Here is a 60,948-nt window from a genome sequence, read left to right as displayed (position 1 = left end):
AGAAATCAAATGTGCATAAAGATTTTTATCTGGAGCCAGAGGGCCCCGGGAGCGTGGCCGCCCGCCTGGCGGCGGGGAGGGCTGGGCTGTCTCCGTGGGGAAGGCTGGCTCCATGGGGAGGGCTGGCTCCGTGGGGAGGGCTGGCTCCGTGGGGAAGGTTGGCTCCATGGGAATCCCAGCTCCACAGGGGGCCCCGGCCGGCCGCCTGCCTCGGCACAGGACTCAGGATGCACCAGATTGCAGTGAAAGGTTTTATTGCCCAGTCAGCTAGCCTGTATCAGTCAGCTATTTGGCTGAAGGGGAGGCGTCCATTCAAAGCCAGTTTACAGCAGAGGCTTTATTTTTATTTTAAAAGCATCTGGAAATTAAAAATCCCCTTTGGCACTCGTCCACTTTGGAGAGAAAGCCAGGCCTGTCGTCTGGCCAAGCAGCCCTGCTCTAACTGATCTGGGTGGATCCAGTGCTGGGACATTTTCCTAACTCAAGCAGAAGCGGGATCCTGGCTTTTTTCCAGCTGCTCCACGAACTTCCCACGCTGAGCATCAGTTTGTGACACAGCATGGATGTCATTTAGAGCCGTGCAGGATGTGCTTTGCCCAGCCCTGTGCTCTTCCCCAACCCAGGGACATTTGTGAGATGGTGCTTTGGCCAGGGCAAGGAGTGACAAGGATGGCTGATGCATGTAGAGTTTCCTCAGGTGAAGGGCAACAATGCAAAATGGGGGTTGCTTATTTCCATTTTGGGATGGGCTACAGGTCTGACAGGTGACACTACCTAGGACTGGCTGAACCTGGTGGCACAGGTGTGCTGAGGTAATAGCAGAGCCCTGGGAAGTTCTCCATGAGCAGTGTTTTGACCCAAAATCCACAACACATTGTTGAACGTTTTTCCTCAGCAGGCTGGTAAACCCCAGCGGGGTCACCCTTGGGTCAAGGTGTGTTTTGGAGAAAGAGGAAAAAAAAGAGAAGTAAATATGTGCTTGAATGCTGTTATAGTTGCATAGACCTGTTTTCCATCCCACAGGAAAAGGCACTGGGCATCTCCAGCCTGCTCTGGCAGCTGGCTGCCCAGCCCTGTGTGTCCCTTCCCCATGGCTCTGTAGCAGGAAGGTAGGTTGCTCTGGAACAAGGTAGAAAGCAGAGCAATGGCAAGGATTTATCTGCCCTGTGCTACAGAAGGAAAATTGAGAAGTCCCTGCCTAACAGCTTGAGATTGGCACTGTGGAGACTGAGCCTGCTGAGTGCATCAGCTGCCCCACAGGACAGCACCTTTCATCCAAAAGGTGGGTGAAGTGAACGAACGTGTGTTCAGCTGGAGAAAGAATTGAGGATCTCCAGATGCAGCTTTTGTCTACATCCCACTTCCTGCCCTTTGGGGTGGGAAGAGTGGTGTGTTACTTGCCTAACCTGGGCCTGGAGGGAATGAGGATTATTGCTTGTGGATGTCTTTTCTGGCAGGAGAGGGGATCAAACAGCCATGGAACCATGAGCCCTCAGCCTATCCTTCCCAACCTGCCCTGTGTCACCAGCTCCTGCTTCTAGTCCCCATCTCTGCTCCAGCATGCCAGGTGCTGCCATGGATGGGCTTCCTCTTCTCCCTCCACAAGTCCTCCTACTCCTTGCCAGGAAAGATCAATTTTACCACTGGCACAGCCTGGTGAGAGCCCAGCACGAGGAGACTCAAGCAGAGACTCTTCCCTAATCTTAGCTAAGCCCTTGCAAAGCCCCAATGCACAGACACAAACTAGACTTCTTCAGAGTCTCATAAAACTGAAACAACTGTGGTCAGACCCTTATGGCAATGGCAACACGTCCTCTTCAGCACAAAGCCTGTCTTCCCCCATTGGATTTCCAATCCCTATTTCAAAGTATGGAAGCATTAGATCTTTCCAAAGAAAGGATTTCCTGAATTATTCTAATGCTGAAAAAATAATGTATTTTTCTCTGCCCTGGCTCTCACAGGCAGTTGAAGTACTTGGCTGAAATTTAAAAAAAAAAAAAAAAAGAAAAAGCCAGAGTCATGACATAAGAACAGGATCTTGCCCTTAGAAGGGACACGAACCTGCAGAGCAGGCTGTGCTACCAACTCTGCCTCTAATAATAGCTGCCAACTTTGTGAGCATTGTACATTGTTTAGAGAATCTAATCAAGTTATATACTCCTTTTGAAGTCAGACAACTTTGATTTAACCATGGCTTCAGAGCTTTGAAAAACATGATCTTTTCTAGTTTGTCCTCCATGATGGTTCCTTACCTGTCTCCCACTGTTGAATAAATCATTATAAACATAAACCAGATGCCTAATGCTAACAATAACTTTTGAAAGCCCTGCTTCTCCCAAGATGTATGGGCAATGACTAACACACTTTTAGCCTCTAGACTTAATTTAAAGCATTCTGGAATTGTGCACTGGTGAGATGAAGGCTGCCCAAGACAATAACTTTTACATTAGAAATAATCTCTGTCTTCAGCAGTAACAAAGTCAAGGTTGTTCTCCTTCAGCCCTGGTGTCTCAGCCTGCCGTGGGTGCCCTGTGAGCCTGAAGGCTTTGGAAAAGGAAAACCAACTTAAAGAAAATAAAGTGTCAGTGTTTGAATGCGCTGGAGCAGCAGCTTATGCTGCTTGCAGGGAGCGTTCAGCACAAGCAGAGCTCCTCACAGCAAAGTCGGCGTTACTTTCAGCTGGGGTGTGACAAGGGACAGTTCTGGGTCTCCAGACATGATGGCTCTTTCCAGCAGAGCAGCAAACACTCGAGTTGCCCTCAGCCTCTGTGCCGCCAGCTGAGCTACAGCACTCTGAAACCTGGGACTCACCTTGCCTGAAGACAGATCGTGGATGTGGGAGCACTTCAGGGGGATGTGCTGGTGGAATATGAGTGTTTCTGACCCAGAGACCTCAGCCTGTGGAAAGCCTGTAGCTAACAGCTGCTCCAGCGCTGCTCTGTAGGGAATACATTGCTTAACAGAGGAACACACTTAAATGCATTACTAGTACAGCTAAATTAGTGTCTGGAGATTGAATCCTGGCAAAGAAGTAAAGTTTTGAAAGCTTCTTTCAGTATTCTTTCACTTTCCTATACCTGCACACACTGAGCCCATTTGGGTTACTCTTGCTATTTTATTTTCAGAATTTTGTCATATCTTTTCTACGAGGCTTGTTGTGTTTTTTGTTCTACCCTACCAAAAGGTGGATAGAAGGAAGGATGGGAGGAAATCTTTGGACCTGCCAAAGTTAAGGAAATTAATATTAGACAAACTCTTCAATGCAGACGTGCTTTGCCATTGTGACGTGCCGGTTCAGTGTGGCACAGCAGGAAGCTCAGTGCAGAATTTCCTGACACAGAGTGAACTAAAAAGGGCCATTGCTAAAAATACACCAACAAGGAGCCTCATGGGGAGCTTGGGGGGATTATTTCTCTTCCCTGAACTTCATGGCCGTACCTCTGTTCTGTTGAATGACCTTTAGTGGCAGCCTCCCAAGCCACCTGGTCCCACTGAAGCCAAATGCTGTGTTTGAAGTCATGGCAAAGATACCATATGAAAAGTAAAAGCATCCCAAGACAACCACGGGGAGATTTTCCAGAAGCTCACCCTTTGCACGAAATTTGTGTTAACTTTGTATCATAGTTTGCCTTTTCCTAATTTCCAGCTGTTTGGTGAACTTTCAGCTCCAGACTGGCTTTTTTTCATTCTGATTTTCAAATGAAACCTTACCAAATTACTTGATATGGGGATTAAGGTAAAGTAAAGAGTGGCTTGAAGGGAATTAAAACTCCAGACCCAGCATCTCCCAGGAAACTTTTGCCACCTGCTTCACCTTTATGCTCTTGTACAGCAACAGGAGGACTCCTTGCCAAACCAGATCCTTCCAGTTATCCAGCCACACTTGCAACAACACCAAATCCATCTCCAGAGGAGGTTACTAGAGTGTTAGAATATAAAACACCATGATTTATGTATTTTAAACCATGTTTTTGATTACGTTGAATACTGAGCAAACCCTGAAAATCATCTTTTACATAAAATGTTAATCCTATATGATTATTTTCCCCTATAAAGAATGATTTACCTGTCTCTGTGGAGTTGTACTCTTTGTACAATTGAGCACATGTCACTTCTGGTTCCTTACATATGAGGTAGAGATCCCAGGCAAGCAGCTGTCCTGTGGTATTGTGGGGTTTCCATGACAAATGGGAATCCTTCACAGGCAGCTTTCATTTTTTCATCTGAAAGCCTCAGTACATTGGTAGTTGCCAGAGTCCTGTGAACTTTTATATCTATTATGCCATCACCACTACAAATGCATTCAAATTAACTACCAGTCAGATTTCCTTTCTATGACCAAGCAGGAAAATAAAGAGAAAAGACAGAAATGATTTCATTACAGAATAGCTTCTCCTCCGTCACACTAAGCAATCACTTTGGAAAGTGATCTGAAAGGTTATTTACACTGGGATACGTCTAAGGGGATGAATAAGAGCAAATGCTCCAAAAAAGGATCACAGCTGTTTCCTTTCTTACCCCTGCCTGTCTCTCCTGCTGAGCAATCATCCTCTTGACAGGGCTGTTGCACTCCCAGCCACGCTCAGGTGGGTTATCACGGCAAAATGGTGAGAAATGAGCATTTTAAGTAATCTCACAAATTCATTAGCAATTTAATTTCCTTTTGCTTACCACTTTTTCCAATTCCTGCTTGGCTTTGGAAAGGGGTATCTGCAGTCTGTGCATGGACAAGGGCAGGCACATGGAGAGCAGCCCTTCCTGAGGCAGCAGATCCACTGTTGCATTGGCAGTAACAGGAAGAACAGAACAACAGGAGGAGTACAATAAAAAGCAAGGCAACATTGCAAGAGGAATGTTTTACAGCAGCACACTGCAAAGCTCTCCCACCATTGCTGACACAGGCTTCCAAACATGCAAACATGGTGGGATGCACAGGAAAGGCTGGAATCACGTCCTGATGCCTTTTCAGAGTATGACATCGGGGTCTCAGGTGTCCAGTGCATCTGATACAATGACCATATACCCAAAAATAATGAGAGTGATATTCAAAAATCAAGGAAATTCACTATTTGTCTTTTCTCATGACTCTGAATTCTTCCTGTTAATTGCTCCATCTTTTGACTGTGCCTTTTCAAACCACCATCAATGGCCCCATCTGCTTGGCAGTAAGAAATGGAAGCTTAGTCTTTGATGAGGACTTGCAGGGCTCCAAGACCTTCGACGGTCGCTGATGGGAGATCACATTCAGGCAGCCCCAGGGATCCCTCTGGTCTGGCAGTCTGTGGATAAAACCTGTGTGAGTGACTGAATATCCTCAAAAAATTGCCATGGTGAGTAATCCTCTGAGATCTGGTGTTGCCCTCATAAACACAGGCTGTCCTTTTTTATATTTAAACATCAAAGGATGCCATTTGCTTTTAAAGTGATGTTTAGTGCTAATATTCTATTCCTACAGGCCAGTTGGATTTGGGGAGGACATAGTCATCTCAAACTAAAGGATGCAGGGTCTGTTCTGCCGACTGATACGCTTGAAAAATTGTACATACAATAGATGCCAATGCACAGCTCATTTATACCAGACACAACTGGTGGTAGATTATGTTCTGTCCTGGAAATGTGCACACACATTTTATTTCTACCTTCACTGAGAAGAAAGCAGGATTTACTATTCTTGTACTTTTTATAACCCTTCCCTCACCCTGCTATAGTCTGTGGCAAAACTTTGGCCTTGAAGAACTGTGGTGGGGGAGTTTTTATCAAGGGGAGCCCAGGGGCTGCCAGGGAGTAGGTGCAGCCCCGATTTATATATGTAAATGGCGATGCAAAAATCAGAAAAGTAGCAAATTTTATTATCCCTGTACTTCTGGGGCAGGCTGAGGATCTTTGACCTCTTTTGATGTCTTGGGGACTGTCAGGGCTGTTTCTTCTCATCCCTGTGTCTTACACAGCTTTTGGTGTTGTATGTCAGGAGATCACAGCAGACAAAAAGGAAGACGCAAACCCCTCTTTTTTAGCCTCCTGGCTAAACCCCAAATATTTTAAACATTTCTGCGAGAGGTTGATTCCCCCAGTGAGCCTCAGAGCTCTCATCTCTGACAGCTGTAAATCAAAGACTGTTCATATGAGATCAGCACATGCCAATATTGCTTTAGACTTCATGGTATATAAACTTCATGTATTCGATAGCGATGGGCCACCCCTCCCTGCAAGTCCTTTAGTGATGCTATGATTGTGTTTTTTATTTAGTGGACAGGGGAGAAAAACACAGTGGAAGTCATGCAAATGATTAAATGCAAAGATCTGTTCATCATGTGAGACCTCTTGTAAATAATTTAACAAAGATCTTTAACAAGTTTCACTCTAAAGAAAAAAGTAGGTCTACTTTAAACCCTGCTTTTCCAATTTGGATGTTTAAATCAGTACTGCAGTCTTTTAAAACAGCCAAACTCTGTAAAATTGCCATAGAGAGACAGACACAGAGTTCTGGTTGCCAAGTGTAAAGGAGAAAAATGTGAGAAACTCTGTAACAGGCAAACATGGGGTAATCTCCCTTCCCCCAGAAGAGCTCATCCAAGCCTTGGAGACTAGTTAAAACAATAAAGCAAGAGGGTTTTTTGCCCTTCCCAAACCACTGTTCGCTTGAACTCTCCAGTGATGGCTTTCTCTACAGGAAGATTCTGCAAAGCTTTTGGTAATTTTATGGGAACACCTCATTGTGTACTTTAAGTATTCCCTTCACCATCTCTCTCCCAGAGTCACAGTAACCTCTCCAGTAAAATACAGCTGGAGACATCACGTCTCCTGACCGCTGAGTACCTTCCCACGTGGAGCAGCCTTCCCTGGCAGGGCTGTTCCAGTGCTAGGAGCGTGGATTCCCCACCAGGAGACACCTGATTCCCGGGGAAGGGAGCACGGGGCAATTAGTCACTGTAAAACAGTGTAACAAGGCTAAAGAATTAAGAACTGCCCAGACTCTAATAAACCCCAGTGCTTTATATGACTTGAGAAGAAGTTGGAGGAATCTGGCTAATCTTTTACTCTCCTAGTAAATCATTCATTGAGGCCATCTGTGAAATATGAGAAGAGCAGCTTCAACCCAAGATTCCCGCTTAGCAAAGCCCTTACTAGCTTGGCCGGAAAGAAGCTTTCCTGATAAAGTTGATAGCTAGTCCAAGCCCTCATGATTTCCAGCAGCAGTAATCCTTCTGAGGAGATTAGAGAAGCAGCCCTTGAAAGTCCTGAAGTGTGGCCATCCACTACAGCAAAATTCAAGGGGAAAAAAAAAGATAAAGCCCACAGCACTGGCCAGGGCCTGGCCCTGAGGTGCCCCTTCATGCTTTCTGGTCCAGTGGCCTCTGCAGACAGATCTGACAAACAGCCCCCAAACAGCTGGTCCACCCCTCTGGGACAGGGAGCATTTGTGGGGCTTTGGGAGGGCATCAACAAGGAAGAAATCTGGTGCCTTGATGGCCAAGATTGAACTGTGGGTTTTTTCAAGGAGAGGCATGGATGCCCATCTGGAAAGTGGTGTTCAGCTCTCACAGCTGAACCAAGAACCCAAAAATCCCTGCTTCAGGGAAGTTCATGCCTGAACACTGAGTACAGTGTGAGATCATGTCACTTGAGGAGGAATAAGTCATCCAAAACAACCCCTACCAACTCCCCACACCAGGCTGCTTATCTGTGTCCTCCACCCAGATTTGATACAGTTTTTCAAGACGCAGTTAGCCTTTCTCCACTGGCATTACTACCAACTGGGGAATAGAAGAAAGTCCTTGGGCAAATACTTCATAGGGCAAAATAAATAAAATTTTATCTTACAGGAGAAATGGGCTGAACACCTAACCACAGTATTCAAGGACATGAGTTACAACCCACCTCCTCTGGGAATTAGGACAATGCAGTTTTTGACTGCTTTATTTTTTTTATATCTTCTAGTTTCCAAACTCTTAGGATGTGCAATTCCCAGGTGACTCAATAGCTCGTAGGAACAGAGAGAGTTTCAAAGTGAAAGACAAGATGCCCCAAATCCTAGAGCCAAATGCTTGAAGGCAAGTGAAGCAAAGACCCAAATAGGAGACAAAATAAGAGTGCAGCAGGCCTGGAGGCACAAGTCTACAGTTTTATCAGGTGCTGGGCTCTCAGAGAAGGCAAGTCTTGAACACCTTGCAGGGGGGCTGAGCACATCCCACCTCTTGAACTCTGTCAAATCCCTGTTGTACAAATCCATACACTTATATCACGTTTGGGCACTTTGCAGAACTCCAGCCACAGAAGGAAAAATCCATCCCCTCCTATCCTATTAAGCTGAGCAATAACATGTTTGGTTTAATATTGAAGTCTTCCAGAAGTTTTGGTCCAAATTACAGCACCCTTGATGACCAAGTAAAGTTGGGGAAGTGATTACGTCTTGGAGCAGCATGGAGGACAAACAGTAGGAGCTGAAGTTTCTAGAAGACAGAGATCCTCTTTGCATTGTGATTTTTAACCAAACTTTGGCATGATAATCCCTCCATGCTGTGCTTTGTAAGATTTTAACTATTCTTTCTGTTTTCCTTGGCTACCTGGTGTTTGCTCCACTGAGGCTTGGGGCCAGTAACTGTGTAGACCACATCAAATTTTCTGCCTTATCCCTAAAATCTTAAATCTATGTGAAAACAGCATCTCATTGATCATCACTCTGACCAGCTTGTTAGTGAATGCATTTTCTGCTGTGGAGAGAAGTAAGTCAGGACTTAGTAGGATTGAAAGTTTGCTTTATTTTTGTCTTAAAAATGAAAGGTTCTTCCTTGCTACTTACTAAGTGTATAACTGCTGAAGAAAGTACTCTACCTTGTGCTTCAGCTGAGGTGCTGGAGAAACACTTCCTCCAGCCCCAATTAGGCGTAATAAAGATTATAAATGCCCCTTCCTGTAGTGCTGTTTCTATTCTTAGCATGTTCTGTACCATCCTTGGTAGTCAAGGCTGTGGGAGCACAAACTGCAGCTTGGATCACTGAAAACAGAGAGGCTCTGGAAGTAGGAGTAGCAGGGAGAGCAGGCAGCATCCCCACTCGGGTCAGGAGCGAAGTAGAGGAGGAAGATGAAATCCGAAAGGAACAGAGAAGAGCTCAACCTCAGCAAGACCAAGGACATACCATGGCCGTGGCATGGGAAACTGCCTGAGCAAAGCTGTGAGGAGACGCGCCCCAACAAGTCAGAGCTCAGGCAAGAAGGGGATCTCCGGTCCCTGTGTCAGCTGGGCTCTGGAACAGGGATTTTCCATTAGTCACACAGGACTCATGTTGTTCAGCAGAAAGCTGCTCTGGCCTCCCAAGCACGGCGAGCTTGGTGCATCCTCCACCCTCCAAATCACACACAGTGACGGCCGCAGCAGCATCTGTTATAAATCCTCTTCTCTGGGCAAGGGCAGGAAGCACAACTTTCACAAGACTCTCTTAAATGGAGAAAGTCATCCAGGCCTTTTCTTTGCAAGCTCTACACCCCTCCTGGAGCCCTTTGTGATCTAAGTTGTTTAGAAAGTAAATGAAATGGAGTGAGCCAGAGAGACGGTAATGGTTATTTCTCCAAGAAAGAAAAGCTTAATTTTACCATGGGGATCTTGCCTCTGCCATGACCCCTCCAACAGCTCACAGGAGCACAGGAGGAATTAAGCAGCACTGAGGACTGGTTCATTCTAGCAGATTTGTAAAGAGTTTCATCTTTGTTCTTTACAGCAATATCCCCCTCCTGTAAACCTCCCCCCTCCCCCCAAAAAAAAACCAAACAAAACAAACAACCCAAACCCAAATGAACAGCACCTAGTCTTCAGCTGGTAATGATCAGCTTTTCCACAGCCTACAGCACTCTCCGTTTTCCATCTCACCAAGACAGAATCAGGGCTTGTAACCTCTTTGGAGACTTCCCCAGGCTGCAGCTGAGATGGTCAATACGTGAAAAACAGGCGACATTTCACAAGTGGCAACCCTGGAGGGGCTGGTTCCAGAGAAGCTGAGAGGAGAGGGAGCAGGATCAGAACCATTTGCGTCAGCTGACTGGTAAATGAGATCAGATAGGATTTTTCCATCTAATCTAAGCAAGCGAGCAGTTGGGTTTCATTCAAGCAATTGTTCTAATGGATAATAATGTCTTATTATGACTAGAGGGCTTATTACTAGAATGTTGCACTAAATTCAATAACCTGAACTCACCATATATCATCCCTCTTATGGGAGCTTCAGCTGTTTGAGAAGGAGCCTCAGAGTTGCGTGATCATCCCTAAAACCTTCTCCCCTAAGTTCCAACTTTGGAGAACAAGTTGTTCATCATATGCTGAATTCAGCCTTGGAGTAACTCCAGTGAAAACAAAAGGAGTAACAACAGGAATGGATTAGGCCCAATTGCTTTCACATTTCTCCAACTTGAATTTTCAATTCCAGTACTGAAGGAGAAGTAAAAAAAAAAAAAAAAAAAAGACCCAACTCATGGCACAGTGACAAATATAGTTCAAAATGTAAGTCTGCCTGTAATGTGACCTCATGCCCTTTGGAAAGTGCACTATGATGAGCTTCCCCAAGCTTACCTTGGAGCAAAACTCGGCTGTCATCTGACAGCAGCAATATATACTCCTACTCCTGCCACTGTACTGTACCAATTTTTGCACAGAATGGTCAAACCCTGCAGTTCTAGGCTGCTACACTTGTGACTACTGACTTTACACACATCTGAAAAAACAGTATCTGCCCAGTTGGGATATAGAGTCATGAGGATTTAATTTCAGAAAAACAGTAAGATTAAATAGTGTGTTTTCTGTACCAACCCCATCTTCCAGAGAGAGCTATGCTCAGATCAGGAGAGGGCACAGGCTCACCCACAAATCCTTATCTGATACATCATCACCTTGGCATCTCTCTGGTTAAACAGATGTGAACAAACAGAGAGCAAGTGGAATAAGGACCGAGACAACCTCCCCTACTGACTATTGAACAGTGTTTGCTGCACCACTCAGCCTTTAAGTTCCTTCTAACTTTGACCTGCTGTTTCCTGCCAGGGCTGATGAGCCACAAGTGCAGAGTGGCTTCCTCTGGGCCAGTTCCTCAGAGCAGCTTCCAGTGGCTGCCACATGAAGTTAGCCGAAGAAAAAAATGCTGCTCTTGTTTTCACTGGAGTTATTCCCAGGCTATTCCAGTGTGTTATAAAAGGGGGCAACAGAATTATCCACTGATCAAAGAACTAAAAAGTGCAAGTCAGAAGTCCTGGGTTCAATTTCTAGCTCATATTTAACCAAGACTAACCGTATGCCCTCTCTGTGCCTCCACACACTCATTTGAGAGTTTTAATAATAATGATGACACTCAACATTACTCCTAAACAAGTAAGAATTTTATGAAACATCACAGAAGCACGAAATATTAAGATCATGTTTGACCCATGAGCTTCACAAAGTAAATGCAGAGCTTCATCCAACTGACAGGCTGGAAGCGGAGGAGTTCAGCTCAGCTGCTATCTAGCTCAGAAATCACTGCACATTGTTTGCAAACTTATCAGGAGTGACTTGAATTGTGAATTAGCTTCAGCAAGGCAGCTGGCAGGCTGCTGAGGCATACAATGCCTGCTGAATCTGCACTTCCTGCTGGAGACGTGCGAAGGAGAAGGCAAACTATGAAAGAGCAGAGAAACCGCTCCCAACTCCAGTCAAAACTACGTGCAGCACAGGCATAACAAGGCCAGTCACTGATCCAGGGGCCAAACCAGAATTCCCAGCAACAGCAGTGCTGACAGTACTCAGCCCTTGCACAGCACTTGCCATGGAGGGATCTGAAAGCTCTTTGGGAAGACCATGAGGCTCCCCCACCTTCCCCCAGCTCCTTGGCAGGCTGGGTTGGACCATCCCAGCCTACACTGTGACCCTGCAGCCTCTCCCCTGCACACACCCTGAGCCTGGTGCTTGCCTACTTTACACCTTGGTTTTCAGTAAATAATCCCATCTGTGTCAAAAGCAGCAGCAGACCCCAAGACACGTTCCAGCCAGCCTTACCTGAGCACTCACCTGGACACAGAGAGCACATCTCCAACGCTGGACGCTCTCCGTGCAGGCAAACATTCCCTGTGACTGCAGGTTACAAAGCCAAAGCCACTGAAAATTCTCCAAGATACAGGTCTGTATGTGCCCACACAGAGAAATGACAGAAGGATGCTTCCTGTGTGCGGTCTGATGGGAACACTGCAGCATCAGCACGTGGGAAAAAAACCAGTTTGTGCACTGCAATCTGCTAAACCCAATCGAAATGTGCCACAGCGGGCTCCTGAGAGGCTTCATGGGGCTGGGAAAACAGCCAGTGTGCTCCTAGGAAAGCTCTCTCACTGTGAGCAGGGCCTATTCATTCATTTCAGGTTGTCAGTAAATTTGATACAAGTCCCCTCTAGCAAAGGATTGTGTTATCCTTCGAACCAAAGAGCATCTGCCTTTTTTAAAATCAGTTTTATGTTTAATAACACAAAGAAGTCCAAACCCTCACTCTGGGAAGTTAGTGTTGACTCTGAAAGGAAGAGGTTACGTTGTGAGTGAAAAGAAAGAAAACATTAGAAGTTTCTAGTAATGAAAGAAGCTGCAGGGTGAGTTCAGTTCAGATGCACTTCAGGCAGTACTACCACAGCTCACTAAACACCGTCCTGCGCTTTGCAAGCCACGATACGCCATCCCGTGGCCATCCCAATCCCCATGAACTTCCCACAGCTGGTCCGAAGTTCCCGGCACAGTCAGGGCTGTGCTGTGCTGTGCTGGCACTGGTGCTCTCTGTAAGCCCTATATGCACAGTGTTCGTTGTTGCTAATGCAAAGTAAGGCCAAAAAACTTCACCTACTCCTCAAAAACAACCGCCCTGACAGATGCAGGTTGTAGGATGTGGCTGTGGCATGGCTTGCTGCCTTCATTCAGCTGTGCCACAACCCTTGCTTCCTCAGTGTGAGCTTTTTGCTGGCAACAAGAGTAACCAGGGCACTTTGCAGAAAAACCATCACTTTCTACACACCAGGTGTGTCCACCAGCCTCCTGCTGTGCCATCTCCCTCCTGCTGGGTGATGTTCCTCCTTCCTGCTCAGTTATGGTGCTTTATCTACAGTCCCTTGTCCTACCAGGTCCCTCATGGTTTTCTCACAGTGCCCAGAGCTTTTGGGGCATCTTTGCCTCACTCCTATACCCTTAATTCCCCTTTCATTCCCGCTCTGCCCCCATGAAGAGTTTTGCCCACATGTCTAGGGCACGTCTGACAAGAGCTGGTGATCCTGTGCACTAACTTTGCTGATGAAGACAAGAAGCTGAGCTTCCAGCCTTGCTTTGGTTGTCCAACAAACATAATTACAGACTTCAGGGCTGAAGCAAACTCCGTGTGAAGGGGGCAGGAGGGAGTCTGTGAAAGCTCCCACAAATTCAGTGAGCCCTCTGTACCCCTCCTTGTTGCCCATCTGGCCCACCCTGCCCATGCTGCTTCTCCTTCCTCACACCGCTGGGTTTTAATACAGGAGGAGAAAAAGGACAAAAAGAAGTGACCAGCAGCAATGAGTTCTCAAAAGGCAAATGTTTCCTATTACAGCACTAGTTTTTTCAGGCCCTTTGATGTCTCTTCTCCCACACAAAGCTGTTTCTTTCACAGTCTGTTCTTGCACACGAACAAGATGTTACACGTACTCTCTGTAGCACATCCTCAACTCTTATTTAAAGCACATTTGTCCCAGCTCACTGTACTTTGCTCTCTGTATCATTTTTCAAATCAGTACTCATACATCATAGGCACAGAGGCATTCTTATTCTAGCTCCCCCTTTCACATTTATTTTTCTTCCAAATTTTTTGAGGTTCTGGTCATAACTAGGGAAGTGTTGACAGCTAGGGTTGAGAGTGAGCTGTTAAGTTCATGGCAGTAGCTGAATTTTCCAAAATTTTAGGGGCTTTAGAGCTTTGTCAGAGGCCAGATTCAACATTTATACTTACATTCTGGACTAGTTAGCTTCATTACACTCTTTATTCTACTTGGGCCCATAGTTTTTGATACTACCTGCTTCCTACCTGCCTAGTAGAGACTGCAACTTTTGCATACTGAAAAAATTGTTGACCACGCATTGCACTGATAAACCATTACAGTTCTCACGACAAATTTAAATTGCAAATTATCTGGGGCAAGGAAAATATTTTTGTTCCAGCACAATAGGGTTTTCATAATCTGCATCATAAACTGTCCCAACACAAATAATAGCCGGGAGCTTCTGCCAACTTACTCAGCTTTGGTGAAAGTTCAGAAGTGGTGGAGACTGTGGCAGAATGCAGGAGTTTTCTTTAGGTAATGCAAGGGTTAAGCCAGTCAGCTTCTGAAAAAACAACCTCATGTCATTGTCTCCAAGATTCATTTGACTCATGTTGTTAAATAGGAGTTACTTCTGCATAAACTGTATCCAAATGCCTTTCAGAATCGAAACACAATGGAGAATTCTTCCAGAAAACACATATTGCATTATCTGAAAAATAAACAAAAACCCCAAACTCTGTTGTACCCCAAAATGAGAGACATGCAGAAGTCCATCAGGAATTTTACCAGAGCCATTTAGTAAGACTGTCAAACTATGGTAATTAACAGCAAATAATAATTGTGTTTGTGAAAAAGGTGAAAAATCTCAGTGCCCTTGGAAATAAGTTAAGGGAGACTAAAGGTATTAAAAATACTGTACAGTGTAAGATGATGCTTTTTGGACAGACAGGAACTGCTTGACAGTCTGGTGTCCCTAATGGGCCTGTTGAATCACAGGCAACTGTTACTGCAAACTTATTCAGAGACCGAGAGACGCCTGGCCCAGTTCATTAGAGATGAACAAAACTTGTGGTCTTTCAGTAACAAATTCTTACTTTACAGTAAGGAGAGGTGTTTGAAGGTAGAAGCATATTGGATTTTGTTGTTCTTAACTACTGATGTGTTCAAAAGACTATTGCCTGCATTTAAAAAAAAAGAGTCAGACCAGCCAAATTCGTTCATTAAAAATGGCATCTTTGTTCTGTGTTTTCAGGTCTTATTTCTTTGAACCCCCCCAACTCTTTTGTGCTCACCCAAGCTAACATGCAGTCCTTGTTAATAGCAAGAACCTACCTACTTCCCATTTCCAAACTTTATAATGCAACAACAACAAACCAAATTGCTCCAGGTTTAAAAAGAAAATGTTGGCCCTGGCACGCTACTCAGGGGCAAGTCTCAAACCTAAGGGCTTTAGGATCTAAAAGCAAGTAATAAAAAGCAGTTTGAATGCAAAAATGGTTTGGACTGAAACAGAGTACTTCTGCAGAGTGCCCAGTCCACTATAAGTGGATAGCCCTGAGGTACAGGGACATTTACAGTGGCAGTGGTGTGCGTTTGCATTTCTGGGATCAGCAGCCCTGTTCCTACATTCCGCTTTTCCTGAAGGCTCTTCATGCACAGCAGGAAGCAAACCCCAGCTATCATGCTTAAACCAGCTCTGCGGCATAATTGCTCCCTCAGAAAACAGACTTGCCCTAAAACAACATCTACTTTTGATTTTAGCCTGAGGACAAAGGTCTTTGTTGTGAATTAGATAACCAGCCCTTAAGGAAACCCAGCCACCAACTCCCTGCCTTCCCCAAAACCAGCTGAAACAACTGCTACTATAATTCCAATGGGCAAGCGTAGCTCACTCGCTCTTTTGGGGGTGGATTAAGCAAAGACTTGCCTGCAAGGAGCCTTTTTCTCCAAGTCTGAACAATGCAAACCCTCATGAAAAGTCTCAGTCACTTGAAAACCACATTTTTCACTTAAAAATTAATTGGATAAGCTTAAATCAGGGCTATAACTCTTTACTATCAAAGGAGCCAGTTACTACACCCTTCTCACTGGGTCATCTACCTTCAGTGATCCATCTTACACCAAATTTGCTAAGGATTAGTTAACAGATTTCAAGAGAGACTGAAATACTGAATGGTAGGCAAAATCCCTTTCCATCTACTATGGACAGCTGCCATTCATATAACAACCCTGGAATATAAGGGTCAGCTTGCATAGCTCCAAAAAGATTCCTTGGCCTTTACTCCAAAAAAGCAAATGCAACAGGCCTCTGACTTCATGAAATATTTGAACCTATGTTAATGCAAAGCTTTTTTTATTTTGAAGTTACCAGGAAAATTATATGCAGATAAAATTCCTTCAGGAAAAACAAGTTCTCATCTTTTTTTGTCACACAATGTATTAGCAGGGTATACAGATAAGAACATGAATATTTGCAAAAAATAATTTCCCAAGGTCAGTCTATTGTGTTTGTGCACCAGAAGCAGAGTTCCAAATTCCCCTAAGCCTGCTCTGGTTCACCTCTGCAGACAGCTCCCAGCATGAATCTGCCTGGAGAAACGTGCCCAGCTGAAGCCTTACATTTAAAATATTTTTAGCATTTTGAGTTGTTAAAATGAATTCTCTATTTTTATCATGACTTAAAAAAAGAAATCCCACTTCAGTGTCTTTATACAGTATAGAGTTCCTTGTGCCTTTCAAGAATGAGTTTTCCAATAAAGTCTGCAGGACTCAGATTTACATCCTCACCCACTGACAGTTTAATTACTTTCATTGTAGGAGAAAGTATTTAATCACATACAGTCAGAAAAACAGGCCCTTAAATGCAGGCCTTTGGGCCCATGATCCCCAATTTGAAATTCAATGAAGGAAAATGAAACATGCACACTGTGATCCATTTCCTGATGCAGAACACTTGATATTATCAAAACATACAGAGTTCCACAGCTGACACACACATTTTTCTAAAGCATTGGTAAAATCCTTCCAGCATTTTAAGCCCACAAAATGAGGATTCAGCATGCTCTGGGTATGAGCTAAAGGCAGTGCTAATCAATGAGCCATACAAAGACCAAGGTCGTAATGCTGTGCTAATTAACATATTAAAAATAGCCCATCTAAAATGCTGCTCGAATTACACTGGTATTTTAACTCTGTTCTCAACAATTACAACATTAAAGATAACTCATCACTGGTGATTCTCAGCAGCAGATATGCACCAATGGTTCCTCATAATAAAAACGGGAAGTGGAGGAAAGACAGGAATTCTCAGTCATCATGGCAATTCAGAAGAAAGAAGTCTGGTGAAGTCATAAAAACCAGTTGTTAAGTGTCAATAATTATACATTAAAGCTGACTACCAGCACCAGCTGGCCTTCTTCCCCAAATGGTTCTTAATTCAGACAAGGCAGTCAAAAAATCTAGAAATGCAACCTTCAGTCAGTTTTAGTGTGGGCTGGGCAGCCTTTACCCTGAGATACTGATCCATCCTTGAGCAGCAGCAACTCACGTGCAGTTGAGTGCAAGTATCAATAACCAGCATATTAGAAAACTTAAGTTTCAAAAGGAACAAGTGTTGTTACAGCTGCAAGTGTGAAAGAGAACCTGGGCCTGCCTGGGGCCTTTTACACGGCAACATTCATCCTGAAACCACAGACACAGCGAATGTGTGCATGAAGTATATATTTTATAAAAGAGCAGTGTCTTTTGTAAGACATTCCAGGAGTGGAGAACAGCCAGAACACTACAAAAAACTGCTGTAACAAGAGTGACTGTTTGTGCGCTTGCTTTATGCAGCTTACATTCGAATGTTTACAGAGGCCAGCACTCAGGTAAGACTCTCCACTAACAAACAAATCTGGAATACATCAATTGTACAGGTAAATCAGCCAAAAATAAGCAATAGCTATGCTCTTCTCAGGTTTAAGAAAGCATGCAATAGGTTTCCCCCTCCTGCCACCCCTTGTTCAGATTTCTAAATCACGGTACCAGTAAAAGCACGGTAAAAGGAAACTGGGGCACAGGTAAGGGTTTGGATTTTATCACAGACTGTTCATCAGTATTTTGCAATGGAAAAAGAGCCTTCTTCCAGCATCAAGAAGGCACAGAAGATACAGGCATGAATAAAAAAATAATTAAGCGATTTAAGACATCAAAAATTCAAGAAATAGCACTGTGCATATACAAATAAAATTAACATTAAATACTGTAGAGCTCATTTAAAAATGGCACCAATGGACAATATTTTACAATATGCACATTTATTTGAAGTGGGGAACTAACGCTCCACAGGTGAAAATGGTAGTACAAATAATAGTGCCACTGTTGGCCCATTCTGGTACTTCTTACAATTTAATGGAAACACTTTTAAAAATAATCTGGTATGTACATGTCTTCTGGATACCCAACGGCTTCTTCGGAACAAAAAAAAACTATGGTTCTCCCCCTCCCCTTCTAGGCAGACAGTATTGCCAGAGGTTGTGCTCACTTCTAAAGCACATAATCTTACTTTAAATTCAGTGCTATTTTCTTTCAGAAAGATCACAAGTTGTACTTTTAGGTAACAAAAGCATTTATGTTACAAACATTCAAAAATGGAAGCTTATGATTCTGGCAGACAATGTTGCGTATTAAATACAAACCAGCCAGCAATTACTGAACATAAAAAACTTATTCAATCATAAAAAAATACTATAATTCATCACCACAGACTTTTTACAGAGTTATAAATAATAAATAGCATAACACAGTAGATTACAAACGGATTTATTTTGCCCCGTTATAGTCTTTAAAAAGTAAAATATCTATTCCTACCTCAGACTGACCAAGGTACTGTATCAAGACTACTCATAGCTCAAATAGAGCTCCTTCACCAAGCAATTTGCAGAGCTCGTATCCAATCCAAAGTCTTTCCTTAGGGACTGAGTGTTGGCTGAGCTGTTTGCCCTGCTCGTGACCAACAAAGGGACAAACTCTGTTCAGAGCAGCTGCAAGGGGTGTCCCCTGGGCTGCCCCCTCACCAGAGCTGGGCCTGCCCACAGCACCTCGCACGCCTCGGGGAGGAACGCTAAGGAAAGCAGCATCCACGGCAGGATAAGGGTAAGCACTCTATAAACAAGCTGTACACAAAGGACTTTCCCCACCCACCCCTCTTGGTTTACATTCCATAATTTTGTAACAATGTCCCCTAAGGCACAAAAATACTTATGACCTCAATGCCACAGGAGACATCGATGGTGCCATACATGGTTCTCCTACACAGTAGTTTAATTAACTTAGTTATCTGCACTGTATGTCTTCGGTCGAGGCGTGGATTAATTATCCTTCACCCAATCTTACTGAATATTGAACTTATTTCATACAATCTGTAGGATAAATGATCAGGGGAGAGAACTATGCAGCTAATTTAATCGTGTTTGTAGACTAGTATTATTTCTTCACCGATGGCAAAAGTGACAGTCATTAGTTATTTTGTTGTGGGGTTTTTATTTTAATGTAATAGAGTGAGATTTCCACACCCAACGTGGTCTTCTGTAATAAAAATGACTAGCAGCACTAAGAAAATAAAATATTTTTTCTCCCTTCCATAAAGGAATTTGAGGCTAGTGACTGGAAAAAAAAAAAAAAAAAGGAAGAATAATTTTACTCAATAGTAGAAGTGCCAGAGAATAAATTAGTATTTTCAAATCCTTCCAAACCAAGTTATTTCCCGAGACATAGTGATCATGATAATGATAGAAGTACTTTCCTAAAAATTGCAACACTAATAGGTAGATACCTATTCCTGGAATCAAAAAGTGTATGCAAGTTCCTGAAAGCAAAAGTTAGTATAATATCAGCAGAATCTTGTTTAAAAAATAAATTCGCAAACCCAGACATTAATATGGTCTACAATGTCCATTAAATGGATAAATAATAATAAAAAAAAAAAATCACTGGAAAGTAGCCAAGGATTACAGTAACAACAATTTTTTCCTTTTAATAAACCTCATATTAATGGTTCAAGGATCAGAGTTCGTTTCTCTGTACAAGTGTACAGTGAGGGGACAGCACAGCCAGACACTGACTCAGGACTTGGTAAGTCACTTGGGTGAGAAGTCATCCATCAGTATGAAGGAAGAGCAGGAGTTGGAGCAGGTGACTGGAGACTCGGTGGTTATGCTGCCTTTAGTCAGGGAATCAGAGGAAGAGCCAACACTGCTGCTACTCCCATCAAGGATATCTGAAGACAGGCTGGGGAAAGAGAAAAAGGTTATTTAGTACACGGGCATGAGGAGACTGCACAGAGTTAACGTGCTTTCCCCTTGGAGGGAACATGTAGGAGACCTATACTACCACTCAGTCTTTACTGCAAGACTGGCAGCCCTGAAAACTCCTTGTTTTCTGTAGCATGTTATATATATTCCTGCTCCTCACGGGAATGAGGAGCAGAATTGATTTTTTTTTTAACATGCAAAATAAATTACAAAGCTGTTTTTCATCAGACATAGAAAAGAGGTGAAAACTAATGAGTTTAAAAGCTTAAAAGCTTATAGGAAAGGAATAATAATAAATTAATCAGCACTGCAGCAAAGATGTCATTAATTAACCAGTATGCTCTTTAACATTGCACTACTCAAAGCAAGATTGAAACCTATTTTTCTCTTGTAAGTAAGGAATTCCTGTGTTTGGATTTTGAAGTCCCAATACAAGATCCCAGAAGGCACATAAATTGATGCTTTTGCAATTTAGGGAGAAGCAACATGAAAAAAGCATCTAGGCAGTTTGGAGTCTGTAGGTAAACTGAAAATTACTGTAAACTGAAATTACAGTAATACAGCTCATATTATTGAATACTTAGTATCTGACTCCACACACAAAAAAAGAACGTGGCTTTTTATGATCACAGTAAAGGAAGACGACCGACTAATTAAAATTCATGAATGAAGGGACAAAAACTATTAAGTACTCACACACATTTTCTAAGTATTCAGGAAAGTACCACAGACACTGTACGACCAGTACCTACAACATACTGAAATGATGAAGCAAAGTAACTTTGCTGATGAATCAATGGGGATTTTTAACAATTATATTCAGTATACAAGTTTTGATGTACTAAATCTAGGCTAAAGTCTGCTCAAAAAATTAACACAAAGAGCAGGACTGTTGCCACACTACACTCCCACAGGAATAGTTCCCAGTAATATACATGCATGAGCTACAGACAAAGCACTTTTTTCCTGGAGAGAAAAAAAAAAAAAGGAGAGCTTATGATAAATGTACATTCCTTGTTTTGGCATTTCAGGGCACATGAAATATTTTACCATGAACTGAGATCTGTCAGATGTGTAACATCTGGAGAAAGCATGTTGGTTGTTCCTTGGAAAAGTCTCTTTGGCTGACTTTCAGTTTCCATTTCACCTGAGGAAAACAGTGCAAACAATCAAACTCACTTGAGACTCTGGAACATCCTTTTTATATTTGTCAGCTGTGAAAGAGAGGTTTGTCCCACAAAATTCCAAGGTTGCATTTGTAACATAAGTTCTCCAATTCAGCCATGCAAGCACTTGAGTAAGACATTAACTTGATGCTGCTGTTTAACCATCCAGTCTATCCTTCATTTAACTAATCCTCCAGCAATATCTGAGGGGCTACAACGATCTTAAAGACATAAAATTTGCTATTTGTACTGCAGACAAAATAATTTAAGGCAAATTAATTACTGTAACTTAATTTTAAGCACAGAGCTGAGATGAGGTAACTGACATAAGCCAAAATACAGAGATTAAAATTCTTAGTGATTATGAAAATAATAATGCCAGCTTGGTTCAGTTTCACTCTCTGGTGCACAACAAATTCTGATGCACATGTACACTTTTACAGGAACGCTGAATAGAATAAATCTGTCATGTGGAAGCATTTCCAGTTACTCATCAGAGACCAGACTGCCTTTGTACCTGTAACCATCTACTGAAATTAAAAGATTAAATATGATGGGGAAAATTCATATAATCTGTTGAGTATAATCTGCCCTGAGAATGACCTGGCTCATTAATAGCTGCTATAAAACAGACATTTGGAAATATCATGAACTTGCAAATAACAAGTTTAAAAAAAAAAGAAACCCTCTCAGCTACAGTGTATTTTCATTTTTAGTCTGACAACAAAACCATGAAATGGTAATAAATCTTCTGTCTTTTCACCTACACTTTGCAGCAGTTGTAGTGTCAGTTTGAAAATCTGAGAGAGGTTAAGCATTACAGCAAACCAGTACCTATTACTACATTCTGCAAGAAAATTATACTGCTAAAAGACTTAAAACCCTCCCAGATTTCCTATTTCCTTTAGCCCACAGGAATACATTTCCTTCTTTAAAGGTAAGGAGTAACAACTTCTAGCAAGCAGAATCGGCAAAAAACATTTATAAAATACTTGGTCTTATACAAAAATTAATAAACCACCAACTTAGGTAACACTTCAGCCCCTTGAAATTTCACAAAGGCAAATCTGCACTGCTACAGCACATTGCACAGCCTACCAGTACTAACTCCCTAGAGCAGTGAAATGTTCAACACATGGCTTGCTTTCTCCCCCATATCATGGTACCCATTTGTTACCATGTCACGTCTGTACAATATGGACCATAAAGCCACTGCTAAAATTCAGACAACGGGCTCGTGTGTTTAGGAAAAGAAAGCAAGTTCATTTAAATGGGTTAGATGTTTTAAAATGAAGTAACATTTTGAAAACTCTTTGATACTTCAAATAAAAAAAGGCAAGCTTGTATCTCCACCTTGTAGAAGATGCTCCTCGGGAGCACGTGGATTGGGTGAGGAAAGCCTCACCCAGTCTTCATCTGCATTGCTTTTACAAGCTGGTAAAGCATAGGCATGAATACCTATCCCTTATTGATCATTGAGCTTAACAAACTTTTGTTCCATTTAAATGCCTCTAAAATTCACAGAAAATAACAGCCAAGATAGAATTGGCATCTATGAGAAAACCTGTCTCTCTCTCCTGTCAAGTCAGTACGAATTAGACAACACTCTTTAACCTGACAGAACAAGCAGCCCTAAAAAAACAAAAAAGCCAAACAATAAACAGTAATTTTTATCAAATGCTAAATATAAGTCTTGTACAATAAAAGGACAAGCTTTTGGTGTGGTTAAGAATGCCTAAGTTAAAAGGTTAAGCATAGCTAGTGGCTCACCTGTAAATATCTCACCCTCAGACTCGCTCTGGGACGTAATTCAAATATCCTCACATGGAATACTTCCAGGAGAGAACGCAGTTTTCCCCCATCAGGAGGAAAGGGCACTATCCCACTTCTCTAAACACTCACCTTCTGAACTTTCAGAGTGAAAACAAACATTCAGTACTAAGTTTAGAAGATACTGCATGATAAGCAACATTCCTAAGATGATCTGAAGGGTGTGCACTGTTCAGTGGTACTTGTAGGAATGTCAGGGCTTACAAACATTCGTAATGTTTCATTTGATGCATAATAAACCTTGCCTCTTTCAAGCAGTAGCTACTTTTAAAGTTTTTCATTCCTGTGTTTTAGACTAGCTACTTTATTTCTAAGTTATAACTAGCAAATTCCAATTCACCATGGATACAAATGTATTATATTTACAGAGTAACATAAAAATGTTACTGCATAAACATAAAAATGTCCAGTTGCAAAACTACATCCATATTAAAACATCTGATAAGGTAAATACACATACCTTTTCTTTTAATAGGGCCAAGAACACTGGGCCTGATACAGTTGATCGGACTTTGACTCCTCCTGCTAGAGAGAGCATACTCAAAGTCAGGTTTGTAGAGGTTCCAAGTCACATCAAACCAACAAACACAACCACAGCATTTGAAGCACTCTTCAAAACTGTTCCTGCACAACTTGGAATTTTTAGGGAATCTAAATACATAGATAACAAATAAATGCTGCCTATTAGAGCAGATTATCTGCCATAGAAAGTTGCAGTAAGTTTTTTAGGGTTTTCTCCTTCCCTTTGTGCATCGCATTCTCATTTCTATCCATTTATAAATGATGTGTATTATTTACATAAAACCAACCTGCTGACAAAGTTACTGAAGTTAATTTGAAGTACTTCCCCACAATTTACCAAGTCTAGTTTAAAGTTGACACAAGCTCTATAAGTTACCACTGGTAAAGGCTGAGCTTTCAGAGCATTTTTACATGGCAATACTTTGGCTCTTGCAAAACTGTAGTCTCTTTTAATGCCTTTACATCAGTTTTAATTAATCTTTGGCTTAAATTCCAATTCTAACCCAACATACAGCTTTTACTTGCACAAGTCACTTACTTGCAGAATCGCCTGGTTGGACTGGGAATAGGACTTGGAGGTAACCCATTACTGCTGACAAACATTTGCAACGACGGTGAAAAACATTGCTGCCGGAAAAAGGCACATCAAGACACCCGTGAATTTCCTTCAAAACACTCAGATGTTTCACCCCACCCTCTGAGGCCCAGTCAAAGAAAAGCTAGCAACAGAACTAGGCAGAGACGATCAAACACAACCTTGAAAATATTTAAAACTTAAACTTGCAAAAACGTAACGGTTTGTGCAATTCTGCTCAGATTAACCTAAAACTGAAACCCACGAGAAACGTGAAATTGAAATAGACGTTGTTCTCTAAATAAGACAGTTTCTTCTGTTCTTTGTCACATTTAGAAGCAGCAGTACAGTAGTCAGGACTTACCCCTTTTGAGGGGCTTCTTAAACAAGTTGAAACTACTCAAGGTACATCTGACCTGCAAACTGACAATATTCCAGAGTAGAACGGGATATTTAGCTCTGTGGTTCCACAGCTAATTTGAGCTTAGCCCATGAATGCTCGTAGCTCAATACAAAAATCTGTCAAGTTATCTACTACTGCTTTACAGCTGATTCCAGAGGCACAGGACCAGCTGCCAGCACCAGCGTTATCCCAGGAACACATTTACCTGCTCCATGCAGTAACACTGGTAGGGGCCTGCAGGAAAATACTGCAGTACAAAAGCAGAACCACAAAAGGGAGTGAAAACAAGGTCATCTTTAAACACAGATGCCAGTTTCTCTGTGCTACCTCTTTCTCCAGCATCTGCCATGTTCTTGGTGCAAGTTCAGCACACAAACAAGTGTCTGTGCCTTCCTTTCCATAACTGATGGACACATTTTAATCCCTACCACCACAGATTTGCAGTCTTCACCTACTCTTACTCTGCGTGATGACACATTCCAATTTTGGCACTTCTTCCCCAGCATCCCCCCACTTCTGCAGCTGAAGATCATGTCCATGATTACTTTCATGACCCCTTCCAGCTACCCTAGAGCTAGAACTCCAACCCACACACACACTGCACAAATAGCAGGAACTGAAAACATCCAGTGTTTCCCTGCCTGAACTCTGCAGGCTCCAAGACAGGTTCTGATTCTTAGAAACCATTAAAATGTGTGTTTGGGGGCCTTTGTGCTTATTCGGTTGTGTTGTTTGTTTGGGTTTGTTTAAGCTACAAAACAATTTGTGAAGTTACACATCTTCAGAGCTCAGCTTGGTCTAGAATTCTGAAATATTGGTATTTCACTCATCCTACCTTTCCTATTCCTCTTGTAGGTGAAGGTGCAGGTGAAACTGGAATGAAGTCTATTCTCTTTGGGGAAAAAGATTTCTCAGACTTGTCCAAGTCATTGTCGCTCTGTGAACACAAGGTTTCAGATTTAACACCAGCACAGAATATTACCTTGAAATCCAAGGCACAACCTTGTAATGGAAAGTCATTGGGTCAAATGCACAAAATAGCTAAAGCAGATGAGCTTAAATTCTTCTTAAATTATATTCACAGTTAATTCCTCTCTTTCCCTTAAATTCATCAGTTGAGTGTGAAAGTAGAATTAAATAGGAAACATCTATAAAGAGATTACCAGGCTCAAGCTTTCCTCCCATGACTGGCTTATCTGCATTGCTGTTTGCACTTCCCTAGAATACAAAAAACCCCATCAGTAGCTACAAAAAGGATAACTCTGGCTATTTTACCACCTTCTTTCAGTAACACTCACCTTTCATGTGCTGCTTCTCTGTTCATTAAATCCACTCCTTCCTCCTGTAGGAAATAAATGTCCTAAGTTTCCCCATAACATTTGAATCATCACAGGCACTTGAAATAACACTTGTGATTCAATGATTTGCCATCACAATTGAAATATGAGCAGTAGAACCACTACAGAAAGAAAGACAAGACTGCCACCAGTCCAGCTCACTGCTTCTCTTAAATGAAACACTTCAAAAATGCAAGGTAGGTTAAACATAACAATAAGCCTTGCAAACACTTCCCTTGTTGAAATTAAGTCCTGAAAAATACACAGTTTTCTTTAGTACTTGAAAAACTCAATAGGAAAGAAACTCCCACTATGTAAGTACTTCAATATTATATAGTACTTTTCATTCTGTTACAAATACACAGATAAAAACTCCACTTACCCTTCTGATCTGATGAAGTCGGCTGCTAGGAATACGAATAGGAGATGATGACAAGAACTGGAAAAAAAAAGTGACAGCCACAACGATTAAATCACACTTTAACTGCTTGTATACATAGTATTTACCATTAACTACAGTCTTACTGAGTTAAAAATGAGCTGTACAACTACCTGTGGGTGACTCAAACAATGTTGCAAAAAGCAAACACTGACCTTCAAGAGAAAAGACTTGTTTTACCACTTACAAATTCCTTGTATCACTCAACAGGCAGCACAGAACTGACTCGCAGGCAGATACTGCTCAACATCCCAAGTATACAAATAGCTACAGATGCCACTTAAACAAGTGAGATGCTACAAATGAAACCATGATCTTTACACAATTCCCCACTGCCCAGAGGAAGATGACAAACCCCTGTAGGACCTTTCTCACCCAGCTCTCTGTTGTAAAAGAGAAACCTCAGTGTTTCAGCCCAGTCTTGAACAACGCTCCCTAAAGCTTTCCTTCTGCAATCTCAAGGATCTGATTTCTCTGGAACTCTGACTCCATCACACACAAATGGGTCAACAGTTCCCACTCTGGACATCCATGTGTCCATTGCCACTTCTACTGCCAAAATTCTGGATTCTTATTTTAAAGAAATCTCACAGCAGAAGATTTTGAATTAAAATCCCATCTCACCTTTTTCTGAACAGAAGGCATAGAAAACACTTATTCGGGGACTTTAAGTTCTACAGGTTTTGAGAAAAGCAATACTTAATCTTCACTATCCTTAGATAAGACAGAGAAATATGAGAAGGAAAAGGTGAAAAAAAATGCTACATCTTTGAAGTGATAAACAACTGCAGTTCTGTAGACTACCAGACTTACAACAAAGAGCAACAAATAAATTACTCTTCTTTAAATAATTTTCTGAGATCTAGTGTTCAGACTTTGCAGAAAAAAAAAAAAAGACGAGCAGATCAGCAAAAAACTGTGACTCCTCCATTTTTACACAAATTAAAACACTCTTTCAAGACTTCTAATTGTGAAAATAGTTTTCTAACCCACAGTCAGGTCTAAACTAACTTTAAGACTGTACTTAAGACTGGGAATCTCATATAGCTTCAGCTACTGTTGTCTTCCTGGGGGGACACAGTTCACACACCAGTATTATTTCACTGCAGTTGCAGTTGAAAAAATGCTTATTCTGCAGCCTGGAAGCTCGACAGGATGCACAGTGCAAATGACCAAGTTCAGCTTCATTTCTCTACTCCAATTACTCCTCGCTGTGTGCAGGCGTGACATGCTTATGATTCCTCACCATTCCATGACGGCTCATAACTGTTGTGCTGTTCCTGCGAGTCCGCAGCACGTAAGGCTGGAACACCTGCGAGTTGTCACTGCAGGGGGGAGAAAACAAAAGTTTGGTGAACAAAACTCTCTCGAGGCGCGCTTTGCTCAGAGCTCCGCTGCGCCGCGACACGCGCTGCGGCCTGAGAACGGGCTTTTCTTTGAAGAAGAGCACCCCTGCTACTGGGGGAGCCCCTTCCCCGAGCCAGGGGAGGGCGGGGGGGTGCGTTGTGTCCGAGGGACAGGGGGCACGTCCCGGGGAGCGCCCGGCCTGCCCAAAGCCCGCGGCGAGGCCCGGGGCTCGCTCGGCCCTCCGGGCCGCTCCCGGAGCCCCCCGGGCCCCTCACCTGAGCCCGTGGATGAGCGGGGCGCTGTTCGACCTCCTCAGGCCGCCGCCGTCGCCCGGGCCCGCGGCGCTCCCCGGCGGCAGCTCCAGGTCCAGCTCCATCTTCTCCTGAGCCATCGCGGCGGCGGCTCCGGCTCCTCCCGCCCCGCCGCGGCGCCCATTCACCGCGGGCGGCCGCCGCGGCTCCTCGGGCCGCCGCTGCCCCGGCCCTACAGGCCCCGCGGGCGGCGCCGCGGGCTCAGCCCGGGGTGCGCCGGGCCCGGCGGGGGGGGCGGCCGCAGCAGGGCCGCATGCCGGGGGCGGCCCGGGGGCGGCCGATGGCTCCCGCAGCGGCAGCAGCGGCGGCAGCAGCGGCCGGTGCCGGTGTCGATACCGCGGGGGCCGCTCTGGGGGCGCTCCCGGGGCCTCCCTCGGCACCGACCGCGCTCCGCGCCCACCGCCGGGCACTGCGCATGCGCGGGGCAGGGCGGTGCGGGCGAGGGCCCGCCCCGCGGCTCCGCGCCCCGGCGACGGGCGCGCTCCCGGCGGCCCCCGCGGGCGACGCGCGCGCTGATTGGCCACGGGGCCGCGCGTGCGCGCGTTTGAAACGGTGCAACGGTCGCCAGGACGCGCGCGCCGCCCCCGGGGGCGGGGCCTGGCGGGGGACCCGGGTTCGAGTCCGGCCGAGGCCGCGCTCGGCTGGGCCTGTCCCTGTCCCTGGGCATGGCTCCCTCCCTAGCAGGGAAAAGGCTTTGCCACCCTCTTCAGGGCTGGGGCCTCTCGGACTTCAATCACACAGCCTTTCCTGGTGTCCTCCCCAGCCTTCCTTTGCTGCTGAAGCACGTGCTGGGGCTTTGATGCACAACGAGTGCGTGAGCGTCTGGCATAAAACTCATTATAAGCCACGTGATTTTAGTTCTTGGCTCTGTTCGAGTTTGTGACCGACCCTGGTAATTCGGTTCTGAGTGATCAAAATATCAAAGTTCATGCTTACTAATTTTTATTTCATAATATTTTTCTACAGTAACAATTGCAATGTACGCATTTGTCTCTTACGTGTCTGTTACACATCTCTTCATTTTCTCTTGGGAAATTGTTCTTTTTCCAGAGTGCTAGGTACAGAAACAGTTAAGATAGAATAGTTAGGATTTTTATCACTTTAACTTCCTTAAGTGGGAATATGGCTATACAAATCTTATTTGAACATGATTGAAGGCAGGTTCTTCTAGATAACCCAGTAGAACTCTTGTTCCTGCAGCTATTTATTATGGTACCTGCTTGTGTTTTTTGTTAATCAAGGCTGACTTGTGTGTATTCCCCTTTTCTACCTTCAAAGGCTCTGTGTGTGTCTCGTCAACTGTTTTTGTTGATACCCACAATTCTTTCACTGAACTGATACTATTAATGAGAAACTTTGTACCTATAAATAGCCAATATGAGTTAAAGGACCCACAAGGTTACATTTAAATATTTACAGGATTTTTCAATATGTATTTATATTGAAAAACCTGAAGACAAAATTCCTTGTCTTGTATTACTGCAAAAGGAAAACACCTTTCACAGTCCATGCCATTGCTTACCCTATGATGTATCCTAGCCAGTAATGACACCTTTCTCTGGAATGATACAGAATTGCCATCTCCTGCAGAGCTCAAGAAGGTAAATATCTACATTATTTGCTTGATTTCTAATAATTATGATCAGTCCAATTCACTGGAAAATTAGGACGTGCTGCAAAAGGAAAATGCTGTTTCTCTGCCACCATTCACTAAAAGCAACACCACACTTTTAATACAGAACCTGCACCATTCTCCTTGTCTAAGGATGTTACACATTGTCCTGTGTAGCACAGGGCATTTGAAGCTGTTAAGCAAAAAGTCAACAATATCCAAAATGTGTCTGAGAGCTAAAAAACATCTGCTCCACGTGCTCAAATTTTCCAGTGCCAGCCTCATCATCCTAGTGTCCGACCAGGGTTTGCTATAGCCCAGAGAATCTCAGTGGGAATATGGATACAAGAGAAAGTGGGAACTGCCAAGGTGACCCTCAAATGGCTGAGGAGGGTAACGAGGCAGAGAAAAGGGGAGGTGCCTGCAGGAGAGTTGTGCTATGGAACAGAAGGATAGAAGTGAGGAAATCACAAGTTGTTTAGTTAGAAAAACAGCGTAAATGAGAACACGTTAAACAGAGCCTGAGGAGGATACAGGTAAAGGATGGAGATTCAAAGTGGGGAAATGAGGTGGGTACAGTGACAGAGGGACTGGTGAACATGAAGGTGTGGGTGATGATGTGGGAGGTATTTGACAGTGTCAGGGAAAATACCCCTGTGGGTGAAATAAACACAGTCACAGTTACAAAATGCCATCAGCCTTAGATAAATTAGTAAGCACAGGACCCATGAACAAAAGTATTTTTGCTCGCTATAATCTACCTTTCTTCTCTGATTATTTCTGTTCTTAAGGACTGCCCGAAACTCTCACCTGGAATGTAATAGATGAAGAGATGGAGTGTTCTCCATATGAGGAAAGGCTGAGACAATCGGGATTGTTCAGCCCAGAGAAGAGAAGCTTTGGGGTGACATAATTGTGGCCTTCCAGTACCTGCAGGAAAGATAGAGAGAGACCATTTACAAGAGCATGGAGTGACAGAACAAGGGCAAAATGGCTTCAAAGTAAAAGAGAGTAGGTTTAGATTAGATATTAGGAGAAGTTCTTCCCTGTGAGGGTGGTGATGCCCTGGCACAGGTTGCCTAGAGAAGCTGTGGATGTCCCATCCCTGGAAATGTTCAAGGCCAGGCTGGATGGGGCTTGGAGCAACCTGGTCTAGTGGAAGGTGTCTCTGCCTATGGCAGGGAAGTGGAATGAAATGAGCTTTAAGGTTCCTTCCAACCCAAACCATTCGATTCTATGATTAATTGCCCTATTAAGGCAAACCACAAGGACTCCCTGCTTCTTCCCAAGAGTTACGATCCTCAGCACCAACCAGCACCATTGATCTTCCTGAACTATATCACCACAACTTCCTCTAGGTACAAACTAGGGACACATCAGCTAATAAAAGTATTTTGAAAACGTTTGGTTTTATTCTTCTCCGTTCCTAGAGTTGCCTGGGCCTGCACAGAGCCACCCGCTGTCACTGCCGAGAGCGGCAACAGCTCGGTGTGAACTCAAACGCGATATTTGCTGCATTTAAAGGTCAGCACCACATCCCTCAACGAGGGAGAGCCGAAAGACACATTTTATACCCTTAAAGCCCCTCACGGCTGCGGCTCCGCGGCGAGGCCGGGGCGCTGCGCCTGCGCCCTGCGGCCGGGCCCGCCCGCGCCGGGGCCGAGCGGGGAGAGCGACCGGGACCGGGATCGGGGACTGGAACGGGACCGGGAACGGGAACGGGACCGGGACCGCCCCCGCACCTCCGGCATGCGGCTTGGCTACTGCGGCCGCCCCGCCGCCCCCAGGCTCGGCAGGCCCGGGGCAGCTCCGGCCTGAGGAGCCGCCGGCGGTGAATGGGCGGAGCGGGACGAGCCGGAGCCGCCGCCGCGATGGCTCAGGAGAAGATGGAGCTGGACCTGGAGCTGCCGCCGGGGAGCGCCGCGGGCCCGGGCGACGGCGGCGGCCTGAGGAGGTCGAACAGCGCCCCGCTCATCCACGGGCTCAGGTGAGGGGCCCGGGGGGCTCCGGGGAGCGGCCCGAGGGGCTCCGCGCCCGTCCCGGCCGGGCGCAGCCCGGGGGATGCTCCGCGGATGCTCCGCGGCGCCCTGGGGAAAAGTGGGTTCCTGAGCGCTGTCCCAAGCCGGGAAGGATTTAGGCAAGGCATCCAAGTGTGGAGAGGTGCAGGGACGCCTAGGGAGACTTGCTGTGGCTTTACTAAAGCGCTTTGTTTCCGTGCAGGTCTGCTGTGTGTTGTATAGCTCAGAAGCAGCACGCTGGTCCGCAATGTGGAGGTTGCGGCCGTTCTTGTTTGATAGAATAACAATCGCGGTGATTTCTGTAATGGCCCAAGTCTGAACAAATTAAATCAATGCCCCGTGTATGACTACAACAGTAAATGCTTTCAGAACAACCAGGCAGTTTCGCTGAGGAAGGTCGTTTCATGGGACCCCGACCTAAGTTTTACATTTAGTGTAAAACAGCGTGTCGAGTGTCCAGGAATTTTTCTGGACAATACTAATTTTTTCAGTGTGTATTACCGGGAGGAAGACAAGGCGTTGTGTAGGCAGTTGTGCTTGGATATTGCCATCGGCCCGTGGCAGGTGCTGTTTGCAAGGAGGGTTGGGTGTTTGCCAGGTCTTCAGCTGACAGGACAGAAAGAGGCAGTTCCAGGCAAGGGCCAGGGGAAATGTTCTCAGTTAGGGAGGGTCTCCTGTAGAGTTTGTGTTTGGGTAAGTTTATAACTCAAAGTGCTGTTTCTTGTCTCCTGTGGGCTGTTGTGAAGTTGGGAGATGCCCCATCTTGTACATGGTGTGGCTACCATCCAACTGTAAGGCGGTCCATGTGCTGCTGCTAATACTATGTCTGCAGTTTGGGAGGGAATATCCACAATAAATTTCATAAAACATAGTACTTTACATGCTAAGCACTTCCTGGTGGTTTGGGGTTTTTTTCCCTTCATGTTTCTGTAAGGAACTGGACATCAAGTGATGAAGAAATCTCACATATCTCTTGTACCAGAATGGTTAACTGTGCCTGACAGTTCCAAGGAAATACTAATTTTTGCCTATTCCATCACGATTTAATGTTAAGTAAATCAGTAATATTGATTCTTTTGCATAATCATAATGAAACAACCCCCATTTTACATTTCAAAGCAGTATGGAAGTGCTGTGTATGGCAGTTCTCCCCAGGGAGGTTTCTGGGCAGGTAAACTAATTGTGTAACTGGGACAAGATGTTTTTATAATCTCAGCCTTTTGTAAGTTGTTTCTTACAAACTGTAAGAACCGTGACTATTAAAAAACCCAAACAAATTATTTAATTCAGGGTTTGGGCAGATCGAAAGGTAAGTCTGAGCTCTTGCCTTGCAACTGTGTGTACACTGTATGTTAGGTGTTCATACAAATTACACTGAAATGCCATTGAACTAATTTGAGGTGGTTGCAGTGGTTTGCCTGTTAGTTTGGAATTTTCCATCAGAATACTGTTTTTGCAAGATTGCAGCTCTTGGCAAGAAACTTCAGTTTTTCCCAGAATGGTTTTGTTGGGTAAACTGAAACAAAAGCTCTTGCTCTTGCACAGCTTGCTTTTTCTCCTCTGCCTCCTGTTTAACTTCTTTATTAACAGAATTAGTAAGGAACTGGGAGGATGAGTTGCCATAGAGTCAGAGAATAGTTTTAAGTGGAATATTTTAGATCCTGGAAGTTACATTTCACAGAACTTTTAACTCTTGTTTTTGTGCCAAATAAAATTGATTTTTAGTAGAAACTTTAGTTTCCTGTGAAAGGTAAGCCTGAGATCTGACCAGATCTGGTGTTTTTGCAAGGGAGATTAAAGGTAGGGGTATTTGTAGGGTTTTTTTCTCTCTACTAGTTAGCACTGAGTATTGGACTCAGCCTATGGAAATGTGGTGCAGAATCGTTCCAACCTGCTTTCTTGACTCAGGCCCTGGATCTCAGGATGTGCTGCTTATGTTGTGTTTGCATGCCAACCAGTACACTTACACTGAAAAGAATTTGTAGCTGTTGGCCTCAGTCAGTAAATCTCATCTCTAAACATCGTGTCATGGATCCCTTAAATTTCTCCAGTTCCACCTCCTGTCAAATGGTAACAAATAATCTCTCGTGGGTGTGAGCTGAATGAAACTTCTTGGAAAATTTTAAATGATGTCTGGTCCTGTGTAGTTGATGTTTTCGAGAAGGAGAGTCAGTGCATTTTTCTTGGCAAAAAGTACAGTGCTTATGCCAGTTGTGGTTGGCTTTTATTTCACAGTATAAGCTTTGTTTGTTTTTTATTTACAGCTAGATAAAATCTGTCTAAAACATATGGGTCTAACTGGTGTGTTTTAAACTGGAGGATTCTGATAACGATATGTCTTAAAAGTGCATTATGATTATCAGTCCATAGAACAAGGTAACTGTTGATCAGGTTAGTTTTAAGAAATTGTATTTTTGGGGGGCTTTTGGTCATCCCAAGTTAGCAGCTGAAACAAAAAGATACAAACAAGTGAATTCTTCTAATTTGGATATATTTACAGTCTTACATTTGGATCTGTTCACCTGTGCAGTTCCTCACTGGTTTTTGGGCATGGGGATTTAGGATTCTGGCTCAAAGTTTTTATTCTAGCAACCGTAAAAGTTACTTAATTTCTGCAGTCACATTCAGTAAGTGCTGATTGTTGGCTGTTGATAACATGACAGTGAAATATGCTTTAGGAATCAATAGAACTAAAGTTGCCTTGAGAAATGAGCTAATTTTATATAAAATAAATAATCATGCACTATTTCAATGAATGCACTGTTGTGGGGCTTTAAAAACTGATTTCACTATATGTTTAATTTAACTTTTCCTGGAAAAAAGTTTAGAACTTATTAAATGTTTGTAGTGGTGAGATGTATCAAGATACTGTATTTTTGAATTCTGTTTTACCTGTGGGATTGAAGCTGGTTTTGGTTACTAGTTACAAGCCATTTATACATTTGTTCTGTTGAATGACATTCAAAGCAGTGTACAAACTGCAGCCATTCCAAACATCATAAATTCCCACAGAAACGAGCAGTCTAAACAATTTTTCAGTTGTTCTGCAGGCTCAATGTGATTAATTAAAATCGTTAATTGAAGTAGCTGGGAACTGGAGGATGAACGATTTGATTTACACTCTCTGCCAACGAGCTAAAGGAGTTCTTATACCTGTCTCTGGAGTGCTTTGTCTCGACATGACAGCTGTCATAGCATTGGAAGCTGAGCTTATATTAAGAGGTACTTTTTGATAGGGAGGAAATGGCTTTTGCATTTGACAAGTGTTTCTTTTCACAGCGATAATTCACAGGTGTTCCAGGCCAGCGTCTTGCGAACCCGCAGGAACAGCACCACGGTCATGAACCGGCACAGCCTGGTAAGAAAACTGTCAGACCAGCCCCACTCTGTGCAAAGCAGAAGTGTGCAAACAGCAGTAAACAAAATTAGATTGTAGTCTGTGAAACTAACACCACGTGCTTTCAGAAACAAGGCTCCGGACTGTGACATTAATACGCCATAGCCATAGTAAAGTGTTACTTACAGACCATTTGGCCTTGGAGAACACTTGTATGTCACTGTGATCGTAACTCTGCTGATAAAGTGCAAGCAGATGCTCTAAGATAGAGTAAGCAAGGTAGTTTGCAAAGAAAACTAATTACATAGCTGTACTGTTGATCAGTAATCAATGTGTTAATGATTTCTGATGCATAAGGAAAAAAAAGGGCTGTGATGCTCTGATCTTAAATAGTCTTTTATATAGAAAAGACAGAATAGGCTGTTCTAATTAACAACTGCAATAACAAGTTAGAACTAGCTGATAGAACAATCTCAAGACTTCTGGAGTGAATGATGCCGCGTCCCTGAGACATCCAGTTGTGATTTCAACTTTTGTCAGGCTTCTGGTTTTACAGCTCCCCAGATCTGAATTTTTAAAATACTAGTCTGAACAAACCCCTGGTGCTTCAACCCAGACAAAATGTTTCATATTTTATGTTTTAGTATCATACAGAGTTTCGGTGGAAGGGTGTGATTTGAACTGATTTAGAACACCTGTACATGATCACAGCGTGGTTTGCTAACCCTTACAGGGTTAGGGAACATGGAGTAGCATTAATTTTAAGTATGGGAAGCAAAGTTCCTGTAATGCTAACAGCAGTTATCTTGGTTTTCTTAATTACCTTTTGAAGATGCATTAGAACTGACTCTTTAGCCCCATGTTAATGGTTGAAGAATACTACTCTCCTATTTTCTTGACTGATACCCCTGTTTTAAGACTAGGACAGACAAATACTCCAGCAAAGGTCTGCATGTGTAACAGAACCAGGATACTTATGTACAAGTCCAGGAAGATTGGTGGAAAAGCCTTTCTTCTTCTGGTATATAAAACCTGATGGAAAGTATTATAGTAAAGATTTCTTAAACAACTCTCTTTCTTCATACATGTTTTTCGGGTGGCAGCTTAAGGTAAATCTCTTTATACTGGTGGTCAGAGGGAAGGAGAAAAAACAAAGGTGAAAACTAAGTTTATTGTGTTTACTTGTGAAGATCCTCAATTGTTGGGCTACAAAGATGCCAATTCATTAATTCATGTTAATTAATTCTGGGCATTGCCTAGAACTTACTGGGAAGCAGCTTGTTTTTCACTTATGGGCTGGCTCTTCCAGCTGCCCCAATAGATGTTCCAGTCTTCTGGACTGAACCAGTGTTCCCACCTTCATATGATGATGTTCTTGACCCTTGCCCTCACATAAATGTCATTAAAAAGTGTCCTGAAAGTTAACTATCTTCTTCACTCCCAGCTGACCAGGTGCTGACAAAATACAGTTGAAATTTTCCTTATGCCCCATTGACTGCTAGATCAGTGCCTTGTCTGCTTTGAGATAGTCCATAGAGTTATGGTCTGATTTGTGGTTCTGTTGAAGATGGCAGGGAGGATGGAACTGGAAATGAGCCTTGGGATTTTCATCCTTCTGTGATATTAAACCAGGATCATCCACAGATAAATGACTTTGTGAAAATAATTAAACTTCCAGCACTAAGGACCTTAAGCAACCTCCCTTGGTATTCCTGCTATAGCAAGGAAGTAGGAGTAGTTTTATGATATTAGAGATATTCTAAGGAGTTAGATCACAACTAATTTGGTAAATTAAATTTTGCATTAAGTGGGTGATAAAGGTACTTCAAACCCCACTTTTTTGTTTTTAAGAAAACTAATCCAAGTTTTATTACAGTGTAAGCTATAATAAAGAGGATTAAAAGATTTGGTAAACAACTGAAAATGTGTTAATGTAGTATTATAAGTACAGATAAAGTTTTATGTTTTGTAAATTTTGTGGGAAAAAGTTGATTAATATTTATCTAATCTGTGTTCACTGTCACAGGAACAATGGGAATTGCTCAGATCTCTGATAACTGGAGGTCATACTCCATCAACTCCATCTTCAGGGCTGTCATGGCCATCCCAGTTGCTCAACGAGTTCTAAAATCTAGTTTTTGAGTAGCTTCCCCAAGTGTCAGGCTCCATCTGTTTTATAACAAGGGGCAGCTCTGCCATTTGGGCTAGGGCTTGATCTGCAGTTTTCTGACACTACAAGGAAGGATCAGCTAGGCTCAGTATCTGCTGTTTATTTCCTTCCAGGAGATATCGGTGGCACTGGGGAGTAAATGTTTTGCTGTTCTTTCTGTTTTGTTTTGTGTGGTTGGGGGTTTTGTTTTGTTGTATAAGCAACGCGGTTGTTTAGTCCGTGGTTAGATGTTTAGGCACTGTTTCAGCAAAAGTTGATTTCTTAATTTGTTTCTAAACGCTGTGTGAGTTCCTTGCTGGGGTTCAGTGGCTGTGCTGGCAGGAGGCAGAGGGCACTGCAGGGCAGGGCAGAGGAGCCCGGGCAGTCGCTGCTCACTTTGCCTGAGGTGCCTCCAGACTGGCACTTCTGAAACTTTACCTGCAGTGGAAAACAGTATCTGACACACTGGAAGGTGTTTCTCTTCCCTGTAGTAGTCTAATAGTTTGTAATGTTTTTGTTAAGCTTTGTGCTCTCTTAAAACATTGGGGATTTGAGTAACATAATTTTAGCAGTTCAGTCTGTTTAGTAAATATCCTTTAAAAGTGACTGAGGTTTCTTTTCACAATAATGAAGTCAAAGGATACAAGCAGAACAGAAGTGAGTTTTAAATGTTAACAAAGAGAGGATGATGACTTGTTGGGAATAAGGTGTGGGATCCTCAGAGTTAAGTCAGTGCATTAGACTCTGCAGTGGAACACTAAACTGCCTTTTTATAATTTTCATTTTACACTGCAAGCCATAGGTTTTGTACATATTCTATTAATGTCAAACCTTAAACTATGTGGATCACAGTCATAAAATTAGAATATAATGAGTGGAACAAATGCATTTCTGCTGTGGAATGACAGAGTGAATAGGCAGGAATGCACTATTGTCCAAATCCTTTTCTCTGTGTGAGAATCAAGGTCAACTCAAGGTCTACATTGGCTGGTGCAGCTTGGAGGAATTTTTATTAGGTGCACAGGATTTTTGGGAGCCCAGCATAATAGCAAAGCTGACCTAAACTGGACTTAAAAAGTCAGTCAAGATATTATAGCTGTTAGACTTTGGTACTATATATATTACGATGACTAAATTCTAGGACAAACATTAGACATCTTCTGTGTGAGTCTGATGGGCTGAATTCTTTTGAGAAAAGAAGGGTGTGATGTCTTGATGTCTTGTTTTTTTAGAAGAGGATTCTGGATATATGAAGCATTAGTAGTCTGTGATAACTTACCATGACTCTTTGTATTCTCTGTGGCACTGATTAGAAGATGGTGCAGTAACAGTTAACTGAATGTTTGTTAGCTCTCCAGCTGTAGCATGATGAAGAGCTCTAGTAATGTTTTGTGAAAGGGATGAAGCCTTTTACTGAATAAAGTATATAAACACTCATAATAATGCAAACCTTTCCTTCTGAACATGCCCATTTTTGAAAAGGCACCTTATTTTTTGGAAAGATTTTCAGCTTACAGAGAAGTTAAACCTCTATTCACAGCTTTAGCTTAGAATTTTTGTTCCCTGAATGGCTATGACCAAAATCAACTGAGGGTTGACAGTTTGAGGGATGGGAAATATATGAAAGAAAATTATATTTTGAGAAAATAATCACTCTAAATTATTCGGGTTTGAGTGTTCAGTTTTAGATCATAGTGTTCCAGTGGCATCTTGGTGCAGAACTGTCAACAGTAACAGAGGACCATTTTTAGTGGCGTCTTCTCTGATTTCACCCAACTTGGTGAAGCTCTTGAGAAACCATAAAGAGAGTGTTTAACTCTTTGTTAGCCTTCTCATAGCTGATTTTTTTCACCTGTCAAAGTACTCATTTACAGGCAGACAACAATCCAGGAAAGTTTTTGTACGATGTGGTGTTTTGGCTTTGTATCTTTAAAGGATCTGTTGGGGAGCTTTCTGGCTCACTTGAATGAAAATAAATATTCTGAATCACATAAAGGAAAATATTTATGCCAACATATATACTAAGGGTGGCAGGGTGTTAGTGAAAAGCAGCCCCATTCTGTAGAGAAGGCTGTCAGTTCTAGTTGCCTGGAAATGGAATGGAAGCCAGGCTGATACTAATTAGCATCTGCGAGCATGCAAAGCAGTTCAATGTGGAAATACATATTAACACATTCTTGCAAGTAAGTAACGTAGTTTATATGTACTGAGAATGTTATAAGTGATTTTTTTTTAAGTTAGTTTTTATAGTTTGGGGTAGCCCCACAGAGTGGTTGCTGACATTCCTGCTGCACCTCTCCCTCCCTTCTGCTGTACTTTGAGTTGTGTGTGACTTTGTTTTGCAGTTTGTGCCATCGTCTCCTATCCGTATCCCCAGCAGCCGCCTGCATCAAATCAAACAGGTAACCACAGGTTCTGATCTTCTTGAAATTTAATTTTTTTACAGGTAGTTGGGTTTTTTGCAGTTGATGTTTAATGTCCTTCAAATGGCTGTAGATTTTATTTTCAAGTGGCCTGCCCTGCTCTGTGTTTCATGAAGCAGAATGCATCTTACGGCGAGAAGAGGATTTGAGCAGAGAGAGGAATCTTAAAATGGACATTTTGCTTTAATGTAAGCTCTTAGGGTAAAGTTTCACCAAGTTTTTGGCAGCAGTACCAGCATAAATATTCAGGGCCAATAACAAAGTGTTCCTTAACTTGGGTTGGCTCAAGACTTTTGTGCAGCCAGAAAATGAACAGGATAAGGAAGCACTCTGGCTGAAAAATAGTTTGTGCTCTTCTTACTGGGCTATTTTTCATCTGTATAATTTTCTTATCCAGATCCCTGTGCTTGTGCTGTCACAGCACGAACGGAGGGGGAAGGGCACCAGAGCAAACACGTAGGGAGGGGGTGGTGTGGGGAATATCTGAGCAGGCTCAAATAGCTCTGCTCCCAGCCAGCAACCGCAGTCTGAAGACTCCAGCTTTAAAATCAACAAGCTCAAACTCTTGTGGCTCCTTCATTTTATATCTCCACTTTTTGACAGTAGAATGTTTATAAAAATGGCCTGAAGATGCTTGATTTTTTTTTTTTTAATAATTTTTCTTTTAACTTGCTAGTTTTCAATGGATAGGCTTGATTTTTACAGGGTGAAAAGTTAAGAAAACGATTTAATGCTTCAGACAGTGTTTTTAGGATATGCTGTCTGAGGTGGTGGAAGGCACCTCTGCTTCCCACCGCAGATATTTAAGGTACTTGCACAGTAAGCCTGAAGAAAATAACTGCTTGCTTTCATTATGTAAATAATTTACAGGCTTAAAGAAACTCTGAAGCACTTGGGTCAGTTGTAGAGCTGTTTTTATCAATATAAAAAAGCTTAGGATTAATATGTAAATATCATAGAATCATAAATTAGTTCGGGTGGAAAGGACCTTTAAAGGTCATCTGGTCCAACCCCCTTTGCAATGAGCAGGGAGATATAACGAGAAATGCTGAGAGCAAAGGAATGAACTGCTGTGGCTCTGCTGTATTTCATGAAGTAAAGTTTGATAACTCAGGTTTTTGGAAAATACTTCGGCATTTATCTTTATCGAAGCAAACAGTGTAATTTCTTAATTTGTCTTTGATTGTTAAATTCAGTAGTTGGAATTAATTCCATGTCCTGTGTACTTAGTGAGAACAGTGTGATTTACTTCTGATCTCTTTCAAATCTGAGCACATTACCAGACAGGTGAACTACGTTCGGACTCTTCCTTCTTATGGTGAAGATTGTGAAGATGTTTAGTTGAACCTTTACTCTTGAACTGGACTGAATTAGGAAGTCTAATCATTCACTCAACAGACTGGGTGGCATTCAGTTAATTTTAAGGAAGGCTGTCTGTCTAAGAGGAGATTGAGTCAAGTTTGAACTTGGTGTTAATGTTTAGTTTAAGTTTACATATTTGAGCCATTTTAATAATATTTTATGGAGGTTTTTTTTTCTTAAAAAAAAAAAAACAAGCCAAAAAAACCCACTGAATCCCAAATCACTAAATCCCAAATTCATTGTGTGCAATGCAGTGTATTGCAAATGAGATGATGACAAGTGTCTAGTTAGCCACTAATCCGTAGAATAAGGTAAGAATCCAGCCATGCTTTTGAGGATTATCCCTACCAGTGTCCACTTTGTGAAATGATATTATGCAAGACTGCATAAAGATGCTCTGGCATGTGCAGACTTTTCGGTTCATATTATTATTATTCAGTTTTGTAATGAGCTCCTGGGTAGTAATGAAAATAAAGCTGCTTGGGAAACGACGAGCTCACATAAGCACTTCGCATGTGATGATCTCTCTTGCTACATCTTTCTCATCCTCTCTTCACTCCTTTTCCTGTAGTGAGAGCTCAAGGTTATTGTTGCTTAACCGAGTTGAATTAAATTTTCTGCATGACAAAGTGAAGTGAAACCACAGCTTTTCTCATCTGCTGCAGCAAAGGGCTTTTTTTGGTCTTATTTTTTCGTCTGCTGATCTTTTAGGAAGAAGGGATGAATCTGCTGAACAGAGAAACAGTCCGTGAAAGGTGAGTGCTAAGGCAAACTAGAACAGTTACCTCAGCTGTCTGTGGGCCTGGGACAATACATTTCTTTTCTTCTTTATAGAGAAGTGCAAGTAGCAATGCAGATGAGCCACTCATGGGAGGAGAGCTTGAGCCTGGTAATGCATTCATGCTTTAATTTGTGTTTCTGTCATCAGTATCAGGACACTAGAGACTCTCTCATGTCAACATTTTCTTTGATAGTTTGACCTACAATTAAGGTGTTAGTATAGCACTGCTTTTGATCAGCAATTTTTCACACTAACAAGGCATAGAATTATCAGTTGTTCAAGGCACATGTGGGTTCCTTGGGCTGGTATGTCAGAAGGAAATTGCATGGATGTCTGCCTGTTCAAATTTTCTTCCATATTCTGATACCATGTAATATTTAAGGCTTTTTTATTGTTAAGCATAAGCTAATAAATGGCTACCTAAAAATTATTGATATGATGGAGGATACCTTTGGAATTTCACACCAGTCAGTCTTTTTTATGTTAAGGTACCTGCTGATAAGATTAATTACATGTACTATTTACATATTTACAGAGCGACAATGATTTTGAAAAATCGCTATCACCAAAGCAAGTAGACTTTGTTCCAGTTTCTCCAGCTCCTTCACCTACCAGAGGAATAGGGAAGGTGAGCAAAATGTGCTAATAATGGTGTTATCTTGAGTAGTGCTAAATAAATTCAGCCAAATTAGTAGCAAAAGATTAAGCCACCTGCTTCTTTCTACCTCAGCTGCAAACAAGAAACTAGGGAGTAAATAAAACCCCCTGAAACCCCAAACCAGAAAATACCAGCCTAGCAGCTGCACAGCTTGTAGATGTGAATTTCTGTGGAGTGTTCAGCTGTTAATCTGTAGTTAATAAAAAATAAATAAGTCTGTTTAACTAGAGAATGGTGAAATAAATCTGCATGAAAATGGAATCTGTCCAGTTTTTTAATTTTCTTTTCCTCAGTAGCGAAAAGTGGTGTCTCACTATGACCAGCCTCAGTAACTGGTTGATGAAATTGATACTGGGTTGTTTATTTCTCTGCAGTCAGCATCAGTTGTTACCACAGGGGAGTGACACTGACTTTATAAGTAAATAACACAAACTGTTTTCCTCTCAGCAATGTTTCTCACCATCCTTGCAAAGTCTGGTCAGCAGCAGTGGATTGCCTCCAAGTCCCAGCCCGAGTCCAACAAGGAGATTTTCAAGGTAAGTACCAGATCATATCAATGATGGAACACTGGCATAATTTGTTCACAGTAGATGTTTGAAATATTAGAATTTGTTATATTCCTCATTGATTTCTGAGCACAGATACAAATTTGTGTACTGTCATAAACTTCAGATTTTACAGTGCTGTAAAACATTTGTCAAAATCCTCGTGTCACAATGTTGGGAAAGTGGGCTGCATTGTGGCATCTGTCTTCTCAGTGTAGTCTCTATTTTGCTCTCAGTCACATCTTAAATAGTTGAATTCTTAGCAGAAAAAACACAGATTTAGGGTTTGTTACCCATTCTGGGTTTTAGTTGCACTGGATGTTGTTTTGAGTGGTGTGGGCATATAATTAAATTTTACTAGGCCTTTACAGTTCAGCAAAGCACTGCCTGTCAACTGAGATGTAGTCAGTGCTGCATGTGAGGTTTTAGACTGCCCCAGTTGTGAAATAATGTGATTAAACTTTTGCTATTCAGGTCTGTGCTCCCTGGTCTTTTTTCAGGGGGAAAAAAAGGACTTGCTTTGGATAAGCTGGTTTAATGCTTGTTTTCTTAGTGTTTTTCACTTAGTAATTTTGTTTTCTGAGTATCTTTTGATTCTTCCTATGTTTTCAACCTTCTTTTTTTAACGATGATCTCAGTATAGCAAATGCCTTCTTTTAGCAGGAGAAGCCAGAGTCCAATTAACTGCATTCGACCAAGTGTTCTTGGATCAATAAAAAGAAAAGGTACAGTATTTAGGTTTGGCTATCACAATAGGCCAACTTGTTAGTTATATAATAATTCATATAGCTTTCTTCACAGTTCTGTTCTGTTGGCTGATACTTCAAAAAGTGACTAGAAATAGAAGGTATTACAGATAATAAAACATCTTTATTCCATAAAACTAATAGTTGTTCTGGTCTAATGGTTCTCTAGCTTCCCACATTTTTCTTCAAGTTTAACTTCTGGCTGTTTTATTGCATCTGTTTTTACATCTTCCTGCTTCACCTGTGTTACAGAACATTTCTGGCTCTGAGACAACTTCTAAAACACTTTAATCTGAGTTCTGTCATAGCCTATTTAAGCATGGATCTCTCCTTTCTTGTTCTAGAGTATTTGGAAATCAAAGTCAATGTGAAAGATTTTTGATAATGCTGGACCTTGTTCTTTTTCATTATTCTCAGCTTCTCTGCTCTGGTGGAGCTGGTCAGTGAACTGATAGCTGGATAAACTGAAACAAAAAGATTATTCTTCACTACTGAAGAATAAATGTCTGATATCTAAACCTCAGTTAATAACTCACTAAATACTGAAACTTAGACTAAAATGTTTTGAAGAAAAAGTGTTTAAAATTTCAGCATCTAAAATCTATGTTTTAAAATATAAAAGAATCTATTGTAATAAGTTTGAACCTCTATTCTGTTTGCTCTGTAGAAGTACATTGAAAGCAGATTTGAATGAGTAGTAATTTTTATCATTCCTTATCTCTTCCCAAAGGTGTGACAGAGATGGAAGATCATCCCAAAAGATTATTCCAAGGATCCACCAACATGCTCACCCCTGAAGCTGCACATCAGGTGGACCTTGGGGGATGGTAAATGCTGTGTTATTTTCTGTCCCTTTCAGCAGCAGTATACAAGTCTTTTTTTCTCCTAGCAATGATTATACTTGAAATTGGTTTTGTTTGCTTGTTTTTAGTACAGATGTCTCATAACTTTCCAGCACTGAAATTATCACAGTAAACAGGCAGCAATATTCACTACAATTTTACAGTTTCTAGGCCTGACTGATAACATGCTTCCCCTGTATGGGAGTGGAGCACGTTTAGGAAAAGACACCTCATGGCTGGCAGTTTTTGGAGTCCAGTTTCAAGCTGCAATCAAATGTGAATGCTGATGCTTTTGGGTGGATGGGGTTTTGCTTTTTTTCTCTTGCTCTTAGTCACAGAGGAACACGAGTCTGTCTGACCATCCCTACTGGGAGGAGATAAAAAGTACTTGGTTAAAAATCATAATGACTCAAAATAGCAAGGGATTTTGATCTAGTGTTTTAGTCAAGAGGTTAATAATACACAGGGTGTGCCCACACAGCTATCAAGAGAGGGTTGTTCACAGTACTTCTGTCCTTTTTGCCTCTCAGCTGATGTACAAGCTGTGCACAAGCTTTGAGCACACTGGAGTAGCAGTAGCAAAATAGATGTTTTAAAGGTACTTCAAAAACATACCTTTTTTGCACACCCTGTTCACAGTAGGCATAGCAGTGTGGGTTCAAGTGCTTCATCTTGGTTTAGGAGATGATAATTTTTTAAAAATCACTTTGCTGCTATCACTGATGATAGGTCAGCTATAGTTACAGATTTATGTCCTGTGAGATCTGTAGTACAGTGGAGTATGTACAGTTCATTGTTGTCTCTCCTGGCAGAAGAGACCCATGGCTGTGTGCTGGTCCAAGGCCCTGGGGATGGGGTAAAGCTGGCAGGGGATTGCTCAGCCCAGGTCTTCTAATCTGTGCCCCATTTGTGGGTGAGCAAAGGACGAAATGGGCTGAGTGTTCCGTGTCTGTCTGGAAGTGACTGCGAGGTGTGTGGTTGCAGATGTATTTCAGATCACGGGGCTTTACTGCTCCTTCAGAGATGTTTGATTGTGTTTGAAAGGGCTTTATAATGAGTGGAGCTGGGATTGGGACTCCCCAGTGCCTCGTTTCTCATGTCCTGGTGTTGCTGTTGTCAGTCTGTCCTCACATGCCCTCGATGACAACAGGAGCAGTGCCGGCTCCTCCTGTGACTCCCCAGCAGAAGTTGGCACCAGCACAGGCTCTCCAGTCTCACTCTCCGACTCCAGATCCCCGTTTTTACCAGTAGATCTTACAGCCAAGTTACCCATTAACTGAGGAGCAGGAGTCTGCTGATGGACACCAGAAAACAGGCTGGATATCGCCAAGACTTTCTGTTGTGTGTAACCGATTCTGTTCCTCATAGGAACTTCCAGGAATGTCATTATTTCTAGAAAACTTCCAGAGCAGTTCCTTGAGGAGGAATTCATGTTTCTAGTGATTTGTATGACATTTGCTAAAATAACAGCAAGTATTTGGGTTGCAGACCCATTGGATGCTCACATCAGCCAGCGAGATGTGGATTTGCCATGGATATTGTCTCCTTGGTATGAGTTACAAAGCCTGGATGTGCGTCCTGCTTGTGGAAGACTTGGCTTGCCAGCAGCCAGTGTCCTCCCTCATATAACGTGGTGCTTGTGTAGGAGCAGATAACTGTCACATTTGTCCTCAGTCTGAAACCAATGAATCAGCTTACTAATTGTTTTTATTCCCAGTGTTAGATATTTATATTTTTTAGTTCTTCATATGTAAGAGAGAATACTGGGGCGGGGGGGAATTGATTACTGTGTTCTGTTATGATCTGCTCTTAATCAATTCTCTGTTCCAATGGATGTCCAAAGAAGAGTTGGTGAATTGTCAGCTTAAATCTGTATGTTGGATTTTATTCATCATGACTGCTGTTTTGACTAAATCTAAATAAGGTGTGGAACATTCTTCTGGGGTTTTGTATTATTTTTTTCCCCATTTAGATGATGTATTGCAGTGGTAGATGCTCTGTTAAAGGTCTTTTAATAGGGAAAAGTAGTGGTAATATTTGGAACAAAACATTAAATCCTGAGGCTTTAGTATTTAGTACTTCAGAAATGCGTTATTTTAACAGTCAGTATTTGTCCTCATATATGACTTCTGTTGGACAGATACAGTGAGGAATCTTGAATGTCTTTTTACAGGCTGAGGAGATCAAACCTGTTTAAGCTGTGTTTAATCTCCTGATGTCACTTCCTCAAACAAGGACATCAAGTCCTTTCTGCTGTTGAAAGCTTGAGATGCTGATTGGAAGCTAGAATCTGGTAATCTGAGATGTTTGAAAAGTCAGTGTGTTGAGGCATCCTGATCTCAACTCTGAAATTCCCCAAACAGGAGGAAAAATATGCAGGTCCCCCTATAGACAGCTGTCTATAGAGATCTTGCAGTGGCAGCCTCATTTGGGTTGTGGGCTCCTGCTGTGCAGCTGAACTTCCCCAGCTGGGTCCCCATTTGTACATGTCTGCGCTATGTGGTTTCAAACCTTCTCTTCAGAGAGGTTTATAATGAAGCAAAATGTTTCATTTTTAAACACTAAATCTTTGAAGTGTGTCATAAAGCAAGAAAAATATGGAAACTTCCTCAAGTAGGAGAAAAACCTGCCTTGAACTCTGCTGTGAAAGATTCACATGGGTGAAGCTTTGACTGACAGCAGCCATCCAAATCAGAAGTGGGTGACTTGGAGCGCAAAGACCTGGCGACCTGAGTGCCAGCGACCCGTTTCCATGTGTCCTTATTGTAGAGAGAAAATAGAATGTATTTAATAGTCTGACTCTGTTCTAGCAAGATACGACATGGTTTACTTCTGATATCATTCCTCTTAAATTATTGTAATATCCCCTTGCTGGTTGCAGTTCCTCTCTGAGTCCAGCTGCCCTTTGTCCCCGTGCAGGCGGACACGCGAGGGTCGGTGTCTGTTTGTCCGACAAGGCAAAGTTTGGTTTTGCAATTTCAGGTATGTGCCAAAGAGTTGCCGTGCGTTCACTCTTCTGTGGTGAGAGCAAGACTCTTTTTTTAAAAAAATCTTGCTTATTTCTTAAGAATGAACCTCCTGGTGTCTCTTCGAGTCTTTGTTAAAAGACGCATCAGTGGAGGGATTTCATAGCTGCGTGTGGGTCAACTTGTCTCTTCTCTGTTGAATATTTATGCTATTTTTCAAATAAGTGCCAATAAATGGAAAAGTAAATGTGTTTTGCTGTTTCTGCACTTTGTTAGATAACCATATTCTTTTTTGTTCATCTGGGATTAAATGCTTTCTTTTAAAATCAGAATATCTGTTGTAATTTACTTCCGCCCAGTCTGGTTTACATTTAAGTTTGCCTTAAAACCTGCAGCAGACTTACCTGTTTTCCTAGTGCAATGCTGTCTTGCAGGTCTATGACAACCCTTGGGATAAACAAGTATAAACCCAAACATTTTCAAAATGCTTCAATAGCTACACATGTCCCGAGTTTGTAACTATACGAAGTTGTGGTGAAGTACTTTGGAAGACAGAAGCTACCCTGCTGGAAAATACTGAGGATCTTAACTCTTGGGAGGAAAGGGGAGTCTGTGGTTTGCCTTAGTAGGGCAGTTAATTATAGAATTACAGAATGGTTTGGGTTGGAAGGGACCTTAAGGATCATCTCATTTCAACCCTGTGCCATGGGCAGGAACACCTTCCACTAGACCAGGTTGCTCAGAGCCCCATCCAACCTGGGCTTGAACACTTCCAGGGATGGAGAGTCCACACCTCTCTGGGCCAATTCATGGTGTTGGAGAGAAACAGTTATTTGAATCCATTCCTTTCCCTGCTTTTGCAAAACAGAAGTTGCTTTGAACTTGTGGAAAAACATCTCAGTATTTTGCCTCCATGTCACCAAGAAGCTGCAGTTTCGTGCCCTGGAGTCAGGAGACACATACAGGGGATTTTTTACTTTGAAATAAAACAGTTAATTTTAAAAATAAATTATCCCGCAAGATATGTATCTGAATTCAGGGAATCAGGGTGTTATACAATGTGCATAATCAACCCAGTATTCAAGTACCAACTCATGCTGTTAGTATTGCCTCTGATTTAGTAACTCCCCATTTACTCATGACCAATGAATGCTGAAGCTTTGCTTGAATCTGTGTCACTGTCATAGGGCTGTTGCATGTGATGTCTCTTAACTGAGCTGAGTTTGTGTCAAGCGTCTGTGCCTTTGTCTTCTCCTGAGAAATGAGCAACTTTCTCAGCTTGGGCCGTATTGAAAGTATTGTAATCATATATATATATAATTATATATAAACTTCTTTATTCTGCAGCCCTTTTGGAGGACTCAGCTGCTTCTCTCCGGGATTCTGCCATGAATGGCCTCCCTTCCAAAGTCACACTTGTGTTTGGCACTTGATTGCTCTGGTTGAAAACTCTCCTGTAGGATTTGTTGGCAGTTAAATCGGGCCTTGGGCCGCCGTGTCTTCCCTGACAACTGATGGATGTTTTTCTTCCTTCCACCTTCTCTGCAGTGACACAGTTGCTGAGGGAAGGTTGGTAACGGTGCCAGTGCTCAGGGGGCTGTATTTTTGGAAGGAGCGCTTCGGTGGTTACTGCATTTAGCAGAGAGAGATACTTCATGCTGGGAGAGGCACAAATGCCAGGAGAAATGAGCCTGTGCCCCAGCCAGGCTGGCTTGCAGGGTCTCCTGTGAGCTGTCAGTGAGGCGGGTGACCTGAACGCTCAGCTGAGCAGCTGCCCAGGGTCCTCCTGAGATCAGTGTAAACTTAATCCGAGTTTCTTTTCTGCTTTTTTCAGAAAACTTGAGTGTAAATAATCACCAACCCGTACAAACAGAACAGGTCTCCAAAGTCTGGTGAGACTGAGATACTTTGATTTATAGCTGTGTTGTGGTTCCGTGTCAGTGCTGTGTTTGTGAGTCCAGCCCTGCTATTGTGCAAAGATTTGCCAGTGAAGTGACTGAAGGCAGGAGGGGCCTCTGGCACTCCAGGAGCTTGGGAACAGCTTGTGCCTCCCTTGGCAGTCGTCAGTTCAGACGTGTTCACTTTATGCTGTTGTATTCTTGCATATGTTGGAGTCGTAACTCAATTACTTAAAATAGAGAACTTCGGGAGTCATAATTAAACTCTGTGAGCTCTTCCTATCCTGTTTTAAGCAACCTTTCTCATCACCAACTGGCAGATGGAGTTTAAGTTGATCCTTCTTCTCCTGGAAGCAACAATTTAAAATATTTGTAAATGCAATTGAATGTTTACAGCTACAGTACAGTAATTAAAACCTTACTGACACAAAGAGGAGGCCTTGGCAAGAGTCCTTTTCAATAACTGGATGCCAAAATTGTCACCTCAGGTTTGTTTCCTAAGGGTATGTCTTGGGTGATTGTTTTACCTGTACCAGAGGAGCCTTCCCATTTCTGTATATCAGGTGTGAGCATCCTTGTTTGATAATCTGGGGACAAGTTGCCAGCCAGCCCAGGCCTTGCTCCAGAGTCACAGAGCATTCCAAGCAAGCACAGACACCCTGCATCCTGTGCACATGCTGGAGGGGTGAGATTGCCTCCCCTGTTGGGGTTTTGTGGCAGAAGCATGAGAGAGAGAGAGAGAAGGGGAAAAAAATAAACCACTGAAGGAGAATAACCTTGTTTGACTTTCAGTAGCTGGCTCAGGAACAGAACTTTCAGAAGGGGGGAGGAGTTGAGCGCATTTAAACCAAAACCAAACAAGGCCTCTACATGCCTTTGTGCTGGCTCCCCTGTGTCTCTCAAGGAACTGGTGAGACATCCCCAATGCCATGAAGATTCCTCAGACAAAGCCAGCATTTATAAAATTTAAAGTTCTTCTGATGGTTTAGTTTCTTCATCTTTTAACTTGCTTCATGAGAGCCTTGGAAAATGCTTTCTATTTAACATTTCCTTCCATGATAAACAATTGTATGTAAATGTTTAGAATTTTGCTGCATGGCAGCCTAAGTAGGAAAAGCTGCTCAAGAGGGAGCAGGTTTTGCTGCAGGTGCTAATCTTTGGACATGTGGCTCTCCTGGTTACTTTTTGCCCTTGTATGGAGAAGAATCAAAAGTATGTGCACAGCACACATCGGGGTTTGTGGCACAGAAATCAGGTACTGTGTTGTCTTTCAAACTGGTTTAAATAAAGCTGACACTGAAATTTCGAGAAGCTTCCTGCTAAAAATACATCATCATCCTTTCATTTCAAGTGCATTCACTTCAGCAGTCGGTTTCGATTTTGGAGATTCCTGGCAGATTCCTGAGGGAAAGGCGCTAATGGGTTTGGTGATGTTGATGGAGCTTGGGATTCCAGAGCTTTACTGCAGTTTTATTTGTCCCTTGATGGTGGTTTCTTGTTTGTCAAAGCACAGCCTTGTCTAATGCCTTGATGTTCTTACCTCAAGCCACCCAGTGTCTGCAGTTTTCTGGAGGAGAACACTGTCATTTTGCTATTGTAAATAATATTTTGCTACTGTAAATTTTATTGCTAATTTTATTTGTTTTAATTGGAAATGTGGATTTACGTTCCAGTACAGGGAGCCTGTTTCTCAGGTAGATCTTCTTACCAGCCTTTTTCCTCACAGTAAGGAGGTCCCTCATTTGCTTTGATTGTACCTGTGATCATGGTTGTGCTCTTCTTACATTACTCCTTTTCAGAGTCTCTGCTGTTTCGAAGGCCAGTGCAGTTACTTTGCTTGCATGTAATTCCACATTATACTCGTCAGCATGGTTATACAGCTTTGCAAATTTTCAAGAGCTGATGTGCATTGGCTACAGTTCATTATCCAAAGTAAACAGCTCTTTAGTGTACAGTGAAGAGCTTCTACAGAAGACAAAAATAGACCCAAAAGTGAATGCATCCCCTTACTCAGTGTTAGTTGTTACGCTGTGTCGCCTGCCTGTGTTCATTCCCCCAGCACTCCTTTTTGAGGATGCACTTGTTCTCTGGGCTCCTTTCATTTATACAGTCCTTACCTGTAAATGGCCCTTGCTGATGGCGTAGCAGTGGTTTCCCAACCCTCACCAGGTTCTGTGCAGCAGTAACAACTGAGTGATGAGCTGCTGGCAACAGTGTACTTTGCTCTCCTTCAGTGGTTTCAGTCTTAATTTAATTACCTCAGGCAGCACATTATTCCTGCAGGGAAGACTCCAGTACCGTTAACTTAGGATGTTTCTCCTCCAGCTCTGGTGAGGGATGGTGCCTTCCCTACACTGCTGTGAACAGGTGAGTGCCCTGTTCCATGGGGACACAGGAGGGAGCTTGTTTTCTACAGCCACTCAGCCCTTCTCTCTGCATGCAGCTGGCAGGAGGATCAATACCAGGATTGCTCAGCCCCACATGCTTTGTATGGCTGGCTGTTCCCTTCTTTTTTCTGCCCAAAGGGTCTCATGCAAGGTCAGAGGGCAAAGCACCTGAGCTGACCCAAGAACTCAAACTCCTGCCTACCAGAGAAGGTGATTCAAGGTTTGGGGAGGTTTTAAAACCTCCTGTACAAAGGTTTTTTAAAGACCATCTGGTCCTTGAATTTGATGTTGCCCTGGATCACTATGGGCCCTCTGAAGTCATATATCACTTGGCATCTGAGAGCTCTCTTTCTTGTAAACAAAACATTCCTGGATCTGGTTTACTGGCTCAGGCAAGTTCCCTTCTGTAGCCTTGCCCTTCCAGTGAGGTGGATTACCAATAAATGTGTGAAGTAGGAGATTCACACTCGTGACAAAGGGGTGCTGGAACTTGGCAGTTATAAGGAAAGCTGTTACATGGGAAGCGAGGTATCTTAAATGTAGACTGACAAATGGGGACTAAAATGTAGTGATTTATTGCCAAACCTATTTGGCAGCCTCTTTCCAGTTTAGGCTTGTTGGTTATCAGATACTTCCTACATAGAAACATAAAATGAAATAACATACGATTGGCTGTGACAATTCTTAACTAGTTGATTGCAGGAAGGATTTCTCTGCTTTGTTGTTGAAGGTACAGTTGTGTGCGTGGGCTCCTTTTGGAGCTGCTGGAATGCCCCTGTGGAGCTGTTTCCACAGGAGCAGTTGACTGTTCCCATCTGACAGCACGCCCTGTTGTCTTCCCGGGGCATGTTCTGAGATGTGGCAGCAGCAGCCCAGCATTTCCCTGTGCAGGGCCTGATCTGTTTCCAGGTGGTCGCCATGTGAGGGTACCAGACCCACTCTGCAGTCTCGGGGGCTCCATCGGCTGCGATCCCTGGTGGGATGAGCCGATTCCCTGAGAGCCCCCTCTGTCCCTGGAGCTCTGAAACAGCAACACCACGTCTACTGCAGTTTCAAGTTTCTCCTCTAGAGAAAACAGGGTCGTTTAAGCGTTTTCTGATCCAGACAAGTGCAAACACCTCGAGAAGATCATGTACCAAGCCTACAGCGACTGGGAGTGACGCTCCCGAAAGCGATCTCGGCAGGGCTCCCATTTCCTGCTGCCAGCATGGCTCGTTTGAGATATCGGTGCCACAGCAAGTGCTGGGTAAACACCAGGATTGTTTCTGCTGGATGATCTCAAAGCCCTCCCAACTGTCTGCTGAAAATACTTGTCCATTGCAAGGAAATGACTGTTTGTTTGTGTTAGGAGTCAGGAATGGGAAATGACGTGAACACTTAACTGTTTTTCCTGCTGTTTCTAGGAGGCATATTTGCTGTCTTGGGTCTTATTTCCAAAGGCATTCAGTGTTTTCTCAGCCCCTATAAAGTAAGTATTAGAGGTGTGTGCATGCACATTTACAGATACATATATATAAAATCAGAAAATACCTTAAAAATCTTGTGTATCCACCTGGTAAATTTGTACTAGTGCCCCTCTGTGACCATGCTGTAACATGATTTGATATATTCCCCCTCACAGTGCCGAACCGAAACTGTCCTCAGGTCTTGGTTTCACAACACTGTGCATAAATCAGTGATTCTGCAGTGTGCTGCAACCTCCCTGAAGTGGAAAGAAGTCAGAATTCACACTTGCCATCCTTATTTCACCCAGGCACCAGTTTTATCTGCATCTGCTGAGTTACACTGTGCATTTAATCTTTTTTTTATCTGTGTATTGCTCCTTGCTTGCCCTTGACAAAGAAGTGGTCCAATGTTTTAGTCTGTTTGGTTGATGATTACTTTTTGTTACTGATTTCTTTGGTCAAAGTGTTTTTCTAAACCAAACGTTTCTCTTTAGATTCCTTGAAAACAAACACTGGCAGTCGGGGTCCGTGTCCTGTGATCTCCCTTCCCCAGGCACCTGCTGTCCTGCAGGACTGGGGCAGCTGCAGGTGTCAGACTTGGTTACAGTGACTCTTGAGTTCCTGTAGGTGAAAGGTCTCTTCTGTTCTTCTCCAAGTGTCTGGCAAAACACGATCCCGGCCCATGACTGGAACGCCCAGATATGGGGGGAGAAAAAGAGGGTTTGTGTTGGGCTTTTTTAATCAGCTTGGGCACAATTAAATGTTTAGCCTGGCTGTTGGGTGCTAAGATAAGGTACCACATGGCAGTTTTATCTCCTCAGCTTCTGCTCGATTCCCTCACCCTTCCCCAAGAAACAGCAGGTTAAGCCACCTTGTGAAAATCAGAATTAAGAGCAGAGGTACTGAAGAACAGTGAAGCCACAAGAACACAGCCCTGCAGTGGCAGGAAAACAGACCCAGCTATGAGCTCTGTGTTGGACACAAGAGCTGTGCCTGCAGAGGGCTCTGGGACTCGACCTTCTCAGCCAGTTAAGAACAATTGTGGGATCTTATTTAGTGAATGTTAATGATTGACTTTATCATCTGATACTGATTGATGACACAATCTCTGTTTTTCTGAGAATCAAAGTAAAGCAACATTTTATTGCCCTTTAGAGACTTATTGATATATAAGTAAAAAATAAGTGAATAACAACTTGAATTCAACTTTTCTTTCTCCCTTTTTTTTTTTAAAGAAACAGTTTTTTCCATGGTTTTTTTGTATTTCCATGCATAAGCAGAAAAGGGACCCATAACATGAGGGGGTGAAGGGTTTCATTTCCAAATTTTTTATTCATATCAGAGCATATTCTATAGACTTCTTATGAACAAAGATTTGTGTGTATGATTCAAATGCAAGAATAGCTGCCCTTTTAAAATTAACATCTCAACACTGAAATGCCAAACCAAGGGAAATACTTGTTATATGAAACAAGATAAATGTTCACCTCAAATATGAAACTGGTATTTGAGCAGGAGTTTCTGACAGAAAACAAGTCCCTGTGGTAGCTGTGGGGGTAGGGACTGTGTAGAGAAATGCCTTTGCTGCTATACTTAGTTTGGTCTCTAAAATAGAAAAAAATGGTGAATTTTGTATTAGTGTGCAGCGTGAGTTTAACTTCTGTTAATGTCACTTCCATGCACCCCTAAGAAATGGAGGGATCTGATTACAGAACTTGTTTTTATTGTCTACAATTGTGATACAAAATGGCTCTTGCAGAAATTACTTCCCCAAGTAAGAAAACGAGCACTCAGTGATATATTGGTAATGATGAAGTAAGAAATTTGAGAATTACTTCTTCACCTAAAATTCATGGTTTATTTCATAGTTTCACTGATGGAACTTTTCATTTTCTTCAATGACCAGTCACGACTCTGACCCCTCTGGACTGTATACAGAAGTGTTATGTGCCAGCCTTGGCAGGTACAACCACAAACCAAATGAACGTTTTACAGAAGACAGTTTGCTTTTATAGTGATCACGCACTGATGTGAACATAGACTAAAAATAACAAATGTTGCTTTAATAAGGATTTTTTACAGTAGGCGTAGATATAAAAGTTTTTCAAATTATTTTCACAGGTATCACTGAACATTTCATAGCTGTCTGTTACAGAAGCACCGCAAAGTGCTTTGAGTCTTTCATTTATTATACACAGTTAAAATATATTACACTTCTGAAGGTATCTTAAATCACTGAACAGTTTTGCTAGCATCTTAATGAGCCAAATGGGAGTAAAAGGCAGTCCACATTCATGATGTGAATATACAGTAAGGTGTTTGACATCCTATGAACTCACTGCTCATGTTCTCAAAATAACCATGGTGATGAGACCTGAAAGACAAGAATTAAGAACTAAACACTTCAGTTTCACTGAATAAAACATTTAAAATGCAGTTTACCCTGTCACAGCCCAGAAAACAATGTAAAAGTGTGTAAATACATGCAGAATGCATTTATACATACACTCAAATATTAGAAGTATTGGTCCAAGTTTTGATGTAGTTAAAAACCAACACTGAAGTGCAGTTTATCTAATCACTGAATGTTACAGAAGCTATAAATACTCCACGCAATTACTGATCTCGCTACTTGAAAATCTGAACACTGAGATTTTGACTTAGGTAAGAGTAACAGTAGAAGCCAAACCCCAGTTTTCATGGGGGCCAGTTATGGGCAGTATCATTCAAATGCTGAATCATCAGTAAGGCAGATTAGTTGAAGGCTCCAAGGCTTTTTTTCTGCTCTGTGCAGAATAACTGATCAAAGACTAGTTTTAGACAAAGATGTTAAGCTTCCTTGTCAGTCTGCAGAGAGAGCTTTCAACAGACTCTTTGTTGTGACCTTTAAAGAGGGAGGAAAAAAAATGACTGCTCTGATAGAGGTTAAAAACAATTAAAAACAGAAGAAAGCAGGAAATGTGGGTCTAATAAACCTACTCATGACACACTGAAAAGTTCACTTTAATTATGTGCTGATACAGGAAAAAGTACAAATCTGTAAGTTCTTAGCCATGGGTTATATTGCACAAGGCAAAGGAAGAACATTCAGGCTCCTTGAATTCCAACCTTATATAACATCACAATAATAATTTATCAGTTCTTGGGCAATCTCACTTTCTTGCATGCTCAGATGATGTCAATGTAACAGCCTTTCACTGCAGAGAACTCAGCTAAAACCTACAGATCTCACCATGAATAAAGACGTTTCTGAGACTATTTTACTCTCTTGCCACTACATAGTGATTTAAATTATTTACTTTATGAGACTGGGAAGACTGTGAAGCATGACAGCACAGAGCTGTAATGCTGCCTTCCATCAGATCAGCAATTTATCCATTAAAGAGGAATTACAGTTCAGCTATTTCTTAAGGTCTGTACTGGCTCAGACAACCAGTGCTACCACAACTGCTGGAGGCCTTAATTTGGATTAATTCCATCATTGCAAAGTAACAACAGAGGCTTCTGGAGGGTGCTTACAGGACAGCCTGTACCACTTGCACAGGGACTTTCAGGCAGTAAAGGGTTTAACTCATTTCTGTAAATCAAATACTTCTCAAATGTCACATAGTCCAGTTGGTGTGGTATAACAACCCTTTTCAATTAAATGCTCCACAATCCATTTGTATTAATTGTGGAAGAAAGTGGCTTCATCTTCTCAAGAGCAATTGACTTCCTACATAAGCAAGAGTTGCACACAAAAAAGTCTGTCCATGAACACTAGAAATACTGCCACCAAAGGAACCAAAACCTGTCAGAACTTCATGGGGAATCAAGAAACAGGTTCAGTTGTTGCAAATGTATAAAGTCACGTGGTTTAATACTGTAGTTGGCACCAGCAGAACCTGGAGTAATTTTGAAAAGCAGAGATAAAAACAGAGTGAAGATTACTGTAAGGTCCTGAGAGTCCATCAGCATCAGCTTGGGCAAAGAGCCACAAGTGAGATTTCAAACTGCTTCAGCAGATTGACCTGTAAGTCAGCTGACTGTGCATGAACCATCAAGAACTTGCACTTTTTCCCATCACTACCTCACCTCTAGCTATCAGTTTGAAGCTGCCTAGCTCGTTTCCTGCAAATCCTCATTTCTGCCAGGTAGTGGGACAGGAGATTTGAGTTTAGTGTGACTGTTCTTCAAATCTGAAATAGTTATAGAGAAATAGTCATAACGAATGAAATGTGCAATTATCTATGCTTGCTAATGTAGGAGTAAGTTACAAATCAGGAAGAACTGTGGATGGTAGTGGTCTCTTAGAAAGGATTACAGTAACTTATTGCTACACACTTCCACTGCTTATCAAGAAGGCAGTGAGAACAGAGCCTTACAAACCAGCTCATGGGGCTGGAGGGAGAAACACAGTAACACAAGAGCCCTACGTTCTGTAACAGAGTAACTATGGCAAGACAAGAGTAAGAAACAGGACGTTCCATTCGGTTTGTTGGCAGATAACAGTGGTTGGCCCATCATCAAACGAAGGTAAAATTAACATGTAGAGGCCTGCATGTAATAAGTATTGACTCAAATCTGGTCTAAAACACTTATAATAACTAATTTACCCTGCCATCACCATGGCTGCAAATTAAGATATACGTGGAGATGCAAAACAAAACGTAATGTGGTGCTTTGTCTCCATCCAGTTCTCTGAAGCCACTGGCAAACACAGCTGAAGTTTTCCAAACTCACAGAATTTGCAGGAGAACGTTTACAAACCCCAAAGTACTCACCTAAAACATAAGCAGCTACTAACTTTTGATTCACACTTAAGTGGAGGTAGAGAGGCACCAGGGATTCCATTTCCCCCGATGTAGGTAGCATTAGTGCTGCGACACACACTACTCCCAGGAAGACTGTTAGTAAACTAGGTCCCGACGAGGCAGTTCTGTTTTCTGGAAAAGCAAGACAGCACCAACTGTCAGGAACATCTGACCAAGAGAAACATTAAATATTCTGCAAAAACGTTTGCAGTGCATTGGAGCTGCAATGCCCTCAGATTCTTCCTTTCCCTTTGTGGTTTGGAGGGGGTGGAAGATCACTCTTAAACCCACCCTTCTAAACCTTCTGCATTTTGCAGTGGGGGAGGCTGCTCCCTGTTCTGATGCTGGGACTTGTTTTCGCATGAGTTCCTAAACCCCTCCCTTCTGGAGGAGCAGAGCCTGCCAGGCCCAGCTATACTATAGCTATAGCTATATATACACACACTCAGGACAGGTGGGTGTCTCAGCAATGCCTGACATTTCCCCATGCATCCTCACTGCACTCCTTCGTATGTTCCTTCAGTGATTAGTAATCAACTAGGAAAGATCACCCAAAAGAGCTGCACATGCAGGTCACTGCTTACACCTCCTGAGCAAAACCTGGCTACAGCAAGAGCACAGTGGGCCAGATGAGTTCCCCTTCCTTCTTTAGAGGATTCAAGGGCTGCACCCAACAGAACCAGTTTAGATGCCACAAATCAGTAAAATTTGAACCTTCCTTTAAAAACCATGAGACTGAACCCCCTGACATCCAGTCTCATCAGAATAAGGAAATGCAAACCACAGACAATAAAGAGTCCTTCATACCCTTTATTGCACTGCACTCCAACAGCTGGAACCTACTCAAAGGCCCACTGTGTCATCTTTGAAAAGAGCTGTTAACATGTTAACTGAATACCTCCAACCAAATCCTTAAGTCCCATTGGAAATTAGCCAATGTTTTAATCATTTTTTTCTATCCTCAGTGATCAGCAATATGTGCTCTATTTCAATTCCATAAATCTGTTATTTCCAGGTTGCAGGTTACATGCAAAGACTGCAGTCACCTTGTTTACTGCTTTTCTGTAAGCAGTATAATGTGATCAACAAGGTTTTTAAGCAGAGAAGTAGCACTTGGATTAAGACCAGTATCAGATTGTTCAAACTCTCTGTCCTGGAACAACTATCACAGTAACATTTTGTTCTGTGAGTTGAGAGATCTTTGCAGGTTTGCTTTAACCGTGTATCCTACTAATATCTATCATCAGGGTTTGCTTTAATAAAAGGTATTTCACCAGCCAACAAACTCTGTATAAGTAGTGAAACAGGTTTGCTTTAACAAGAGGAGCACCCTCAATAAAGTTCATCTATTTTTCTGGAAATGATTTTTGTTGCTGTAATGAAAAATTAAACAGTGACAAGAACATAAGAATATAAATCAGTAAAACTAACAGGACTGTATGCTGTCAAGAATCAGTTTAGATTCAATTCAGGTAAAACTCGACACTTTTTATCCTACCCCTTCAATTTAACTGTTTGGCCCAGGTTTTGCCCAAGCCTGTTGATTTACTTCCTCATGTATGAAACAAGCAGAGTTTTCAGCTCCCAACTGTGCTCTTCTGTTCTTGTGGGACAGACAAAGCAGAGGGTGCAGAACAAGGAGCACTTCAGAAGATGTTTTGGCAATATTTCCTGCTCATCAGGAAATGGGGGATTACGGGTTTGGAACAAACTCAGAAGGGGCATATGTTCTGAAAGAGCCCGAGGGAAAAAAATAACTACCATCCTTTGGTAGATAAATTCCCATTGGCTGTACCAGAACTCCTGCTCCAGAGGAAGGGAGGATGCTCTCTCCAAGGTATGACATGCAAACACAGGGCAGCAAAGGGTCTTGATTGATCAAGGCAGCATAAACAGAATAGCCACAGTTTGGGTTCTTGGGTACTGTCATCCCCCAATGATAAAGATAGCAGTCCTACAGGTAAGTAAAAACAATTCCTTTCAAATTTATTTTAACCTATATTTAAAAAAATATTGTAGCCTTTCTAGTAACCTGAGTTATTCAAAACTGATTCAGAAGACAGGAGGGGTAAAAGATTTCAGCTACCTGGTTGACACAAAGTCTGCTCAAAAAAGACACTTTCAGCCAGGTGTTCTTTTATTCGTTTTTCCTCCTCTTCCTTTTGTTGTTGTTGTTCCTTTGCAGATGGAAGCAGAGTAGCAATAATCTCCTTTTTCCCTAATGCTTTCCTCTGGCTCTGCTCAGACACTTGTAGACGGAATTTATCTATCACACCATAGTAAGCAGCCCGAACATCTCTGTGACGAATCACACTGCAGAGAAAAACAACATTTTCAAACAGGTCAACTAATAAGAAGCAAGTATGGAATTACATCCTGTATCACTAAGTTTGTCCTCTTTCCCCCATGCACAGATAAACTGCAATAATCCAGATCCCTATTGCCTCATCCACTACTCAGTGTTCTTGAAGATTTGATCTTGCCTGCCTTCTCTCTCCCCTCCATATTTCCCAAATATATAAAAAGCTCCAAAAAAGAACAATTAATTCTTTATCTCAACCCACCTTTGGCTCAGTCTGAGGCTGAGCTGCCAACTGATGAAACATCAGTTTATTGAAGTTTTTGATGCTGGCCAATGATTTGAAAAGGTATGAGGGGACTGGAGTGGACAGGGAAGGAAAGAAGTAAAGTAGAGCTGCCAAACACTTGGACAGGTGTTTGGCAAGCTGAAGTTCAGCTTTTTGAGGAAACCAGGCTCAAAGCTTTACAATTCCACATTCTCAGAAGAAAAACTCATTCCTGGACAAGAGTCAGCTAAGGATTTTCAAAATCAGAAACCCACCATTATGAGCATGTTTGGAACCTATAAAAGGCACAGTTTTAAAATAGCACTGATCAAAGGCAAAACAGACCTCTGAGCAGAGCTCTGCTCAACTGCCTCCTCTCTGCATTTGTGATTCATCACAAAAATATGTATCTAGCATT

The 60,948-nt window shown here is 42.4% G+C and overlaps 3 protein-coding genes and 1 non-coding gene across 9 annotated transcripts in view; 1 reads left to right on the top strand and 3 right to left on the bottom strand.

Annotated features, from left to right (window-relative positions):
• Positions 1–17,482: 17,482 nt before the first annotated feature.
• Positions 17,483–28,408, bottom strand: LOC126637292 (PABIR family member 2-like). Of its 2 annotated transcripts, none has more exons than XM_050310447.1 (10): positions 27,966–28,408; positions 27,590–27,668; positions 26,287–26,343; positions 25,866–25,909; positions 25,731–25,785; positions 25,403–25,504; positions 24,129–24,217; positions 23,529–23,593; positions 21,123–21,219; positions 17,483–20,049 (listed from the first exon to the last, which is right to left on the bottom strand). In XM_050310447.1, exons 1-10 carry the CDS (start codon positions 28,079–28,081, stop codon positions 19,899–19,901), a joined length of 855 nt encoding a protein of 284 aa, XP_050166404.1. In that variant the 5' UTR covers positions 28,082–28,408; the 3' UTR covers positions 17,483–19,898. The 2 variants fall into 2 exon arrangements, with proteins under 2 accessions (XP_050166404.1, XP_050166405.1); XM_050310448.1 differs by having other exon boundaries at positions 23,529–23,590; positions 27,966–28,407.
• On the bottom strand, positions 20,130–20,272 carry LOC126637586 (small nucleolar RNA U109). The gene has a single exon (XR_007628354.1). It is a non-coding gene; the product is annotated as a small nucleolar RNA U109 (small nucleolar RNA).
• Positions 28,409–31,292: 2,884 nt separating the features above from the next.
• On the top strand, positions 31,293–47,772 carry LOC126637291 (P2R1A-PPP2R2A-interacting phosphatase regulator 1). Of its 3 annotated transcripts, none has more exons than XM_050310445.1 (10): positions 31,293–31,600; positions 34,911–34,989; positions 39,463–39,519; positions 41,614–41,657; positions 41,737–41,791; positions 42,219–42,311; positions 42,789–42,877; positions 43,550–43,611; positions 44,363–44,459; positions 45,595–47,772. In XM_050310445.1, the coding sequence occupies exons 1-10, from the start codon at positions 31,449–31,451 to the stop codon at positions 45,752–45,754; spliced, it is 888 nt and encodes a 295-aa protein (XP_050166402.1). In that variant the 5' UTR covers positions 31,293–31,448; the 3' UTR covers positions 45,755–47,772. The 3 variants fall into 3 exon arrangements, with proteins under 3 accessions (XP_050166402.1, XP_050166403.1, XP_050166401.1); XM_050310446.1 differs by having other exon boundaries at positions 43,547–43,611; positions 45,963–47,772; XM_050310444.1 differs by having other exon boundaries at positions 31,295–31,600; positions 43,547–43,611.
• Positions 47,773–54,482: 6,710 nt separating this feature from the next.
• MOSPD1 (motile sperm domain containing 1) overlaps positions 54,483–60,948 on the bottom strand; it is a 14,647-nt gene continuing 8,181 nt past the window's right edge. For all 3 annotated transcript variants that reach the window (XM_050310452.1, XM_050310451.1, XM_050310454.1), the window contains exons 4-6: positions 60,050–60,276; positions 57,934–58,095; positions 54,483–55,544 (exon numbers count right to left, since the gene is read on the bottom strand). In XM_050310452.1, coding sequence (XP_050166409.1) covers positions 55,513–55,544; positions 57,934–58,095; positions 60,050–60,276 — 421 coding nt within the window. In that variant the 3' untranslated portion in view covers positions 54,483–55,512. The remainder of the gene's footprint in view (positions 55,545–57,933; positions 58,096–60,049; positions 60,277–60,948) is intronic.

This window comes from Myiozetetes cayanensis, unplaced genomic scaffold, assembly GCF_022539395.1.
Source record: "Myiozetetes cayanensis isolate MyiCay16 unplaced genomic scaffold, myiCay2020 scf15, whole genome shotgun sequence".
NCBI classification, from domain to species: Eukaryota; Metazoa; Chordata; class Aves; order Passeriformes; family Tyrannidae; genus Myiozetetes; species Myiozetetes cayanensis.
The sequence above is the reverse complement of the archived record's forward strand: the minus strand, read 5'-3'. Positions and strand labels throughout refer to the sequence as shown.

Excerpts from the sequence above, each read along its gene's own strand:
- LOC126637292 (XM_050310447.1), bottom strand. The coding sequence starts at position 28,081 with ATGGCTCAGGAGAAGATGGAGCTGGACCTGGAGCTGCCGCCGGGGAGC. Across the intron at positions 26,344-27,589 it reads TTATGAGCCGTCATGGAATG|TTCTTGTCATCATCTCCTAT; the intron begins GTGAGGAATCAT and ends TTTTTTTTCCAG. Across the intron at positions 25,786-25,865 it reads AGAGAAGCAGCACATGAAAG|GGAAGTGCAAACAGCAATGC; the intron begins GTGAGTGTTACT and ends TTTGTATTCTAG.
- LOC126637291 (XM_050310444.1), top strand. The coding sequence starts at position 31,449 with ATGGGCGGAGCGGGACGAGCCGGAGCCGCCGCCGCGATGGCTCAGGAG. Across the intron at positions 41,658-41,736 it reads AGAGAAACAGTCCGTGAAAG|AGAAGTGCAAGTAGCAATGC; the intron begins GTGAGTGCTAAG and ends TCTTCTTTATAG. Across the intron at positions 42,878-43,546 it reads CCAACAAGGAGATTTTCAAG|CAGGAGAAGCCAGAGTCCAA; the intron begins GTAAGTACCAGA and ends GCCTTCTTTTAG.